At 38.5% G+C, this 72089-nt stretch overlaps 2 protein-coding genes and 1 long non-coding RNA gene across 3 annotated transcripts in view; 2 read left to right on the top strand and 1 right to left on the bottom strand.

The window, feature by feature from the left end:
* LOC114467285 (uncharacterized) overlaps positions 1-875 on the top strand; it is a 9526-nt gene extending 8651 nt beyond the window's left edge. The window contains exon 5 of the long non-coding RNA XR_003674505.1: positions 311-875. This is a non-coding gene — a long non-coding RNA (uncharacterized LOC114467285). The remainder of the gene's footprint in view (positions 1-310) is intronic.
* Positions 876-42546: 41671 nt separating this feature from the next.
* Positions 42547-50848, bottom strand: rnf114 (ring finger protein 114). The gene is made up of 6 exons (XM_028453990.1): positions 50657-50848; positions 49670-49820; positions 45425-45531; positions 44075-44189; positions 43889-43996; positions 42547-43806 (listed from the first exon to the last, which is right to left on the bottom strand). The coding sequence occupies exons 1-6, from the start codon at positions 50791-50793 to the stop codon at positions 43741-43743; spliced, it is 684 nt and encodes a 227-aa protein (XP_028309791.1). The 5' UTR covers positions 50794-50848; the 3' UTR covers positions 42547-43740.
* Positions 50849-53332: 2484 nt separating this feature from the next.
* Positions 53333-62281, top strand: spata2 (spermatogenesis associated 2). Its single transcript, XM_028453815.1, has 3 exons — positions 53333-53430; positions 54972-55816; positions 57233-62281. The coding sequence occupies exons 2-3, from the start codon at positions 55472-55474 to the stop codon at positions 58589-58591; spliced, it is 1704 nt and encodes a 567-aa protein (XP_028309616.1). The 5' UTR covers positions 53333-53430; positions 54972-55471; the 3' UTR covers positions 58592-62281.
* Positions 62282-72089: the final 9808 nt, after the last annotated feature.

Genomic DNA, 72089 nt, shown 5'->3' with positions numbered 1-72089 from the left:
TGATTGCCCTTCACCTTCATTGGTTTTGTCGTCACTTGCGACCCTTGCTTCGCGAACACACTCCTTAATTGACGTTGAAGGCATGTTATCTTACAGTCGACGTTACATTTCCGTCCTATGTTTCTATGTAATGTGATGGAGACAGCAGAAGTGCTTTTCCCTGATTGCTACTTTGTCTTCAAGCGTTTTATTTGATGTGCCCATCATCAGAAAATGTCTAACGTACTTACGGGCTAATCATCACAAGTGAAAATATGTTCGCCTATCTCCGTTTATCGCCATGACGCTCTTTAAATCTGCTGTCTTTCAGATGTGTGCCGAGTAAAGAGCTACAGGCTGGAGCGGGGTGGTTTCCCTCTCCTCACGAGACGATGACAGGAGGCCGTTACGCCGGTGTGCCATATTGTAAACTACTCATCATTAGTGGGCCCATCCCAGCTAATGACCGCAGTGGAGATAAACAGGAGCGATGTGGAGAGCCATCTTAATCAAGAGGGCTGTTAAAAATCGAGGCTCTGTCATTAAGCACAGCTGTATCACACCAGGATATGGGAGACGTTGAGCTGTAAAGCTGGGCAGGGAAGCTGGATTCAATTCCAGCCTACAGCTCTACGGGGGGTCCAGTGTCGCTGTGATTGCCCCCTTAAATATGAAATGATACCGAATAGAAAGATAAGTGCTTAAAACATTAAGTCAAATAAAAATATTACCCATCATTAAAAGGCTCCAGTCAGAGCCTTCCAGGGATTCTCCCAAACTTTGGAAAGGAAGGAGGAAGGAAAGGGATGATTGTGTCATTTCTATGAGTTCTCCTCCTTTGCTCACTGTCTCCTCTGCTCTGTTTACATAGCACTCCCATTGCTACTCATCGCTCGTCCCCAAATTTGCAGAGAAAACAAATACATCCAGTTAAACTCTGAAATACTACCAAATAAAACATCTCAGTAGGATTTGTTCATATTTACAGGTCAATAAACTTCTAATTTTGGCGAATGTATTAAGACAACTATAACCTATGACCCAATCTATATATAAAAAGCTATGAATCATATCTGCTATCTATCATGTCATACGATCATTTATCTATGATATCCTAAACCTTACTGGCAACATGTTGAAAGACTTTAATCTCTTTATTGAGTACTAATTTCTCCATATCAGACGGATGAATAGATAAAATACATATGGAAATAATTCGAAGACATGTAGAGTTGAACATAATCTTGCCAATTAACCAAATTCAACTATGAGATATTTGTAAATGTTGGCTACACTTCTAATTGGTAAAAAGGTGACACTCATGTTTCCTGTTTAGAAAAAAAAACACATTTTTCCTTATTTTCTGTAGTTTGTAACCATATTTTACATCTATAGCAAAGCAGTGAAGCTTTGAAGCCTCGATTTGGCACCACTTCCCTCTTATGTCTTGATCTGCCAAGTTTGGGTTACGGTTACAATATCAAAAGTAATAACATTAAATATTATTGTCTCTTTTCCTTAGTGTCAGGTTCTGTTTAGTTTTAGTTGTGGTCCTTTTGTTCTGTAAGTATTTGTTGGTTCTGTTTAGTTTCCATTATAGATGGCTGCGTCCAAATAGTCCCTCCTATCTCCTTTACTATCCGCTGTTTCTTCACCCCCGGAAGTGTTTAAGTGGTGGCCATGATAAAGAGCGTCCAAGTTCTTTTTAAGCTCAGGAAAAGAGGCTCAGTGCTTTCTTTTTTACCTGCTTTAACCTAGGAAACACTGGTGCATCCTTTACCAAAGGAGACAAGATAATGCTGAACCACAATTCTTTGCAGCAACAATGTTTAAAGGGAAACAGACACTCGAGCGCACACAGAAACTCACGATGACCGTACCAATGCATTGGTATGCCTTGAACAACTTTAAATAAATAATCTAAAATCCATATCTTATTATATGTAAGACATGTCAGATTATAACTGACGTCAAACAGACATTTTTAGCCACATTTATTCAACATAATTCATATTTCTGAGTGGAAGTTGAGTGTGATGTTCAACGTGATGTTCTTTTAGTTTCATTTTTGTTCCTCATAGCCTGGTAGCCTCTTTTCCTTTGATTTACATTCAAACCGTGTGAATTTTTTAGATTATATCAGGGGAAAATGTTATGAATGCGCATTTAGTCCATTTTCGGAAATTTGTAGTTTTTTAACCACGTCAGATTATTACGTCACGTAGTGGACGTGTGTCTGACTGTCAAAACAAACATGATGGCCTGTTCCTTACTCCTCTCCTAGCACCATTCCATAATCCCATGACATCATCCACGGGGTTATGTAAAAGTGGATAGAAGAGGAGATAGGAGGGACTATTCAGACCCAGCCCTAGTTTCATGTGTTAACTCTTGTCTTTATGTCTCTTCCTCCCAGTGATGTCAGCGTGTTTGGGTTGTGAGTAATTAGCTGCCTCATGTTTTGCACCCAGCTGACATGTGACAGAGTTATGGATGAGGACCCAAGTGCAGAGACAGAATCAGGCAGCAGGTAGGCATAGCGTTCAAAATAAGACTTCATTTTAATGGTAAAAAAGGCACAAGGAAAACATGGAGCGGGGTACAAAAATGCAGCAGTCACATGATGAGGGTAACATTCACAATGAATGAACCAGCAATCATTCTGTGGCCACACCTGGGTACAAAACATGAGGCAGCTAATCACTCACAACCCAAACACAGTATGACATCACTGGGAGGAGGAGACACAAGCAGGAAGACCTGGGAACACAAAGACAAGTTAACGCATGAAACTAGAACTATAATAGAAACTAAACAGAACCAACAAAGACTTACATAACAAAAGGACCACAAGGGCTACTGACAACTAAAAATAAACAGAACCTTGACACTTACAGCCTGTCAGCAAGTATACAATCAGTTACAATAAAGACTAACCATCTTTATTGTAACTACTTTTTAGTCATCCTTATTTGATTTAATTTATAATACCTTCTTGTCCTGTTAAAGCATCTTTTCAAATTTTCATCGATAAGGGCTGTAGTGTCAGAAATGAGCTGATAATCAGCTGTTATTACATCCACCAAAGAGCTAATATTTTTTACCCGCGTTTATTGATTTGATTTGTTTGTTAGCAGGATTACTTCAAAAGTAACTTTTTAGATAGGTTGTATACCATGAAAGATTACATTACATTTTGGAGGGGATCAATATACTGATTCTGGATCTGATGAGGAAATAAAAAAATCCCCATCTCTCATCATTGGCCACTGCACACAGAGCGCAGTGAATCCTGGGAGATGGAGTTTGTTTCTCAGACCGGGTCACTCAATAGCACCAGAAGAAAACGACGCTGGCGAGAATACTCCCAGTTTTTTATTTGATACCGTCACATGCCACTGCATTATTGAACCGAGATACTGGTGTGTTTACAATACCGTTATGTTTATAAATGAATTTGATCTCCATGAATCAATTACCCCATCGAGTTGATTTGATCCGAAATCCCTCTTTCATCACGATTTTTTTGAAATAAAAATGGGGGTTCCCATACATTTGGAACTACTGTATTGTTAATAATGTGGAAAGACATTTCTTCCATGCCTTTAAAGTGTGAATGATCATGATATCATAATCAGGATCACTGATCCAGATAATGGCCAATATCGGTCAAAGAGGAAATTTGGCGCTTGGCTCTCTGAGTGCTCTTGTTATATTAAGATATTTAACTGAACAAATAATCAGGGTCAGGAAAGAGATGGAGTTGGGGAAATGCAACAGCTTTGTGACTCTTGATGCTAGGTGCTTATAGGGTTATGTTTAGAGCTGGCCATAACTTGTATTTTTAATATTCTGGGTGTTCCAGCATAGGGTCCCAAGTCATTCCACAGCATTTGTTATTAAACCTTAGTCTTTGTGTATTCTGGTGTATCTGTCAACACATTTTCTAGCATCCCAGTCTCCTGTCTTGCAGATGGACAGGCTTGAGTTGTCTGGACAGGCTGTTGCTCTCTCCACAAATGCGTGAACAATTGGAGGTAAATACGTTGGAGACAGCCCATTTGTTTTGGACCAGCAGTGATGCATGTTTTTGCAGAGGGCTGCACATTTTTACCAGGCATCCCAAAGCAGCTATGAGTAATGGACTGCTCCGGCCTGTCCACTCGTACTGCTATTTTTATTATTGTCTCATTTATAGTTTTCATTTCTCATAACAGGGTAGAAAGAGAGTGGAACGTACAGGGAGAATGGAGCTCCCCTTTAAGTGTATCTTGCCCTGAAAGAGGCGGGAAGTAAGGACCCCGCATTTCCTCCTTCCACCCACTCCATCACCATCATCTTCAACCGTCTCTCACTTTTGTAGCCGGACTGACAGATTTCATTGGATGCCAGGAAGAGACAAATGAGAGATTATCAACAGACAGAGCAATAAGTCAGGTTGGACAGCTTCATAATCCTTTCTCATCGATCCATCACTCTGTTTCAGAGGTAGGAATGGTGAAGATGTTTGGGTATTCTGATAAAGGCAATCTTAGGGTTTGTGATGGAGAAAATACCGACATCCTAATTTTAGCCCAGTGGGCACGAATTAAAGTGCTGAAAAGAAAAATAAAGTGTTTCTCTTAAACTGTAACCAGTGAGCTGATAAAGATCGGACCTAACCTTGAAGATGATTCACTAAGTAGCTAAAATTATCAGCTGCTCCTGGCCCCGGGCCCCCTGGAGAGGAGTGGTATTTTGCATTGAGGCACTAGTACGGGCACCTTTAATGGCTGCCTCTTAATTCCACTGACAGCTTTACAAGACCTGAGTTATGAATCCATAGCCAAACTGCTCGTTAGGCCCTTGCCTGGCTTCATACTGGCTTCATACCCCCATCTTCTGCCCTTTTCTCCCACACACACTCCAGTATAAGAATTCCACCCGATCAATCAATCCCACCGGATCCATACCAACCCAGTGAGCTGGGTCACACTATTTCTTTATAGGACTTAGTTGCATAATGCGGCAGTAGCTTTTTTTCTTTACTCCTGCTTAATTGTGTTTTACGTGGTTTATTCCACCTGCGCTTTCTTCATCATCTTCTTCTTATCCTTGTTATTCCCTCTTTTCTTCTTGGATCAACAGTAGTAGGTTTGCTGGGTGATCCATCTCTGTCAGTCTGCTACAATGATAATACCAACCATTTAAAGCAGAGGAGTAATTGCCCTCCACTGCTTCTGATCCAACCCTCAACAGGATCTGTTGTTTCAAATATGAATGAGACTCTCCAGCCTCTAGAGGCTTTGGCCAAGTGAGCGTGAGGACAGTTGGAGCAAGGGAAGGGAGGTGGTGCAGGGTGGGGGTCGAGTGGTGATTTGTAACTTTTAACCTCCACTGATCACTGATGGCCTTGAAAAGAAGAGAGAGGAAGAGATATTGTGCACACACCTAAAAGCGCGTAAACACACAGAGAGCAGATAGGCTGGTAATTGTTGCCCATGGATGAACTCGCACACACATGTTCAAGGTCGCTGTCAAAGGACTTATGGCCCTTGCCATTGCACACAGACTCTCAGTGTGAGCAGCCTAATAGGAAGTGAAAGGAGTATCTGGCAGTGGACTGTAACACCACTGATCAGAGGTGACATAGCTGCAGTCTGAGGTCAGCTGGGCAGCCTTTACTGCCACCATCCCCATCACAAATTCCAGTTTATTAGCTTTTTGTCGGACTGCGTGCACAAAACAAGGACTGGTCTCACGTCTGGACAGTGATCTGTTGGGCTTTATGTGGAGGGAACAGTGTACAAACCCAATCTCCAACCATGCTTTTGTTTTTGTAGTAGTCTTTCATACACATTTCAGTTTTCTCAAGTGGAAACAAAAAAATGACAGAATCCAAACCACACAATATTTCATTACTTTGGTACTATTTGTAATTTAGTTTAACAAGTGATAAGACACCTATTAAAAACTTGTTTCATTTCTGTTAAATCTCGGTGGCATTGCAGGTGTATGTTAGCCTGGAATCCATCTTAATTTCCTTGTATTATTCATACAGGCGATTAGCCTGGAAGCGCTTAGCGGGGCGGGACAAACGCACGCAGAGTAACCAATCAAATGACCTGACGACAATAGCGCAACAAATGTAGTTCATTTTTGTAAATGGAGCCAGCAGACGAAAACTGCATGTAGTACGGTACAGACTTACGGTTTTAAAGCCTCTTCTTGTTGTGGTTTAAACAATATTTCCAGGTCTTTTAAAACAGATCAGAGCGCAGTTTCGAACGTCTTCCCTGTGTCGGCCGCCATGTTTGTCTTGATAATACTTGGTACACGGAATATGACGTTTTTCCTGCTCAGCTCTTATTTGCTCGATCAACTCTAGAGTAAGGAAGTGAGCAGAGATGGCCGCATCACCAAACCCACTTCCTTACAAAAAGTCTTAGAAGTGCACCCACTTCCTTAAAAGTAAGGAAGTGGGTGTGGCTTTGCCAGGCTATGTTTATGTAAAAATACAAACAAAAAACAGTTTTTTACTGTTTTTTGGTTTTACACTCAATAGTTGCACAATTCTCCTTTAACAAGACAAGTATGGAAAATATTTATTTTCCTCATTTATTGATAAACTTGCAAGAAACAATTTAATATCATTAAAAACTAAAAAACCAAAAAAAAAAAAAAAAACTGGGGCTTTTTGGTTTGCTGTCATTCATTAAAACTTAAAGATCAACATGTCTGATGCATATTTGAAGTAAATGTCAGCATGAAGGACAAATAATATTTGGTCCTTCAAAGTCATTGCTGTGTTCTAAATCAGATAAAGACACAATGTTGGCCTCATAGATCAATGAATCAAAGATTATTTGCTCGTAATAAAAGACATAAATGGTTGAAAGTGCCTCTCAAAAGTTTGTTTTCATCTCCACTGTAAACAGTCTCTCATTGACATTTTTGGAAAAGTTTTGCACATTGCATTGTGGGATGTGGAGTGGCGTAGACGAAAGTTTTTTTTGTTTGTTTTTTACTTCAGTCTTACTGTCAATGCTGCGTTCGATTGTGCTCAGAACCCAAAAATATCTAGGTCGTCAATTGCGACCTCTTAGGTAAATGCGTTTCATTCAACCTCGTAAAACATAACTGGCCACAGTAAGCTGGTGTTTGTTTTGATATTTTTTCAGGATCAAAAATGCCAGCTGGGGAGATATATTAGCTACTGGAGAGAGAAAGAAACATCGTAGACTGTAAGTACTGTATATGACGCCATTTTGCTAAGACTGGGATTGGAGTCCCAAGCTCAAGGGACGTTCTATTGCATATTTCTAATTCAGCAGTTGGTTTTGTCAGGGTTCAATTGAATGCAGCATAAGAGATTGTTTTACTGTGGAGACTAAAGCAATTTCTACCTTTTGCATAATTTTTCAAGCAAATGATCTTCAAATAATTTGTCTATTATGCCTAGAATAGTAATTTTTCTGATAAAAATGTTTGTCCCCTACAACTTTAAAGCAGAACAAAGTAACTTTTTCACCTTAATAAATCCTGAGGATAATACAAGTGTTTATGGGGTGATTGGGGGGTCTTTCATCTCCCCCTGCTGTTTCTGGCCAGAAAACAGCACTTGCAACTTTCCTGAATTCGACCCGGTGGCAAGACGTACTGCTTTGTGGCAGCCCGATACAAACACACTGTCGTCGCGGCAACAGGAACGCACACACACTCGCAACCCGGTTCTCCGTCAGGGAGCACACACACAAATATCCATCCATCCTCAGAGCTGCTTTGTCAGCCCACAAACAAACACATCACACACATTTCCACACTCCCTTCTGTATTACTCCCACATCATTCATTTATTTAACGTGTCTTTCTTCCTCATACTGTTCACATGGTCACATGGGACTATATGTGTGAAAGCAACCTTAGTGTCACTGTTGTATTAGGATTTTTCAGTGAACGGTTGCTACCTTCTTGGGAGAGCAAAGGTGTGCAAGTAGCTGTGGGGTGGGGCAGGTGCCGGGGGGTGCAGAGTTTTTACGACAGTGACATAACCAAAAGGGACCTTTAGGGTGAGCACTAAGCGCAAGTTACTTAGTTCTGCTTTAAGGTGTGGTATGACCTAAACCAGGGGTCACCAACATGGTGCCCGTGGACACCAGGTAGCTCGCATGGAGCATCTGAGGTGTCCTCAGGCCAGTTTTAACAGGAGCACCAGTCCCCAATGAGCTCCTTCTAAAATCTAATTTACAGGATACAAACTCACAAAGCCAAATGGCCCATGTAGCCAATGCTTTAGCGGAATTTAAAACTGCTGCACTTGGCAAGTCCTTGTATTAAATTAACCATCTTTAAATGATTATTTCCACTGAAACATTGAGACAAATGTGTTCAAGTGTCGCAGGAAGAATTTTGCTAAAGATGCTGCAGATTTGGTGTTTACATTGAGATAAGAGAGGATTTTTGTAAAACAAAAACCAAATTACATAATTGTTAAGTTGTACAAACATGTTAATGATGTTTTATGATTTGTGTTAAATCTATTTCTTGTTCGTTTTTAGTTGTTTAGTGCTGAGAACATACAGTATGTATTTCATGTTTTGTTTTAGACAAAAAACATCAAAAGATTATTAGTTCAAAGTTGTCCATTGTGGCTTGTAAAATAGGATGATTTTCTATTCAATGTAATAAGAAAGAAACAATTGCATGAATCTTTCCCTCCCTTCTTAGCTTATAGCCCATATTTCAATATATTATTATCCAGCACGTTTTTAAGATCGCCTCGAGGATAAAATTCTGAATGTAATTTTAATTTTGTAATATTTAAGTGTTTTTTTTCCCTCCTTCTTAGTTTACCATCAAAATCCACCAATCAGCAGGTTGTCGGTGTAAGAACAATAAAGATGTTGGCATATTCCACTGAACAATTTTTAGTGTTCCATCTGAAATAAATTGTTCTTAAAACTGATGCTCTATCATCACAACATTAAAGAGAGGTGTTATACCTTTGTCACCAATGAGGGAGCTCATGACAGCCCATGCATCAAAGCATACTTATGGCAGGTCTTGTGGTGACCAAATGTGTTTGAGTGTATTATTACTGCTCAGCTTTGGCAGTGTGTGGGCGGAAGGTTGGACGTGGGGATAAAGTGTGTAGGAGGCTGTTAACACGAAGCCTGTCACCCGTCATGTCTGGGTGGTGACCTATAACGCAGGCCATGGGGAAAGGACACCAGCTGGGAACATGGCACCCGGCCAGGGGAGGGAAAACACGCTGTGGTTCATTTACAGTTTTCATTGACAAACTGAGTAAAATCACACAAAGGGAGAAAGAGGAGACTAATGTTGGGTTGTGATTGTTGATAAGTGAGGAACACGTGTTTAAATGATGATTGGCAGGCAGACCCTGCTGCATGAACATCAGGATGAGCATCTGACAAGTGTGACTACAGAGACCCAGAGTAATGATCATTGGCGCTTCAATGTGACAATAATTTACTGTAACTTCATCAAAACACTTTACACCAGCAGGCCACCAAATGCTTTCAATATGCTCCGCGTTATGCTTGTCCTCTCAGCTGAAATCATAGTTGCTTTAATAACAATAAAACACTAAAACCAATCTACTCTACGACGTGTGTCACAGCTCTGGAATTCAGTGTCGTGAGCTCCATGTTAACAGTGACTTATTACAAGAGAGTGTGCCACCAAATCCATAATTAGACTCCTTTTGTTGCCCCTGTTGTTGTTGAAAATGTAATTATGAAAGATGAAACACAGCCTTCAATGAGATGGCTGTAAAATAGCATAATTAATATGGGCTTTTGCTAGAACAATCCCTGCTTTACCGGAGCCATGGCGTTGGCTGTGAAATTAATTAGGTGTGCCAGGATTTATAGCCTGTGCTTGGAAATGAAGAGAATTAATCGCAGGCTGAAGATGGATGGTTGCAGGAAAATGATGATGCCCAGGACCATGTGGGGGGGAGGCATGTAACTGCTTTAGGGGGGCACTCTTGGTGGGAAAAGGAAGGTTTTGATACAATTAAACACCCCCAGATAACAGCTGGGCCAGCGGTTGGATGAAGGACTCTGGGCCAATTCAGAGTTATAAGATTCTTTTCCACTCTTTCATCCCACCTGCACTTTTTTCCCAGGACTCTGCGGATTGTCCCATGTTGACACTGGCTTTGGCAAAGTAGAGTAGAGTTCGAGGAGAGTGAAGGACATGTTGTGTTTAATTTTGTGGCTGGCTGTGCAGATGACTAATGCTTTTCTATATCCACTGAATTCAAATAGATCAGCAATAATCATGTAGTTCTCAGAATTATGATCATTCAAGAATGTTGTTATTGTGATCTGGACCAGTCATGATTCTTTATGATTTACACACAGATTTACCATTTTATCCCTGCTCTGCCAAGAAAACATGGAACAATAAGCTGACACTGTTCAAACCTCCGCCAAGCAACAAATATCCTCTTTGCCAGATATTTACCAGTTATCTGGAAGAATGATCCAGATTATGGCACCATGATCTTTCACATTTTAAGGCTTGGAAGAAATTTCTATCCCCATGAACTAAGATACAGTAGATACAGATGTATGGGCACCCTCTTTTTTTGGGGAAAATTTTGATGAAATGTGCGATCCAGATCTGATCAGGATGAAACTCTGTGGGGTGATTGAGGAACCAAGCTGACATAACTGAGTCAAATATTATAAGGTTTGGTTAATTATGAGCCGAGAAATTAATTATTGATGAAATATAGGGATTTTTCAATTGTTTTACAAACCAATCCAAAATCAGTATATTGACCCAGATCCCCTCCAAAGTCTAATAGAATCTTCCATAGTGTAAGGTTTATCTTTGATTAAAATCTTGTCAAAATCCGTTAAGTATTTTTGACGTAATCCTGTTTACAGACAAACGAACAAATGATTAAACCCTGGTGAAAATATTACGTTCTTGGCGGAGGTAATAATCCCACAGCCGATTTTAATACGCCTCCAACATCTCTTTTAAATCAGCGAGTTAAATGACCTATAACAGGCTCATTATTTCAGCTCCATCAGGCCTCTGGTGCTGCTGTTTACCAAACCACAGATATAGTTTTACTCTGACCTCCCACAGTGTCCTCAGACCCAAATCAAGTCCTGAATCACAACCTCCCACCCTCTCCTCCTCCCCACTGCCTCTCCACTCACTGTTCAGTGTGTGTCTGTGAGTGTATGTGTTGTAATAATGGAGGGCTAATTACACACCTCCCATGTCCCTGGACAGCGCCACAATGTCTGGCTTAGGCCTCTGTGTGGGATGGTTCATGGTGGTAATTAGCTTGATACGCACACACGCACTCGCAGACAAGATAAATGAAGGCTGGTGGGCGTCTGTTGTTGGACAGTTGATTGGGCAGGTACTAGGGGAGTGTCTGGGGCCTCCAGAGCATGTCCGCTCTGATAATTATGTGCCTCCATGAGCGGGTGTTTGCGCTCCTCTGCTGAGAAGAGGCACTCGGCCCAAATTGCTGTCTCTTGTCTTATTGTCAAAGTGATTATGAAATATTGTTTAATTTACTGGGTGGTGGAGTCCATCGTGATTTTGATGAATCGGACCTTTTATTTCAGCATTCCCTTTATTGTCTGGTGGTTAGGTGTCGAACGTGCACTTGCTTGTGCACGCGACTGTAAGGACCACAACAGACTATTACACCAACATGAACAGTCTGCCACGTGGCCATACATGTTTCTGGAATAGGCACTGGGCTGGTCTGGGATACTTAAAGTTGCTGGAGACTATTGTTTTTTTTTTTATTTTTTAATCAGATAAAGACGTAGGTAAACCGGGCTAAAAAATTAAGCCCGACCTGTCCCAAGGCCGATAGAATACAACCTGAACCAGAAACTGAAACGGAGTGTTTACCTCCACTCTAAACACTCTGTTTATTGGCTCTTTCAGAAAAGTTTTGCCAATTGCATTGTGGGATGTGGAGTTCTGTAACTGAAGAGCATTGATTCGCATGATACCATTTTTGTTGCAATTTGTTTCTGGTATTCCACTTGATGTTACCTCACTCCGTCAAGGTAACGTCCGCCATTGTTTTGCCACAACTTTGAACATCAGAAATGTGTTGGCAAGTCACTTTAGCAGAGTTTTTTGGGAGAAAACACAATAAATCAAGGTAAAAACAAAGTAGAAACATTACACATTGCATTGTAGGATATGGAGTCCACGTCCCACAATGCAGTTTGCAAAACATTTCTGATAATGTCAACAAAACCAGTGTTTTAGGTGGAGATGAAAAAAACTTGAGCGTATCTATGTTTATGTATGATTCTTTTGAAATGCAAAATAAATACCTAACGAGTCTTTTCCTATGGTCTACTGCCGGTGGTCATTCATATACGTTAATGTAGATAAGTCCCTCCTTCGTCCTATAGACCCCTATACAAAGAGAAACAAGCGCTGTGATCATCCAGCCAATAGGCTTCAACTTCCTGTTTTTGAGACTGTCAATCGAAGTGAATGTGGAACTGTGCACGAAAACAAGGCCTCCCGTCACAACAGCAAACAGGTAAATATCATTTTTGGCTCTTACCTGACCCATAGACCTATATCAATGCGACCTTGTTATGTTCCGCGATGCGAGTGCAGAAAAGTAGAGGTGTGGCATCTGGTAGATTGGCAGATGCAGGGGGAGGAAGTGATGCTGTTGAGGGCGGGACATCGAGACGTCCTCTTAGAAACTCCAGATATCAGCTTTAAGTTACTTTTAGCTAATCACACATTTACGTTATGTGAAGCCATTTTAAAATATTAATCCTATTACTATTACTATTACTGATACTATTACAGAATAATGTCTACAAGTGTGACACCACAAAACACTTTATTGTTCCTTTTAAAGAAAAACAAAAATGTATCTATTAAAGAAAAGCACATTAGAAAGCCTTAATGTTCAGGTATCATTAGGTATGAATGAATGAATGAATGAATGAATGAATTTGAAATTGTGGGAGTAATTCCACCTTACAAATGTGTAGTCTGTTTCCATGGCAATGCATTGTGATTTGCAACAGTCCGCTCTGCAGGAAGGTTCTTATTAAATGGGTAGAATTTACGTTGGCGTCTTCAACACTTTTTTGACTCTTTTTTTTTTTTTTCATATTCATTGGACAATCAATGGAATTCATTAAAGTCTCAATAAAACTTGCATTACTGAGATTTGTAACAAGTAATGTATTGCTGATTTTTGTTTCAGACAGTAATGCATTGTATCACTGCGTTACTTAATAAAAGAATATATTACAGTAACTTGTTATTGTTGTAATGCCGAATATTAAGAAAGAGCATTAGGATTCCTGCTGAATAAAAGTGTGATTGTATGAAGTCCTTCTTCTTCTTCTTGTTGGAACAAATGACACAAACAGATGATCTGTATGTCCCTTTGTGATATAAGGTGCAGGACTATTCCTCTCACATCGAAATACGAACCAGTGAAACCATTCAGATCCTATTAGTGACCAAATAACCAATCAGAGTCGATCCTTAAGTCAGCAGACAGCAACACATTTGACGTTTCCCACACAGTCAATTTGGTCCGCGCCTCAACAGAGACATAAATGGGAGTAACAAAGTTAGGTAGATAAACATCAACCTAAATACCATTACAAACTATATTCAACATTTGCGAAAAGCCAATTGAATTATTTATTAATGTTATTACTGAGGCGTGACCACCACATACGGGTTTACAATGATTCGGTTTCAAATTGATGAATTGTTATTTCTTTATTTTTTAGTTAATGAAAAAATATGAGCAATGGCAGTTTTGTTTTGTTTTTGACTTAATTATTGTGGTGACCGGCATTTGTTTGTTTGCATTTCTAGTTTGGAAAAAAATAAAAGATCCCAGTAGTGCATAAAAAACTGGTGTTAATTCATTAAACAAATTGACAATGATTACCTAATCTTTATTCCAAACATTCAAAATCTCTCACAACGTCTGAACACTAATTACGCTCTACATTTGCAACAGCAGCTGGCGTTACTGAGCATTTAGACAGCAAAACTGAGCAATTATTAAGTATGAACAACTCTGCTTGCAGATATTGTGGTTTAAAATGATCATTTTCAACATCAGACATCGATTTAATGACAACTTGAACTAAATTCTGCTTGATCTGATGTTTTTAAAGCACAAAGAACATGTGGGTTAAAATCGTCTCAAAGTTTCTTGAAGGTTTATATTAAGAAACGCATCATCTTTGTGTATATTTGTGTACTTGTGATAGTGAAGAAGTAGTGTAGCAACGTTAGAACAGAAATCGACATTAATATTTTAAAAATAAAGTCATTGTATATAATAGGAATGATAAAGTAAAGGGGGTGTGAGCCCACTCTAATTGATTATACTGCTATCGACAGGGACCCAGAAAAACAGGCACTCACTTTCCTCTTGATTGAATTAAACACCTTTTATGGGGCAAATCAATAGGGCGAAAATGATGGGGGTGTGGGAGTGGGTGGTGAAAAGGGAGGGCAGAGTCGAGTGTTATGATATGTGAAGGTGAGATCCGTCTTTACTTTCTCTCTCTCGTACATATTCCCAATGTTAGACACACGTGAGCAGGTGAGAGGTCTGATGCCATGTTGTAATTCAGGCAAATCAATGCTTTTAAAGCATTTAGCTCCACGTCTTAGTGATAAAGTACAGTCAGAATAGGCTGGCCAAGCAATATATGCTCGAGAACCAAATCAATCATGAATACAGGAGGGCCAGTATTTAGGACAGAGGTATGTCTTGACTCAACTCTTTTATTCACTACTTTTATAGCTTGATCAAAGATGAATGGTTGAATAAAGGACGTTAATCAGACAGTCAAAGATAAAGGATTTCACGGTTCCCAGGGCTTGTTCACTGAACATGTTTAACTTTGTTACCTTCACACATACCTTAATAATGCATATTGATATAAGTCATCAAACGAACTATTCAAAAAACCCTATTAGTATCATCTGCTCACTTCTGAGCTTGTACATGTGAGTGTTTGTGTGTTAATGTCCTCACAACAGGGTTAGGGTCAATTATATTTTTCAGTTACAATTACGTTTTCAATTACCCATGTTCAATTACAATTCAATTATGATTACAGTAACTGGATTTTTTTTTCCAATTACAATTAAATTAGAATTACTTTTTATCCCCAGAAAGACAATTACATTTTCAATTACTAAGAAATAGATATTCTAATAAAAGTTAACCTTGCCTTGTGTTGGCTTTCTGTTAGCATCTCTTATGATAACGAATCCTAAATCAGCTGTAAAATGTCCATAAAAAATATTATCTATCATCTAAATTATTTCCTATCTATTGGTTAACTTGTTAGGTTTCCTAATAAATGAAAATATAGGTTTTAATATTTTTAGTGAGGGCATCTGAGCCTTCTTTTGTGGCAGTATATTCCTCGATTTAAATTATTTTTAAATGGTAAAACATGGGAAAGCTTGATATGAAACATATCTTAATAATTGTTACTTACATGCATGTGTAGAAAAGGACATAGAACTATAACATGGTTCCCCAGTTTTGCATTAAATTATAGTTGCCATAAAAATAGTCAATTACAATTACAAAGTCAATTGTCTTAATTACATTTACAACAGCAACATATTTTTAAAATTACAATTATAATCACGTCATTATTGTAATGAATTATCAATTACCGATTACAATTGACCCCAACCCTGCCTCACAATGTGCAATGCCAACAACCTCGGACAAAGGGGCAATAGAAGACAGATGGATAATTACTGACTTGTGACACATCATTCAAATCAATAAACTAAAACATCGATTAATGCAGTTCATTAAACAAAGGTTTTCAACTGTTCTTCTCTTGAAGATTTTATGTCTCCATAAACTTTAATTGTTAAAGTATCACTTGGGTTTTGTTTTTTTTTAACTCAAAAATGAATCCATTTGTTCCAAACCCACTTTATACATTTATCATGCTGAAGCCTGTCCCAGGTTACACATGATTAAAAGCAGGCCTGTCCAGGACCAGAATCATCATTTAATCACTGAGGCTAACAGTCACACAGGTGGACACCCACGGGTGCTAAGGAGTCCCAGATTAGCAAACTATGCATGTCTTTAAAACCCACAAAGACCATAAAGGGAGAGTGTTATACAGACAGGTCCTGCCAAGGAATACATGGTGCTGAAAGTAAAAAATTCATTGACAAACTTAAAGCTGACACTTAAACACAGTCCACTTTTGACAGATTAACCTCAGTTTTCCTCACACTTAAGACAGAAAATAATGTCAGACAACACGTTATATAGTTGTCAATAATATGTTTATATGTATTAAAAATATTTTGAAAATTACATTAAAATCTTGTATTTCTATATAAGTCCTAAATGTCAGTGCAGAGTGTAAAGCAAAATATATATATAAAAAAACCCATTCCAAACATCAGAGAAGCCACGTCCATTCAGTCTACACCTCTAAAGCCAGCACACTGAAGTTTATCATCACAAAAAGGGTTGAAAAATGTTAGGAAATTCATTTGTGAGCACAAAGGTTTGCGGATATTACATGTATTTATGTAAAAATGATCACATCTTTTTTTTTTCACCTTGTCTGCTATTGAAGGTTAAGACTATTGCAATGTTTTTGCGACAGCTATTAATGTTTTATGCATTTATTCTATTGTTTGATTGTGACTATTACCAGCCCTAAGGAAAGCTAAACATTATTAGAGGGAAGTATATAAAAAAAGAGGGGGCAGTGTTGGGGAAAAGGAACAGGGAAGAGGGAGTTAGGGTGGGACATTAGAAGGTGTAATTGATGCTAAGCTATTTTGGTTGTACTGAAAGTGCGATGTGATGCTACTAGTGTGTATATTGTATTGTGGGGTGTAATCTACTGAACCAGTTTGGTGATAAATGTGGAAAGATGGAGAGGGTGCAATACCCTGCTTAAAGGCACACCGCTGACGTTGTGACCTACAGACCCATATGAGTTATTTTAAATGATTCCTCAGGCCAATATACAGCGCTTGACATCAATGCTCCAAGGGGGGCTGCCCTCTTGAAATACCGACTATCTAAGTTTGGAGAGACAGACCGTCTTTGGCCAGGTCATGTGACCTGAAGAATGCCTGGAGAACATTTCACTTTACGGCAGTCACGTGACCACAGGCTCGAATATACTCATTGGGCTAAGGCTTTTGCTACTATTTTTCTGCCTGTTCAACTCCTGGTCATGGCCGAGGCAAGCCAAAAAGTTTAAAACTGCTTTGGAGGAGGCTAAAAAGACCCCGCCGAAACCCGGCCGCCTCCGCCAACCCACCTTCCGCTCGGTAATGGACACCTACCCGCACACGCTGGGTTGCCCGTCCACCCCGACCACGGCCGGGCCTCCGGCAGCGGTTAGAAGAGGGCTATGGTGGAGGGTGCTACTCCAGTGACCCCAGCCCTGCTTCGTGCCCCAGCCCGACCGACCCAGCCCTTAGAGCAAATCCCAAAGTTACAGGTCAACTACTGTCTGCATACGCAATCAAAATTCAAGGGAGGCTGGAACCGACTGACTGTTTGTTGATTTTTGTGACAGTGCAACGGTGCTTGTGGCCACTAGGGGTGCTTGACATGAAAGTTCACGGACGAGTGTCACTCGTGGCCAAAAGTTACAGGGTGCCTTTAAGTATTGTGAGCCAGCGGCGGCACAGGCGGCAGTGGTGACCGTCAAACTTTTGCTTTAAGATGAGATGTTTGTAGTTGCCTGAAACCATATATTATCTCCTACTAGCTCCCTTTACATGTACATATTAGAGGTGAAACGATACAGAGTTCAGGATATGATAGATGACAGTGAGCTAATAATTTTTGGAAAGGGAAAAGATACAAAAATTGCAGTTTGGAAAAAAATACTATGCATTTATTTTACTTTACCTCAACACATACATACATACTTATACTGGTTATGACCTTTACAACTCAATAGGAAAACCACTCATACCCTTGTGATATAGTGAAGTTTTAATATCGGATATCTTGTCATGCAATATATCGTCCCATCTTTAGTAGATATACATGTATAGATAGATCCGTTTCTCCCTAAAGACTTTTTCTTAACAAGCTGCCAAGAAAATAAATATGTATTTTCTTTTTAGGGTTGGCCTTTGGCTGATAAAAGAAAGCTAATTTGGCATAAATGTTGCATTTCCTTTCCCCATAACCAACCATGGCCGACCGCACATCTATGCAATATGACATCATTGCCATGATAACTGGCATAATCAATACACAGCAGAAAGACCAGTCAATCAAAAACGCAACTGTCCACTAACTAGTGTTGATCCATTTCAATAAAAAAGACCTGGGATGTCCGGCGCACAAGGAATTGAAACTTATGACATCATGTCCATGAAGACGCTCGTTAGTTGGGTCCTAATCAGCGTCTCCACTTGAAAACTGGGTCCACTACGACCACATTTCTTCCCAACAGCACCCTACCAATGACCCCCACAAACCACCGCGCTAACGCCCTAGTCTGGCTCAGCCAATCAACACTGCTGTCAACACCAACCAAACCAATTAAAGTGTCTAATGAGCGTCTTGTATAACACTAACATGGCCATTAAAGAGCGTTTAAACAGAGTACAGGGGTATCGGGTGGAGGGCTGTGGGTTATTGTGTCATGGCTTATTAGTATTCAAGCAGCGTTTGGTTTCCATTAGAGCCGCATACACAAGTGCCTCAGGTGACTCATCGGATCCAACGCCAACAATTTGATGATTCACATGTCTGAGACTTAAAGAATTACTTTCTCAAAGAAGACAAAACAAATTAACTTTATTAGAAAAAATCTTCAATTTTTTTTTTTTTTTGCAACAGTCATTATATGGAAAATGAAATAAAATAAATCAAAGAAGTGAACAAAAAGTGTGTGGGATGGGCGTGTGGGATAACAGTGACTTGACACTATAACACAAGCACTCAGTTTAATACCCAGCCATAATATTGGTGAGGGAAGAGGCCCAAGGCGCTACTCTCTTTTATTAGTCATTCACAAGGATTATGGACACATTGCTTCCATTACCTAAGAGAGAGAAAGAGAGAGAAGCAGAAGCCCCGTGCCCCTAAGGTAGGATCCCCCCCCCCCACCTTATGTGCACGCACACACACACGAACACACGTTCTATGACTTAAATAGATTTCACATTCATTGTGCAGACAAACTCCCAAATAATCATTGACATGAACACAGGCCTTTTACAGCAAGATGACCAAATCAATAGAGCATTTAAATAAATAGTAACTCATTAGATCCCAAATAAAGTGCTAATGTTTGTTCATCCCTGTTTGCTACCTATTTTAAGTTTCCTTCAGAAAAAAAAGTTATCAATGAATCATTTGTGGCTCTGTAACTGTTGTTGCCATGCATTAAGAATCGTTTCAAAAAAAAAGTGACCATCTGTACAGTCACAGAGGAACAAGTGTTGGCGTTTTCAACAGTGATGCAATGAGGTTGATGGATTGATGCAGAAAGAGGAAAGATAGACGATGAATTTGATTTGTCTTAATGCACGGCAGTGCAGGCAGTCATACATCATAGCGTTCCTTTTTCAGCTTTGAATGCTATCACAATAAATCAATTACCAATGGAGAGAATTAGCTAATTTCCATGAATTGTCCTTCCTTCTGACACATTTCTTTAGCTTCAGTCAGAGTGACAATGTTCGTCACCTTCAGCCATTCATTCAGCCTATTCTTTTTTTATTTCTCAGATTAAAATAACATTTAATTAGAAGGTTAACATTCATTAACACTCAGTAAGTCAGCTGAATTTATGCTGAAAAGGAATGATGGAGGAATAAAAAAAAAAACAGAATAATAAAATTTAAATAAATAAATAGATAAATAATAAGGCAAAAAAAAACAAAAAAAAACTGCCCAACATTTACTGATGCTCAGATGCACTTTAAGTAGTGGAGGGAGGCTATTAGAGATGATGGCACACCTGAGTGCAGACAATAGGGAGGGGGAATTTACTAACTACGCGCACACACACCCAGCAGGGTTTGAACACACATTCTAAGAACAGCAAGAGTGACATTGACCACTGGGACCACATAAACAAACCAAACTCGCACAAAATTAATCCAAAAAAAAAAAAAATGTGAAAAATAAACAAAAACCATGCACCTACATCGATTCACCTTGTGTAATTTTGCATTCAGCTGAGGAAACCTTACTGAAATAATAAGAATAAATGTATTTTCTAAGTACAGTACATTTCTCTACTTGCAATCAAATATTTGCTATGTTAATCCTAAGACGTGTCTTTGCTTTGGTGAAATATGAATTTATAAATTAAAAGGAAGCAAAATAGCCCCAGAGAAAACAGGAAGTCTCTAAACAAAGATGAGCGAACGTGTTCAAAAAATGTATATGTTAAAAAATAAATAAATAAATAAAAGAAACATGTGTAAAGACTTTTCTGTTATTGCACATTGACAGTATTGCACTAGTGCATGTTTATCTGTTCAGGAATCAGTCCACTGTGCTACATGTTAGCTCAAATAGGGTCCAGCAGACCCCTAGACCATGTACAGAATAAAATATTAGGTGTGTGTGCATTATATGTGATGTGGAATATACAGTATGGCAGTTTACATTTCCCCATTTAGTTGCTGCATATTGTTAGACAGAATTTGTGTCAAAAAACACGTTGGCAGTTCTTTATAGCTATGAAAGCAGTTATTTTTTTATCTTGATCATATAACATTTCGAAATTAGATTGATTCTTCAGCATTTACCTTTTTGAGGTTGACCCGCATTGCTGTGTAAAAACACGAGCGTGGGAAGTAGCTAGCGGTTGACATCAGTTCAGAGAATTAATGTGTTCCTACAAATCTTGTTGTTTTATTTCCACCACTGGCTCCATTATGGGCTTTTAGTCATCATGGTTGACACCTAATGATGGACACTAAGTTAAAGTGCACCACCACATGACCTGCACCCGTGCACGTTACACATGCATTTGTTTTTTTTTAATATTTACTCTCCTAAACACACAAGCACACCGCCTCACTCTCCTGAACACCACCGTGGGCATAAATTTCTCCAGCTGTGACTTAAAAGACAAATAGCCAATAAAAGTGCCAGGGGTGTTCACACATGCATTTCTGGCACAATCAAATCAATTTCCTCTAAGTAGCCATAAACATGTTCTCTTTTAAAAGGTGAAAGAGGGGTACAACAATCACCAGGCCCCCTGGCCTGCTCCTCCACCCTGGAGCTCTGTCCTTAGGGGTCAGCGTCAAGGCCTGATCCGTCTCTGTCTGCCACATCTATCAGTAGCTCCCAGAAACAGAGAGATCAGGACCTCAGCCACATCCCGTCTGATCACAAGACTGTGTCCATTAATCAATAGCAAGCAGCATGGTGACAAAGAGGTTTCCCAGCATGGGTTGAGGTCTAGAGGCTTACCCAAGTACAGTTACAGGAGTGGGGACCGTCCCAATAAAGAAGAGTTCCAGGGAAGAAGCACAAGAAGCTCTGTTGTAGTTGAAATCAGCGATGAACCACTGTTATGACTTTAATGATGTAATTTAACTGCCTAACATCAACAGTCCCTTGTGTAGTGGTGGTGTTTGTCTCATTGTAATACAGTTTTTGTAACTGGCTCAATGGGGGCACTGGGAATACAAAAACCCCAGTTGTCCTTCCCATTGTGAATAATTCTAATTTTAATTGAATTGATCCACTTTTGCATATGTAAACCATTACATCTCCGCTCTGCAAACGCTCCCAATCGTCCTTCCATCTTTACCGTCTGATAAACCTTTGGGTTCACAGTTGACACTCGGTACATCTAAATCCAGTTAATATTCAATGGCTCATTAAAGATTAATTGTGAGCTGTAAAACGGGGAAATCACACACATTCAGCTCTGCAAAATCCTTCTTTTAGCTTGTAATTGTTCTTTATGAGGATATTTGCTCCTTCTGCTCCCTTGATCCCCGTTATCTGTGTGGAGTCCTATTTTGGGGGGGGGGGGTACAGTCTGGTAGGATTTGACTTGGACCTACCCATGCTATAAATGCCACGTCAGGGTAATCAGATACAGGATTGCCCCCCCGAGAGAATAGTTCATTTCTACCGCTAAAATATTTAGGAGTCTGAGAATGCCCTGAGAGACTAGACGAAGCAAATCCAAGACAAGCTTTAGGATATATACTGGGAGGAGTAATCCCAGCACAGTCCTATGCAGGGAACCAGTGTTATTGGCAACACATTTCATAGCTTTGGCAGAAAGGTTTAAATATTTGTTAGATTTTAGTCAATTGTGAGCTCTTCATTTTTTGTTTTTCTTTATCGACCTAAAGCTACCAAGGGCCACTATGGTACTTCCTGAATATGGCAGCAGGTTCCTGTGTGACAATCAAATAGTTGCATCACTCAACAGTTTCTCAGTTAGCAGGTGGCTAGCTGAGGAACCAAATAGCGGGTTGTGGTTATGGACACAACCTGATAACTGTTTCCTCACTTAGCAAGTTCTACCTATAATCATATCGACAGGAATGAGGTGAATAGCTATACTTAAAGCTGCAGTATGTAGGATTGTAGGACTCTCCCCCCTCTCCTCCTGAACAAATCTTTCCGGTCTTCTTGTGAACACTTGTGTGAACGTGCACACTGTGGAACTCTTCGAGACTGTTTTCTCCATACAGACAAATAATAATTGTAAGGACTTTATCTTGTGTTATTGGAGAGTTTTTTGACGTTTTAGAGACATGAAAGCACATATCTCTCACTGCTGTGAGGACAGTTGGAGGCTCACAGCCTCTCCTCCGCCTCCTGATCCCAGCTGATCAGAGCAGACACTCCACATCCACAATGCAAATAAATTGCGTCTGTTCTTTTCACCTTGGATAATGTTTCTCTTAGGTTTACAAGCTATTTATCTTGTCTGTTATCACTCTTTCTCTCTCTCTGACTCGGTATGTGGAGCAGACTGCGCACGGACTGAAAGCAGATTGCTCACAGTCCGCTGCACATACCGAGTCAGAGGGACCTCCGTGGAGTCGTTCTTCCCGAACACATTTGTGCCTTTATTCTGTTGCTTCTCTACTTTGGTCTGCCTTTTTCCTCTTGCTTTGCCTTGTATCCGCTGGGATAAAGACTTCTGCTGGAACATCTGCTATTGCACTTTCCCTATTCTCAGATCGTGAACGCGCATAGACTTTTGACGAGCAACTCAAGCAGCCAATAGTTGGTAGAAAGATCTCTGATTGGCTGATATCCGGCATCACGCTCCTGGATTTCTAAGCCTAATTTACAGGGCCATGAGAAGGAGAGAGATTCACTGTCCTTTCAGAACACTTTGGATTACAATATGCTCAAAGATGATTGTGGCCAAAAAAACTTACATACTGCAGTTTTAATCATACATTATTTCTGCCTTGCGTTTAGTGACTTTAGCTTCGCATTCTCTCGCTATCAACCCATTCTCCTTGCCTACCTGACCCCCACGACCCTGCCAGTTTCCCAAGAGTCCCTGGCTTTCGGCAACGCCACAAACACAATTTCCCATAATGTCATTTGCTGTGTGGATGAAGGAGAGAAAGTCCTGGCTGTCAAAATCACCTCAACGCTGCTGTGAAGGAAACACAAAGCGACACATGACAGATTCTTAGGTTTGTACAAATGGACAGCTCCTCAGCTCTCCTCCTTCTCACTTCAAACCTCTCACCCCTTCCCTCCTCCACATACTGTAGCAGCACCTAATGTTTTTCCAGTCCTCTACTTCCCCTCTTGCTCAGCCACTTTCCAGACGTCTTGCCCTCAGCCTTTCCCCTAAGAGTGTCCCTCCCTCGCTCTCCTCAAGTCAAATGAGCAGAAATTACTGCATTATTAAGTGCGCGCCAAGGCCAGAGTCACCTCATCATATCTAATTAAATCAGGCTGACATTTGACTCCCCACCTCATTGACATGATGCACAAATATCGTCTCTCCCAAGACAGAGAATTAGGCTAAGATGTGTCGGAAGCTCACACTGTTTTTGTATTTTTTTTCTTTCTGGTTCATGCACTTCACAGCGGTATTGGCATCATAAAGAAAGGTGGGACCCTCTCAATCATCGGCTCAATCAATGAAGATGATTGGACCAGTGAACAGGAACACATTGGGTTCTAACACCGCCAACATACAGTGCACCTGATGTGACCCGCAGCCACCCAGAGTGCGCTCACGGCCCATTTGTCAATGTGATTTTTCTTCTTCAGGAACAGGGGGATAAGATTGAATGGGCCAACATAGAAATATGATTTTCAGTACGCATTGTTAACTCACCGGGGAGAGGGTTTTGCCAAATTCTATCAAAGTGTGCAACTGTGTATTAAATGACTATCAAAAGGCCAGGCATCATAACCACGACATCCACGGAGCTAACCCCTGACTGCTCCTATTGATTCACAGTGAACATGTGTATACACTGGTTGTGGCAGTGCCACAGTCTCTTGAGTATTAGGTCATGCTTAGTATATTGGGGGATGTTTGGCGCGTGCAGAGGGTTGGGTTAATATAGCCACTCGCTCCGTGTACAGATGGAGAGGAGACCTCGGAGTCTCTTTCCTTCCCACGCTATGACTAAACTTTGGCGCTTTGCCATAGGAATCCATATGGGAGCAGGTGGGCGTGGGGGCCATGAGTGGGCGAGCGGGGGGACTCCATGTGGGCGGCGGGTCACAAGATCCTAGGTAGAATCTCTCACAGCAGAGAATGGTGTCTGAATGTGATCTTCAGTGTGTAGGAAGAGCTGGTTAAACTTTAACCAGCCCCATCCTGTTCCCCGTAACCCTTCATCAGCCAGCCAGGGCTGAGCCCTCCACCCCCACTGACCCCCACTCTGTTTGGGACAGAAGTGATGGATCGCCCCTGTCAGCGAGCTGTGTGAGGGGGGGATCGCTGCAGGGAGGAATATGGTTAATATGAACCTCTGAGCAAAAGTGGACAACACAACACGTTATGACAACCCCTATGGATCCTCTTTAGAAAAATAAATAAATAAAAAATACACCAATGTGAGGAACACAACTCACCCTTATACACATGATCCATGACTTTCTCCTCTAACTTTTTATTTGGCTAACCATGACAGGAATGTCTCAGAAGCTGGATATATTTAGCAAGGAGCAAAGAAAGAACAGAGAAAGTTGGTCATGAGGAGAAAAATGAGGGGGGCAGGCAGGAGATGGAAAGCAGCTGTGTGGAGTGACATGACGCGGCACGGATGACTAATGGTGCTGGATGAACTCATGATATTGATGAGTGATCAGTCATGTACCGATGCCATCTCTGCCCTAAACACTATGGCAGGTGCTCAGGGCTGGCCAACATTGCAGCTGCTTTTTCATTCTTTCTTTTATTTTTCTAGAAACAAAGTTAAATCAAGAACCGCCTGCAAATGAATAAATAGGTGGAAAAATGTTGTAATTTGAGAGTCATTCAACTGATAAAACATCCAACCTAAACTAACAGAAATATTTGAACACATTGCTTCATTGCCGTTTGGTTAATTTGACAATAACGAGATAACTATTTAACCAGGTTAGATATCCTCAACACAAAAAAGTGTCTAAAGAATACATTTAATGATGAATGATGAATATTTGCATCAATCTTCAGATGATTTACTTTCAGTTTTCAGATTTAATATGCATGCAGTCATTAGTAGAGTGCATATGATAATCACAAGAAGAAATATCATGCTAATTTGTAACGTCCTCCGCTTGCCTTATTGTATGTTTCCCTTGGGGTGGAGGTGGCAAAGTTAATTTTAGCGACTGGTAAAGAGAACACAATATTAAGCCCTCACAGTGAAAGTCTAATGGTACGAAGGACATGGGTCAAGTTTAGCAAAGAAAAGAAAAATGAGATCTTCGCTCTCATTTGTGATGGTGATGTCAGGGTTCCACCCATGTGGGTCCAAAGTGCAAACACTGGGTGTCAGCAGGTGTCAGAGAGAGGGCACATCCGACCACTGGAGTGCTGCACCTCGATAGCGAGTGGACATGTGTGTGTGGGCGGAGAGGTTGACACACACACACGCTGCACCTCTCTCAGCTGACTCTGATAATATGTTTGCGTGGGACAAGTCCACCAAGACCCATCCATCAACTGGGCCCAAATACGCCCTGTGCCTCTGTTGACATGGGGTTAACAACTTGACACTGACAGAGGTGGCTGAGGCCTGTGGCAGAATGGAGACAGAAAATGAGAAAAAAGACGGTGATCGACGTTCAATTTGAATGTGTGCAAATATTTCTATTTAGCGAAGAAATGAGTAAATTACATGAAGTAAATGCCAGTGGATGGGGAAGAGTGATTTTCAGGTTAAAACAGCTTGTGACCTCCACCAAGGAGGTTATACAGTATGCTTTTACTGCAGTTTATTTGTTTGTTTGTTTGTCTGTTAGCAGGATTACATCAAAATAAATTTTGAAAAAAATGTAATCAAATATAGGCCTTATTCCATGGAAGATTTCATTACGTTTTAAAGGGCATCTGGATCAATATAGTACTGATTGTGGCTCAATTTCATAAAATAAAAAATCACTATTTTATCATTGGCAAAAATTCATATTTTGGTACATAATTGACTGATCTTTATGAAATTTGACCCAGTTATGTCAGGCTAGGTCCTAAACCCCACCAAGTTTCATCCGGACCGGATCCAGATTGTGCAGTTAAACGTGATTTTTCGATAAAAATGGGGATGTACATACATTTGGATCGACTGTATCATTATTAATGGTGATAGAAAAAATCGTCAAGCCCTTAAAGCAGGGGTCACCATCACTGTGCCCGTGGGCCCCAGGTAGCCCTCATGGACCATGTGAGGTACCCTCAGGAGCTCTAGTCACCAATGAGCTCCATCTAAAACCTGACTTACTTCCCAGGATTCAAACTCCCAAAGACAAATACAGATGAGAGATGCAGTTAGTACTTAGTAAAGCTAAATACTGCTGCACGTGATAACTTTTTAGTATCAAATTAACTATCTTTAAATGTTTATTTACACTGAAACATTGTTACAGTGTTGCTTATTTAGTGTATGTGTTGTGGTATGTTGTATATAATATAATATACTGTATGTGAGCCACTTTTTTTTTTTAACGCAAAGAGGATTTTCATTTTATTTCATTTATTGGTTGAGTTAACAGGGGCAGTGTACATTAATATTAATACCAAAAATATACCAGAATTAGCCAAAAGGCTATTTTTCATCTGCAGTCCCTGGACAGAATGATTCTAATAAAACATAACAATTGTTGCATATTTGCAAATGTGACATGCTTTTTTGATTAGTTCAAAGTTGCTAGTTAGTAGCTAGTGACATAGGAAGATGACGATTCTCTATAAAAATGAAACAATTGCATAAATTAGGAGAAATTAAGTGTTTCATGTTGAAACTTAAACATTTCCTACGTTCTTAAGTTACTGCTAGCCCTCCTTATTATCTTACCCTCTAATTAAAGTGAAACCGTGAACATTTTGTTAATTAAGCAGCCCTTTAGACGACACGGTACCTATGAAGTAGCTCACAATTTCAGAAAGGTTGGTGACCCCTGCCTTAAAGTGTGAATGATCATGGTACCATGATCAGGATCACTGATCCAGAACACTACTAACATCTGGCAAAGAGGACATTTGGCCCTTGGTGGAAGTTTGCGCTCTCTCGGTGCTCTTGTTTAAAAATGTGACGGTTCGACACGTGAAAACAAGCGGTGATGCATATCCTGGTGTTTTTGCCGTACCTTCCACTACTGCTTTAAACTAAACAGACAAGCTTGTCAACCTGGCCGCCAGAGATGAGTTATGTTACAACTGTACATGATAACAATAAACTTCCTCCTTCCCAGTAATCGCTGTGCATTATTACACATTAAACATGCACTAATGTACAAGTGATCAATTCTGTGGTGAGACAAAAGCCAGAAAGTGATTAAAAACTTTTAGCTGCGCATTGATTCAAAAGCTACAATGCAGTCAATATGGAAAAAAAAAAAATACAAGGTGCACCTGAAGTTGTAAATCCAGCCTGATAAAAGGGTGGGGATGCTTTCAGATGAAAGTTTCTGCCCAACCAAGGCAGAGGAAGTAAAGTAAATCTCTGAGTGGCTGTGGCAGAAATGCAGGTGGAGGAAAGCACAGGGGAAATGTAGCATAATCTCAGCCACGCTATCGGCTAGGCTTTTTAACACAGGGGCCAATTTAATTGCACTTAAAGCAGAATGGCAGAACATCAATCTTGATGAGTGGATCTGCATCACAGTTCTCCCAGGCCAATCTATCACTATCTGTGCCTCTGGGTAGCCTCCCCCCAACACTAACACACTGGCACATACCCGTACACCCTCAACATCCCATCTGCACACTTACATCTATTTTTTTTTATACTTTGATATAGACTTTCACATTTTTATATCAATTGTGGATAATAAAACCTAGGAGAAAATAACAGGGCTACCGTCTTTCCAAATGGGCTTTTTGGTTACCACAGATACAAATGAAAATCTAAAGATATGATGCAACAATAAAAAGTCAATTAAAGAACATGTCTTGGTTTTTTTTTATGACAAAAAGAAAAAAAATTCTATCGTGTATTAGGATCACTCAAAAAAATCTGTTCATCTTGTCAGAAATACCTTTGAACACTTACTTTAGGCCTTATTCATGTGGCAAATAAGCATCTTATTTTCAAATATTTAAAATAATTCTGGACTTATGAGTAGCTACAAGGGTCAATCCTTTGTAAGAATTTAGTCGAACAAATTTGTCAGGATTTGAGATTTTTCATGGTTTTTAAAATGTATTGTTATGGTCTCCAAGTGTCTTGATCTTGTCTTGGTCTCACTGAATTTTGGTCTCGATCAAGTCTTGGTCTTGAATAGTGTGGTCTTTAGTACAACATGATAAAATATTCTATAGAATTTTTTTTTTAACGTTTGCATTAGATGCATGAAAGCACTGCAATCCTGCTGATGAGTATCTTAATTTATTGCAAATATTCACACTTTGCATGTTTTATTTTAGGATAAAGAATATTACATTATAATATTTTTATTGACCTTGATCATTGATGTGACAGATAAGGCTTGTTGTAAACAACAGAATATGTCATAAATATGAGTATTTAAGCGAGATGAAGAGGGAAAATAGTGGAAAAAGTGAGTTGTCTTTAAATTTCATGATTACGGATAGTTGAACTGATTCTCTATAGGATTGAGGTCTTTGATTCACTGACAGGGTTCACCAGAATTCTCTTATTTATTCACATTTGTTTATTATCTTTTTTTTTACTATTTAGCAAACATCAATGTCTATAAAAAGTATTATCTTCAGGAGTACACTTTACAATATCACTTTCAGTTCCACATGTTTCCATATCCCCTGCTAAGGTAAACATTGAGGTTGGTCAAAGCAATAGGGCTAAAGTCAATAATCTGTGGTTACTGAATGGTAACTACCTCCTGTACCATGCAAATCTTGAACTCTTAGTGGCCATAGAACACTTAAATAAAGAGTACAGGTTTCATCAAGACCATAAAGCATAAAGAGGAATTATCCAGGGTTGAAAGCCAGGGACAGAGCCTGTAGAGAAGTAATGATCCCTTAATGTGGTGGCTCTCCCAACCACTCGCACACTTTCTGTCTTCCTCCCCCACCCCCCACCCACCACTTCCACCTGCTACATTAGCAGGGATAATAAATGAGACTGCAGCATCACAAGCATAAACTTTTTATGACCCACCTAACCAGACTTATCAAATGTGGATGTGATTACTCCACCAGGTGACAGAAGGAGGGGATGGATGGACAGCGGGAAAGGAAGGAATGGAGTGCAAAAAGGGACGGGACGGAGGGATATAAATCATTATTTAATATGATGTTTGAGAATGGCTGATAAGTGTTAAAAAGTTGGGAAAGGAACGGTGAAAATAAACGGAAGGGGGTTTGAAACAGGAAAAGGAGGGAAGAGTTGAGGAGTGGGAGGATGGGAGTGTCTGGAGCGCTGCTCTGTGTAGCTGCTCTGAATGGGATGGTAAGATGGAGTAGACAGGCTGTATAGGCCCAGTGAAAGGTGCCTTTCTCTTCTACATGATAACTTTGATCCCCCCTGTTTCCCAAACAGTCAGCAATATTGTTAAGCAGCAGTTGGTTAATAGTTTAACAGAGTACTAGTATGGAGATTAATGGTGGAGCCTCCCACAACACCCCATCCCTGAGCACCATTCCCCACTCACTGACTGTAGATATTACGCTTATTTCTGTTTAAATAAAAGAAGACGCGTAGCATCAGTAAATCTAAATACAAACATTTATTTCCTCTCAAATTTCAAATCGGATAGTCATATTTCACAACCTCTAACAAATGTTAAGTTAATCCCAAAACACAATGCAAATATACATGCAGTCAGTATTATTCACTGTATTGTTAGGAATGCTGCCTCATGAAAATGTGTGCAACTCACTGTGTGGCTTACAGTAGTAACATGCCAATAAAGAAAGGTCATAACTAAATAAAAGATGTCACAAACATATTTTCAACTTCTAGTATTTCACAATAAGAGTCTTAGAGATATCCATTAGGAAAATAAGTGACCAACATTGACCAACAAAGCACTGAGAGAGCACAAACCTCCACCAAGTACCAAATATTCTCTTTGTCAGATATTGGCAGTTATCTGGATCAGTGATCCTGATCATGGTACCAGCATCAGGATCTACTTTAAGCAAATAAGAAATTACAATCCCCATTAATAAAGATACAATAGGTCTAAATGCGTGTCCAAATTTATTTCTCAAAAAAATGAGATGAAATGTGCAATCCGGATTCAATCTGGATGAAACTCTTTCGGGTTATTGAAGAACGATCCCATAATAAATGAGTCAAATTTTATAGATCAGTCAATTACAAACTGAGATATACATTTTTGAAATTTTGTTAATGATAAAAGATAGTATATTGATCTGGAACACTTCCAAAATCTAATGAAATCTTCCCCATGGCGTAAGGTGAAAGTTTTAATTCTTTTTTTTTTATTTGGTTAAATTCATTCAGTACTTTTGACATAATCCTGCTAACAAAGTATAAATGATCTGTCTGAGTCTCAGACAGGTCAACTGGTGGCCTGAACTTCTTCTAACTTTGATATTAATCATCTTAAATATCTTACTTTAATAATTAAAAAAATAGCACACATTATTACTTTGCTATTATTGAATTATCCCTTGTGAAGTTATGCCTATGATCCCATCTCCATATATACCTCCAAATTGATACTCTGACTGCTGTTTTATTCTTTGATTGTTAACAATTCTTCTAAATGATGGAGAAAGCTTGATTTGTAGGCAGAGAATGCTCTGCCATGTTAATGATATGACTGATAGCCAGGATGCACACTAAACATGTGTGACATGTAGTATTTGTCCTGCCTCATTAACAAATGGCTCATGTTTAAAGAGATCAGATTAAACTTAATTAAAATGACAAAAACACACCATCACTCCTAATGCGACTGTAATGATGGCCTAAATTTAGTTGAATGTCAGCTCCCTCCACCTCTCCTTCCCCTCGTTCCTCCCACCGCTCATCCCTCTCTCCTGCTCAGCTGTAGCTACAGAATCATTAACCGGGCTCCAAAAGTAGAATGTGCTGACGGAACACTCTGCCATTGTGCTTTCTGTCATCTTCAGGAAATCAGGACTTCCCCTGCTGTCGAGGTAAAGACTGCGGGGTGATGAGCGACACCAATGCAACTCATTCCGCCTTTTATTTTGATGTTTTTTATTGATCTCCTTGCATGGCTCGAGATTTTTCTTATAAACTCTTTAGCCCTTTTTGTTCAAATATCTTATATTCTTCCAACCTTAGTTTCCCAAATAACAACTTAAATTAAATGCACCTTTTTTGATATTTGCTAATTATACAGGGCATACACAACAAGGGCACTGAGAGAATGCAAACCTTCACCAAATATCCTCTGCCAGATGTTGGCAGTTATCTGGATCAGTAATCCAGATCATGGTACCATGATCATTCACACTTTAAACATTTGGACGAAATATACAGTATATCCCATCAAAAACGATACAGTAAGTCCAAATGTATGGGCATTTTTTTCAAAAGACTGTGATAAAATGCGCAAACGGGAATAAATCAGAATGAAAATATGGGTAGTTGAGAAACCAAAATTTAATGGAAACCAATGTTTATTTATTTAGCAAATATATATACGCTGGTGAAAGTATTACCTCCTTGGTGAAGGTAATGAAGTAGTATCTGTGTGTGTGTGTGTGTGTGCACGCTTGTGTGTGTGTGCGTGCCTGCCCTGATGGAAGTGATGGAGTGGATATACTCAGTCATGAGTGGTACAGAGTTGACGCTTCCTTTACATGGCAGCTGGAAGGCTCGAGTGATGTATCAGAGTCAGCAGTAGAATTGATCAGAACTGGGGTTAATCATTGCTTCGGGAACCCAGAAGAGAGGGAGGCTGCCCGGGGAGAAATGAGCGGGGCGAGTGGGAATGAGAGTCGGGTGCTCTGCAGGAGGTCTGCAGCTTTACAGTAGAGGAATTCAGGCAGGAAAAACGCATCCTGTTGTCTGTTTATCCCATCGGTCAACTTTCATCTATGTCTAAGATTTTTAAAAAGTTTTCCAAAGTACTTTACATGCTTACAATTGTAGTGCGTAAATGTGTGTGCGTGTTTGTGTATGGTGGAAGGATTGTCTAAGTGTTCACAGTGTTATAGCTTATTGGCAATAGCAATGTTATCCCCTAACCTCTAAAATGTGGGTAATGAGAAGGCCGGATCTGTTCAGTGTCCACTCAGCAGTACCCATTCACTCTATTGAGCGTGGGAGTTAATAATTCAACAGAAAGAAGAGAAACAAGAGCTTAGGTCTGAGTGACAACATGGACAGTGAGAGGGAGGCCGATATAAGCAGGAGTATGGAAAGAGTGACCACAGCAGGAAGGAAGAACAGAGCAAAACAGTCACGCAGTGATGAACGAAATATGTATGCCCGTAACTATCTGCTTCAAAGGAAGCATGGCACCGGCTTTATTCCTTGTAGTGACCACTCTACCAGTAAAGACTCGGTTATCTCTCCCCTCTTCTTTTCACTCCATCCCTGTATCCTCTTGCTAGCCGTCCCTCTGGGAATGAATCCTCGCTGTGACCTGGTGTCGCCACTATCATTGCTGCCGACATCAAAGTCCAGGATGCTGTCTCGAAGAAAGCACATATTGCTATGATGGAAACGCATACACCTACCCACAAAAAGTTGTGTGTCCACACACACTCACACATACACAGATACTTGAAGGAATGTCAGCAATGCCAGTAGGAAGGATGAGGGGCAATGGGAATACAAAGAGGTTCATCTCTTCAGAGGGGAAGGAAAACGGGGCAATAAAACCTTCACAAGCCAAGAATCTGCTGATGGCACACATAAATATACACAAGTTCAGAGAAACAAAAGAGAATCTGTCAAGTAGATAAAGCCATCACTTCTCCTTTTCATCCTGGGTTTTGTCCAGTGGTGTCCCCCTTTCACCTCTCCTCTGCCCCATCAACACTTGTCAGGCAAGACAGTCATTAATGTTTAGCTGGGCAGTGATGACGGCACTGACAGCACTCATCTGTCTGAGCAGACGAGATGTGAGAGAGGGGGACAAGCCGTCAAAGGATGCCACTCAGGGAGAGACTGGAACTAACCAAAGAGGGGGGAGAAAAAAACCACAACTGGGCAAAAAAGGAGACACATCTCCTTTTGCAAAGCCAAAGGTTACGTCACCAAGGTGGGCTATAAAATCATACTATTGTTTTCTCCCTTTTTTCTATCCTTTCAGTCCATCCACCCACATTTCCCCGCCTCCCCCCCACCCCTCCACTGGCTTGTCAGCAGTTTGATTCAGTACCTGCAGGTTGGTTACTCATTGAGCAAAGGAGGAACCACAGTCAGCAGAGTAATATGGACGGCTGTCTGTTGGCAGCTACGGTTGTTTGAGGGTTGCTGTTTGACTGACAGATCTGCTTGGATCTTCTATTCCTTCTTGTAAAGACACAACATACAAAGCACAGGAAGTGTCGGGAGGAAGATAGCCCTGAATAAGAATGGTATCACTACAGTGATGGTTAATAATTGGGAAGTGTTGGATACTTCATCTCTTAGATAAAGCCATGAGGCGATGGGTTTTGTATCATATTGTCAAACATAGAGCTTACTGTATCTTAGTATGTGCAACTACATGATTTTACTGATACAGCAATGTTATGACTGAAACACCAATAGGTACTGATTAATTTTTATATCTATTGATATTCACAGATCATCTTACAGTTTAAACATGCTCAATTTTCCATAAATTTGATGAGTATTGACACGCTTTTGTATGAGTGGTTCAAAATAAAGTAGTCCTGTGCCGATTCTAACTCGTCCAAAGAGCTAAAATTTTTAAACTACCATTTTCCCTCCATCTTTCCACATACGTCACAAGTTAATTGAGAAGGTGCTTTGACTGCCGTGACAAGTTAAGTAGAGGGAGTGGGACTATTGTCTTTCAAATCAGCTGTCAGTGTAGTTTCTGCCGTCAGCACTTCGACTCACTATACCTGCCTGGTTAATCATCGAGCCGCACCGAGGAGCGAGCTGCTGGAGGTGTACGGCCCACCGTCATGGGCCCCCCATCATCGCCACAACAGGACAACATCTGATTGACAGATTAGCAAGCACTGGCGCTTTTTCAAAGAAAGACGGGGGAAACAGGGCGGAGAGTGCTGATTGGAATTGAAGGAGACTAGAGGAGAAACTGAGAGGTCGAGGACGTGCTTGTTTGTGTGGGTAGGTGGGATGGAGGAATGCAGGTCCGCTCTATTGCCTGAACGGACGGGCCATAGCGAGTGCTGCAAATAGTAAAAGTTCTGCAGGGTTTTCTATGGAAAAGATGCCAGATATCAGAGATAGAGCATCACATCTTCACAAATCTGTCGAGACACGATCAGCCGTTACCTCAACTTTTGCATCTTCTACAGCTCCAACCCATAAGACACTTGTCATTCTCTGATGGTATGATATCACCAAGAGATTCTTTAAGTCCTGGACATTCAGTGGGGTCTCTATTGCTCTAACTTTTCGCCTCTGGCACATACCTGTATTAGATTATAGTGAAAAAGTTTGTAAGATTCACATTGATGGCACAGGTGTGTCTCACCAGAAAGTCTCCCGAAGCAATTTCATTTAGCGGACACTAACATCCAACATGAGCAGTTAGGGTTAAGGGACTTGCTGAACATCCCACAACGTGGGCCCAGGTTTGATTCAAACCAGTGAAAATTCGATTACAAGCCCATTTCCGTAACGGTTAAGCTACCACCGCCCATCGGTTCATAATTGACCGGTCTTTATGAAGTTGGACTCATGTATGTTGGTTAGTTCCTCAGTTGCTCCGTCAAGTTTCAGCCGGTTCAGACCTACTGCGAATATTTGGCAAAGATGGTGTTTGCACTTGGCGAGGGTTTGATCTCTCTGTTGTTTGTTTTGTTACCTTACAATCAGAGACTCAAGTATACATATGCATCAAAGCAGTCCTAAATTGTATCCCTTCCGAGAGAAGCAGTATGCGACTGCATAGTGCAGCACCCAAGGACCAGCTAAGGGCTCAGTTCCTTGTTCACGGGCACTGATGGTGATTACCAGCAATCCTTCAGTCACCATCTGCTTCTGTGATGTAAGACAATGTAGTTCATCAGACTCGGACTCCTCATTGCTTGGTGGCCCAGCTCTGATCGGGGTCCATGTGGCTCTGACTGGTATTGTGTGTAGTGAATCCAAACTAACGTATTTCATCAACATTTTCTTGTTTGTTGGTCACTACCACACAAGCCAGGTGTTCTTTCTCAAAGGGCATCAATGAGCCTTACCGTCTATGTGTCTCTCACTGGTTTACACAGTTCAATTCCTTGGAACACTGCAGAGCAAGAACTGTGCACATAATCACTCTAAAGGGGTAAAAATCTCAACTTGCTGTCTTAGATTCCACTAGTTATCGAGTGCAGTCAATTTTCGGTATCAATTATCCATTGTGTCAGTGTGATTGTCAGCTTGAATTAAATAGAGGTATTAGGGAATCCTAAAGCTGTGCTGTATTCAAGTAAACTGGTTAAACACAAATCAAATGATAATCTAAATCTCAATGGCAGTTTTTACTTGTTTGGTTTGGATGACATACACTTAGACAAAAAAAACAAGAGTGAAAAATAAATTCCCAACTACTCTGGTAGGGAAACTGCCACCCCCGATGGACAAAAACGCAGCTACAACCAACGTTTGTTCACCACCTAAGCTCTTAAGGTTATCCCCACTCCTGTCCCTTTCCTCCTCCTCTGATTTTCCTGTGCTTACCCGCTGAGGATTGATTTCAAATGGAAAAATTAATTGGAGGATAATAGCTGCAGGCCTCGCTCGCTTCCTCACACATCTTAGTTGGTCTATAGGGGAACAGAGAGGGAGCGAGATTTATTTAGATCACTCGGCCCAATATTCTGTTGTGACGTAAGCACACACGCACGAACACACACACACTGTACACCAGGGATTTTGCCCACCCCGCCTACGTATACACCTTTGAGGGACTAACTTTCAAATATTAGTACAGTGGCTGAGCAAGATTTCAAATAAATAAATAAATAATGGAAAAAGCAGTGATTAGGAACTCCCCTGATATTCCTATTCATGTATTTTATATTCATTTTTACTTCCAGGAGAATATGTCTGCAGAAACAGAGATTTTCAGAACTTTCCAAGCTTCCAGACAAGTTATAAAAACTGGTGTTATAGGAGTTTATCCTACACATTAAATAATGTACACGTGAGCTTGTGCACAAATTCCATCCATTTTGTTTGAGGGGAAAGGAACTAAAGTGAGAAAAGTAAAATGCAAGCTTTAAGCTGAACCATAGCATGCTCTCCTTTGAGCTCTCCTGGAAGGACTCTAGTTTTTATTGGGGTGCAAAAAGTAGACGCACGCACACACAAAATGTGCAAGTTTCACTTTAGCTGATACAGAGCCAAGTTGGTTGGAGGCATTATTAAATCAAAGTTAAGACTTGATGCTGTTGGGCAAGGAGTGTGTGCATGTGTGTGTGCTGGGGTAGGGGGTCGGTTGTTAAGAGTTTAAATGCGGAAGATGAGTCGGTGTAAGAGCCAGTATTGATGTTAGGGGACCCCACTGGCACTTTTTGTTCAAACATTTGAGAGGTCCGACCTGCAGAGCTGCTGTGCCCGGGTGGCAGGATTCCCGTGTTTCCTGTTTCTCCTGACTTTGAGGATTTTTTTTTTCCAAAACAAACTCCCATTGCTCTTCTAACACTACCCAGCATCTCTTCCCAGATATCTGTCTCAGCAAAACGAAGCAAAAGAGCCGAATAGACAGGGAGAGTGAACTTTTCAGGCTTTTTCAGGAGTTAATCCCAGTCATTGAGATGAAAATGATTTAAAGTGTTACACAATTATGCGATCACAGACCCAGTTTTGATACTGGATCTTCATCTGAATGTGGTATGTGGGGGATGAATGCTAATTGACTTTTGTCTCTCGGAACAAACATTTTGCTTCAGAACGATGAATAACACAATTTTTTTTTTTTTTTAATGACACAAATGTTTTGGTTCCATTGATAGATGGTGGAATGCTTGGCCCAGACTCAAAGTGATTAACCTCTTAAGCCCCAGCCACTTTTCTCCCAAAATCACATACTCATAACAAATCAAGTTTTCTACATGACCTATGTTATGGCAATTTTTATATTCATCATCATATCGTTAAATGTGTGTTCATGTGTACAATTTGTCATGTTTTAATACATGATGACTCCATTACTCTTTGCACTTTTGAACAGCTGAATCATGTTAGATTAAACAGTACAGATTGTATTGTACTCAGTGCAACACAGAGTCTCTGCTGAAGGCCAAAACTCAAACTCACGTGCAGATATACACGAACGCACACACTATCAAGGATAGATAAGAGTGGCGCCCAATCTTCCTCATAATATACACGTCTTCATCATCCTCAAATGTTTCCACTGTTGGGCATCTGACTCCCTCCTTCTCCTCACCTCAGGGTGGAACTTTTTCTGTTATCTGTATAAAAGCTTAAGCTGTGAAACTGTTAGTTAGAGTGGGTCTTGCCTTTTTGCTCTGCCACGAGCCTTTTGCCTTTCATTCTTTCAGGATGGAAGCTTCTTTTTTAGTTCTTTTTATTTTATTTTATAATAAATCTTTTTTAGAAAATCATCAATGCCTCGCCTGGACTCCATCATTCAACCAGAGCAATAAATCATGTCTCCAGATGAGGTCAACCGCAAATTTGCCGTGACACCTACATGGCAAAATTTTGTCCAGATTGGTTACATGATACGAATATGTGGAAATGAATGATACTGAGTGACAATAAAAATCATGTTTTAAATACAGAAATCTGTAGTCCGCCCCCACAAAAACTAAGGATTTACATCAAATATAAAGCCAATTCTTCATAGCGAAGGCTAAAAAAGCAGAAATAATTTAACTAATGTTTGGTAATAATAAACATTAGGCCAAAGATACACATGTTTTTATACAAAAAAATTCAGACAGAAGCCCACTTTGCCACAATATACTCACATTACTGTAATTGAGTTGCTTTTATGAACAATTGTACTTTTTTTTAGTATATTTCTAAATCAGTAATTTTACTGAAGTAAAGTGATTCATTACATTTCGACTCCCGACCGGTATTGAGTAAATGCTAATTTTTTTATGTTTTAAAATGATCAACGGACATTAAGAAACTACAAAAAAATCAAGTGACCAGAAAACAATCAAATGCATCACATAGCCAACCAATCAGATTAAACGTAATGCACCGTGTAAAAACAGCATTGTATGGAGGTTATTTTCTCAGTTTTAGAGTTCATTAATGTAGCTATTGTATACTTAGAGCCTGAGAATTGTATTCTTTGAATTTAATTAATCTGTGTTAATTCATTTAAAAAACAATTGACAAACCTTTTATTTTATACAGGTGCCTTTGTGGAAAATAAATTAAGTTCCAACCGTGGAAAGATTTAGAACCAAACATTAATGGTGGGGATTGAAAGTAACTAGTAACTTTTACTTTGAATAATATTTACAGTAATTGAACTACGTTTTACTTGTACTTGATTATCATATGTATGACTTACTTGTACTTGGCTGTCACCCATGAACCCTGTTAAAAAGGATTTGTTTCTCTCCACTGTAGCTGATGCATGGTCATGTGGATTCTTCAATTATTTTTTCATTTTTCTTAAGAATTTCATATTTTGATAGCGCTTTGAGATGTCTATTGTTGTAATTTGTGCTATATAAATAAAACTTTATACAATTTTATTTGAGTACAATTTCAATCAAGTAGCAGTACTTCTATGAGAGTAGGAAATATCATTACTCTGTACACCTCTGAGACTCAGTATGTTAACTGTTGTGTTTCCATCAATGGCGGCAGTTTCTCCTACATTTGAAGAAAACAAAAGAGAGGTTTATGTGTCTGAAGCCATTGTATAACACAACCACCGTCCCCTCATCTCTGCCACAGTGCCTTTGGGCACATGTAGCATTAATTGCTGCCTCTACAGAGCCTGCAGACTGCTCACACTTTCTGCTCCTCGCATCAAAGAAAACCATACTCTGAACTTTATGAAATTTTTATTCATTGTGTTCACTTCTTTTCCTTTCCCCCCTCTTTTCTTTCTTTCTATTCCTATTCCCCACCTTTCCCCCCCACCCACTCTCTCTCTCTCTTTTTTTTTTTAAGCTACGCCACCAAACAGACAAGAAAGACTCTTCCCTACCATGTTTTTTGGTTCCACTTCCTTCCTGCCCAGAAGCACTCAGGCATCTCGTTAGTTCTCTTACAGCGAACATCAGTCCCCTAACTGCCAGGAGCAAAAACCTGATTTGGGAGGAGGAGGCGGGGGCGATACAGAGAAGAAACGATGAGGGTGAAAGTCTTTGCAAAGGTGTAAAACAATAATATCATTTAACAAGACTAATTACAGACACAAGAGGAAAGAATGGAGATGAGATGTATTTCCCTCCCTGTGGACAGTGCACACACTGAAGGCCCCCCCGAGTTTCATCATCAAATTTGCACAAACACATTGCAAGATCATTGTGGGTATGACATGACACTGCTCTGATGTCTAATTTAAGAAGAGAGGATTGTGAAATCACGCCTTATTCCATCTTAAATTACTCTTATTATTAGGAATACCAAGATTTTGCATGACTTTTTAAACAACAACCTCAGCCATACAGAAATAAAGTGTCTATTTGTACGGTTGCCGTACGGACAACCCAGGCCCCTGTGCTATTGGTACGGTTACCAAAGTACATGTACGTAGCATCTTAGGGATAGGTTTAGGTTATAATCCAATATCGCAACAATTTTTAGGGTGAGTTAGGTTTAGGTTTAGTCTTAGTCACGTGACCTAAACTGACCAATGACTAACCTAGTCACGTGACCTAAACTGGCCAAATAGGGGCGCTGCGTATTGATAGAATGTCGGTATATTGATACCGCAACTGTATGGATAGCTACTGCCACACAGAAAACCTGCCATGTTTTGTAATCTACTCCCTTTATGTAATGTTAACATCGTCTCCATCCTGGTATTGGCACATATTTAGAAATCTTCACTGTCAAACTGTAAACTTCCAAACAAAATAAAAACATAAGAAAAGTTTGTATTTCAGATTTATTTGCCTATTTATTTACACCCTATTTGCAGAAAGTTGTATCATGTTATATGTGATAAGGCGTGAGAATTGTGGTACTTATCACAGCACAGACTGGTAGATCTGTCAGTTCCACTCCTAATATGTGAACACTAACAACAGCCTTTATATCACAGTATGGACAACATCATTAATTACATGATGAATGTAAAACACTAAAAACATTGGTGATGTCATTGACCAATATGATTTGTCAAAATTTACTTTACTTGACAACAACTAGACCAGTGGTTTTAAAACTTGTTTGGCTCATGTACCCCCCTTTTGTCCAACTACAGCATTCTGCTCAGAATTCGATGAAAAAAATACAACAACTATAGAGCATTATGATGGAATAAATGAGTGAAAACACACATTTTTAAAAATCACATTTTGTAAAAAAGAAGACTTAAACAGTATTTAGTACCTCATAAATAGAATTATTCCTACAGTTTTTATCATTTCTGGTCATCTCCCATGCCACACCTTGTATTTCAGTTCATGTTCTAATCAAGACCATTTGCATCATCATTTACAAGATTATTCTTTTTAACTAAAATAAACATTATTTAAAGCCCCCATATTTTGAATGCTTTCAAAATTTAATGTTCCACTCCCTCGCTCTCTCAAGAAACAAACACTGAACTAGACTTTGCATTTTTTGAAAATTCTCATATCATCCAAAGGCAGGATAACTAAAATGTTAATGATTTTGTTGAGCAAATTAATTTTGTACTAATATTGAATCTGGGTAAAGTTAGTGTAAAAAAAAAAAAATGACATTTATTGAGCCAATGTGAGAATATTTAGACATGAATGTCCCTATAGGGACATAATGACAATACAGGTTAATGAGGGTAAATACAAGTTATTATAGTTGCTGAATTGTACATAATCTACGTAAATTAGAATCTTTGTTCATTTAGTGAATTACAATTACACTAAAACTGACAAGTTGGACAAAATTACTGCTAAAAAATGAGGAAACCCCTATACTGTATAGTTTCCGAGTTTGATCACTTTTGTCACAGTGTTTGTATTAAATTGGTTTCAATAACCATTAAATAAAACAGACAAGATGATGAAAGACATTGTAAGGATGCCAAATGTATCCTTCCTCCAGCTCTGGGATTCAGAGTTGATGGTTGAAATCCCTGGTGTGAGGCTGAAACACTAACTGCTGTACCATTTGTGAACAAACCCTCATGTCAATAATCTCTGCTCACTGGTTTTCCATTCAACCACCAGCTCAACCTTTTTACACATGGGCACATACACTCCGTCATCCATCAGCAGCAGTTCAAGTGTTATTTCTTCCCACACACACAAATAAATCACTGCACCTGATTTCTGGGGCTAGGGTTTAAATAATTAAAGAGCTTTAATTTATCTGGATTTGGCAGCTTCTGGTGGAAATGCTGCCAAAATAGAATAAAAGATGTGTATTGAGAAGAGGAAAGTTAATTATAAAAGAAAAACTAAAAACTTACAACACACTTTACTGTAGAGAAGGAAAAGTACACACAACTCAAAGCAGAGATTAGAGTGTATATATTCATTTTAGACCAGGTTCTACTGTAAAACTGAGCTACTAAATGTGCATGTCGCGTACAGTCAATCTGAGACAAATACAAGTTGATATAAAACAAAACAAGAGGCATAGCTCACACATGAAGATAAACAAAGAAAAATGTCCTGAAATTTAAAGTCAAGTTTCTTGTGATTTAATGATGATTGCTACCAGGGGAAGAAATGAGTTAGTTTCCACTCAGAAGGTAAAGACAAAAACTGATGTTAATATTTGTTAGGAGCATTAAAGACATTGTGCATGAAAAATCAACAACAACAATCACATGTCATTCGCTCAGCCCATAGCACTTACATGACGGTTACTATGACCTCACATATCCGCTAATTGTCTACATATCAGCGACATTTTTGTGTTTAACATTAGGATCAAACACAAATAGACAAACCAAGTAACAAAAACAAAATCACGCACATTTCTAGACGGAAAGCTGTGTTTAATTGGGTTTTTACATAAACAGGAATGCAGTTTAGGGCCAGACACTGTCAGAAGGTAGAACTCTACTGCCCCCCTGTGGCCAGAAGTGTGAATATAACCTTTTCGACAAGAAAGAAAAAGGTGAATTGTCTTATTTGCAACTTTCTGCTTCTTTCCTTCCTTCTTTCATCTGCTCACTCACTACATGCACTATTAGCCCTATGTGTTTTGGAAGTATGAATCGAGATCTGCCAGCAGGCACAGAGACATAAGGGAGAAACGTTACAAAAAGAAAAACCAAACAGCCAAGTCTGGCTTTGTTCAACCCTCATATTATTTATTCTACTAGTAGATCTCTGAAATCAGAGCACACACAATCATTCAACACACAGTAAATCCAGTATCATACAAAAACTTTGCCTTTTTTTTTTTTTTTAAAGAGAAAACATGCAAAGTTACTCATGAATACAATATTATACATTATTGTGGAACACCGGCCGACTTAAGCGTTAAGTTTGTCTTCTGCTGGCAAACAATTAGCCACCTAGTGGTCAAACCCTTTCTTAACATCAAGTATTGACAAACTTTTGTTTTTATTAAATACAGATTTGGAAGATTTGGGTCACAATGACAATTTAAATATTAAAGGAACTGCTTAACACCAAAGTATTTTTGTAGATACTCTACAAACCAGTATCGCCCCTATATAGAACATGTCAAGATGTTTTTTTTTATAATCATTCTGAAAATGACAAGCCTATATGAAATTTTAGTTACAATAGCGCGGCCAAATTAAAAAGCAATTTATCCCCACTATCCTCATGCGGTAAATCGAATGAACCGTTAAACGCGCTCTAATCCCTTTCTCGCTCTGCCTGGTGGATCAATCTTCACACTTCAGTTGTCCAAGAGGGAACGCTGCAAAGCCTCCTGCATCATTGTGTTTTCATCTGTGGAATAATCCTGGAAATACACCAGCAATGTATATCACATCTGACCTGTTAATCCTTGCCATTGACAATTAATAAACAACAAATGTACTCACAACAAATGTGTCATAAGAAAAAGAGTGCCTGATCTTCAAGTGCTGAAAAAAGTCGGTACTGGTGTAGTTGGGGTCCCCCCAAGGCATTGAGGCACAGATGGGACACACCTGATGGAACAACAAAAAGTATGACATGAGTTTGTAAAACGCTGCGATAAATCAGATGAGGGGAGGGGCTTCTCCTACCACTAGGCGAGAGTCACGAGCATGTTGGGTTGTGCAGTGTTCAACCAGGCCGTCCTGATCAAGGTTCTGGCAGTTACAGTAAGGACAGGTGAAGGTGTAGCGATTTGGCACAGGACTGAAAGAAAGAAGTGGAAAAGTTTATCAAAAAAAAAAAAAAAAAAAAACAAGAAGACAGTCATCAACATCCTCCGCCAGATTGGTTGTCATAACTGACAACCTTTTCCTAAATCTGAGAACTTAGATGTTCACATAAGAAAATATCACCTCAGAATATAAAATTACTAACCATCTTCAACAGCTTCTGAGAAAAAGCGGAAAAGCAATAACTCCGAAAATGAGAAGTGCGCAAATATTTTTTTCGGAGTCATTGCCCTTTTTCCGTTCGAGGTATCTTCAAAGGGGAGAGCTTTTCTTCTGAAAAAAGCTGTCCCCTTTAACTCGGACAAACAGACGGAGCTCAAAGCTATATCTCCCTTCAGACTTTGTGGCGGGGGATAACAATGCATATTTCACATCCTGCCCAAAGCTTTGTTACAGTGCTGATAGTTTTATGTTCCTCCATGAAATTAATAATAACAGACCAGCAGCTATAAAGCAGTTATCATATGAAGTTTATTAACAAGGATATATTTCTATTGAAATAAATACCAGGATTGTCACCAGCACAGTTTAACATAGGGACCCCCTAAGGTGTGATTTTGATCCCCTACGATACCGTCGTAATAATTTTTGCACACTTAGATGGATTGTTTTAAATCTATTTTTAATCTGCATAACCAAAAAAACATACATCAGCTCGGATGTGTCCTTAACAGTCCCAATATTACTGCGGGTCCCACATAATACCTCATTTAACATTGAAATGCGCGTTTTCGAATCAGTCTTTTGAATGAAATATTATTTTGTGTCTATACAGTGTCTGAGTATTTATTTGTGGAGGACCTATACCAAGCATGAGTAACTTTCCAAATACATTCATCATGACCCTTCACCAATTCAACAAATTACTTTTGGCTTTAAAGTCAGGCAGTAACAAAGACAAAAAAAATAAAAAATAATACAATTCTTCACAAAATTTGGCCCTCAGAGAATTATAAACACCGGCGGCGCTCGCTCGCATGCAACGCGATCTCTCTACGCTGTGAAAAATTCCTGGTGAGAACCCTGGTAGTGATCATTTGAAGTTTATTTAAGGGTGTATTGTTATCAAAATAAATACATTTCATGGTTCTTTCACAATCATCTGACAGATGCAAACATCATTACTTTAAGTCCAGAAAATTCAGTGTCACATTTGTTTAGGTGAAGTAAAAAGTCTAATTATGGGCCTGACTGGATGTGCCTCCTGACCTAATGATGGTAGGCTGACTCTGGGCAGTGGTCCTCACTCCTTCCTCGATGTACTCCTGATATTTTGAGCAGCCCGCTGTGTGGCTTCTCATCTTAGAAAGTCCCACCTTAAATGAAAAAAAAAAAAAAACAGGTGAACAAACACTGTAGCAAAACAAATCATGCATATACATCTCATCACCTGACTGTTTACATTTGTTTGAAAACTTTTAGAAGCGATTTAAATACTTTTTGAAAAACTAATTTTGGTTGGTTGAATTCTAAACAAAAAGACAGTCATCAACATTCTCGCCAGATTGGTTTTCATTATAACTCACAACCTTTTCCTAAATATCCTAAATCTAAAAACTTACATGTATACATGAGAAAATATTATCACAACAGAAAATTAAATTACTATCTTAAACGGTTTCTGAGAAAAGCTGTTCCCCTTTGAAGATACCTTGAACAGAGTAAAAAAATTAACCGCACAAAAATATTTGCGCACTTCTCATTTTCGAACTCCATCAAGGTATTGATACCCTGAAGCCACGCACCACATTTGGTTATCCTATCTGAAACAGTTTCTAAGAAAAGCTGTCCCCTTTGAAGATGCTTCGAACAGAGTCCAAAAAATGGAACAAGAGCAATAATTCCGGAAAAAATATCTGCACGCTTTTCATTTTTGAACTCCATCAAGGTATTGATACCCTGAAGCCACACACCAAATTTGGTTATAATTTTCCCCCCTTTTGTTGGTTCACTCAAGTTTTCATTTAAAAACACATTTTTGTACAAAGTTATATTAAGAGAACAGCTGTATCATAAAGCATGTCACAGGCATGCCAAGGATGCCATGGTTTACAAGATTCAGAACCAGTTTTTTCAGTCTGATTGACCACATGAGTCGTTAAGGGTTGGGTTCAGGAAGTAGAAATACCACAGCACCATGGCAGTGTGAAGCTGCCAGCTCATTCATTTAATCTGATACGTTATCCTGATCATATAATGATCATTCATATATTAAAGGCTTGGAAGAAATGTATATCCCCATTAATAATGATTCAGTAGGTTCAAATGTATAATAAATGTGCAATCCGGATCTGATCCAAATGAAACTTGTTGGGGTAATTGAGGAACCAATCCGACATACCGTAACTTATTCAAATTTCATAAAGATCAGTCACTTACAAACCGAAATATTGATTTTTTGAACATGTGCCTATGATGAGAGATTAGGAGTTTGAGATTTTTTAAGCTGATTCAGGATCAGTATATTGATCCAGATCCTGACCAAAGTTTAGTGGAATCTTCCATGGCATAAAGTCTACCTTTGGTTAACATCTGTACAAACAAAATAAATAAATGTTGGTGAAAATATAACCTCCTTGGTTGAGGTTATTGACAAGAATCATAAGGAATCCATCAACAATATGATGTGTCAAATCATTTGTTTATTGAACATAGGGGTGTCCCGATCCAATATCGAAATCGGACCGATATTAGCCTGAAAACGATTATCAGATTCAAATTTCCGGATTTTCAAATTTCCGGATTTTCAAATTCTTTTTTTCAATTCATTTTTTATTCAAATGTAGAATACTGTAGATATTATGTTGAAAGTAATTTTTTTTTTTTTTTAATTAAATAAATGGGTGAGTTTTTCTCATACCTACTGTTGCTGACTATTGGTCTCTGTTTGAGAAACATCACTTGATCAAGCCTTTTCTAACATTCCACACTACACAATAAGTAATTATTATTTTTTATTCAAAAAAAAATAGAGAGAAAATATTCAACAAAAAAAAAGTATGTATGATTCATGCTGATATTGGATCAATATTGGTATCGGCCGATTCGTAAGGCTGCAATATCGGTATCATATCGGAAATTAAAAAGTTGTATCAGGACATCCCTAGAACATATAGCAGTAATACAACATATTAATCACTGTGAAACTATGAATTATAACTTGCTACAGCTTTAATGAGAAGGGTGAGGTTGAAAGGAGACAACTGCAATGTTTGGCTGAATTTGTATACGTGGTGGCAAAGGACATTGTAGTCTTGACAGCACGTTTGGTTAGCGATGTAGCGCTCACCATATTTGCGCATTTTTTTATGAGATTGTGTCTCTGTCACCACTAGAGGCCAATGTGTAATTTGTGGCAATGCATGGAGGCTCCTGACTACTGGTCATTTTGTATTCTAGTTTCCAATGTTGTCATGCTGTTTTACATTTTTCTTCCAGTACCGCCATGACAATTTGTGTAACCCCTGGGGATATCCGTACCTCACTTTGGGAACCAAGGCTCTAGGACTAAACACAAATTTAAACCAAATAACATGCAAACAGAGAAACTCTTACTCTACGAAACTCAGCACAAGTTTAACGTCTTGGCAGCAAAACAGTGTGAGCACAATCATTAGACATGTACGTACGTGACCTTATCATATTTGTTCTGTATATTTTCCAACACTGAGCTGAATCAACTTGAACAGTTATTGGACTCATGCCTATCAGCTGACGGATATTTGTGCAGTGAGGAAGTCTGTGGCCTAAGGATGCCAACACTTGATATTAAGGTGTGTGAGATTATTAGGCAACTACTAATTCTTCTTCAAAAGCATCCAAAAAGAGTTTATCCAACTATGAAAAGGCACACTTGAAACAACTACAACGTTGTAGTGTTATCATATAGAGCCATCAACCAGTACTGTAGCAGTGCTGCAAGAAAGTAGAGGGTTTGACATGTGTTTGTTTCCCTGTGTGCTGATCTGATGTTGACATTAACAGTTGTTTATTAATTAAAGCAGGTTTACCACTGAAAGAAAAACTAGGTTTTAATTGTCGGTTTCAGGTGTGGCACGGATATAAATACCTAATGTCTGCCAGACTTGTAGGTTTCACTTTTGCTTTGTCGGGTTCTGGTCAAAGCTTGAATAAGGTTCATATCATAAATGGTCCGTGTTTAAAAGCAAATCGGCGCCACAAAACACCAAAACAAAATATTTGTCTCTGTTTTTCTTTCTCCTCGTCCTCCTCTGCACCTGCTCATTTATTCTCTGTTTTTTTCTTCTTTTTTTGGTCGACTAATCGCTACATGTGCCATAGTCTTGGTCGACCAACCATTTCCTTGGTTGACTACAGCCCTACAGTAAAGCCTTCAAATACTGCAACTTTTGCTGCAATTTTTTTGGATAAAGCTGCCACACAATCAGGGGCCACACATACATAGACTAGCGAGAAAAATGGTCGTGAAACAGGCGTACGCTGATATAAATTTAGATATATTAATCGGTACGTACTAGGGCTGGGCGATTTTGCCTTAAAAAAAAAAAAAATCAGCAACTTTATTGCTGTGACTGTCCTCAAGAGTTAAAATGAATAGAAGAATCCCAAAATCAAAAGTAAATAAGCTCTGCCATTCAACAATTTCAAGCTTTAACCCAGGTTTAAGCAAAAGTGCAACAGCAACTTTACCGTAGCTTAAATTTTCGGATTAAGAAATCAGATAACAACATATCTTATAACATTACAATTAAAAAAATAATAAAATTAACTCTTCCCTTAGCATTTCAGCATAGTGCGAATAAAAAATTAAACAAGCCTGTGGCACACATATAGCCTACTCAAAGGGTAAACAAATGTAAACAAAGAGGGGACTGGCTTACATCGCGCTACGGTAACCCACAAGAACGGAACACAAAAAAGTCCGAAAAAACTGCAGTGAAACAAAAAATTTACAAATTTAAAATTTTTATTTTTTTTTTTAACTCGAATTTGCAAAATAAAAATCGTTTTTATCTACAAATTCGACAAATCGAATAAATAGAAATTTTGCCCAGCTCTAGTCCGCACAACTAGATCCACACACCTACCCTTCAAACATTCCTCTTAATGTGAAGCGCTTTCAGACTTAAAATATCAATAGATGCAAACGTCCGTACGCCACCGCAGGACTTGTCGTGAAGCAGTGCACATTTCGCTGCTCATTTCAGCTTTCATATATCTGGATTTAGCCAGTCACGTTTTTGGGGCGTGCATGCTTTTTTGTACATGAGGCCCCAGGTGCTCAAGCCCGCAACAATCATACAAATTGGCTGCAAAATTCTGGAGGGACTGAAATTAGCAGGAGTTTCCAACAAGTTAGGAGTAGGAAGTAAATTAGGATGAGCTCAGCAGTGTTTCAAAAGTAGTTTCTAGCGCTTCCTCAAAATATCCAGACCAGCCCAAGACTCAACACAAGTCCAAGTCCAAACGTACCGGAACTCCACATCCTTTGCAAGCGGCCACAGCTGACTGAATTAGGGCCTCTAGATCCCCAGCTTTGGTCCAGTGGCCCAGAGTGGCCCTGCATACTGCACACACCGGCTTCTGTGGACGCAAACATTCCTGCAGACAACTCTGGCAGAACCTGAAAAAGTATTGTAAAAAAAACATCACTTCTATTTTCTTAAACCAACATCATTGTTTAATAAGTGCTCACTATTCACAAATATTACCCTGTATTTAATCAGAATAACAGCTGTCTGTACAGGGCAGATGTGTATGTTAAGGTTTTTTTTATTCAGAAAAGGTTATCTCCTGACATGTTTCGACTGTCAACTGCCAGTCTTCCTCAGAGGTGATATGCATTGATGTACCCCCTTGAGTTCTCTCATAAGGAAAGCGTCAAAACACTTTCTGATGGCTGTCATGTATCCTTAGGATACATCAAAGCATATCACCTCTGAGGAAGACTGGCAGTTGACAGTCGAAACATGTCAGGAGATAACATTTCCTGAAAAACCTTGTCTGAATAAACAAAACCTTAACATATATTCAATAAAATTAGACAAAATGAAGTTGCTGGACTTATTAGGGCAGATATATGCTTCTTATTGACGGTTGCTGTAAAACCGAAAATAAGTTCCAACACAACAAGGTGGAGTGACTTGTAGTTTTTTAAACGAAATTCTCAAATAAAACCATAGACTTTAGAACTACAACTCCCACGTGAGGCCTACTCTTTTGATGTAAACAAAACTGAAAGTGATCTCGAAAGCATGAATTGGATTCATTTTAGTCTTATTCTTAAAGTTCAACTACAATGTTACAACATAAGAAGATACCGGCACGGTCACCATTGTGCATGTGTTTGTTAAAGCAACTTGTTTAAAGTAGATAGTCTCCACCATTGTTTTTTATCTGCTATCTAGAACATCGCTGGTGGAAACAGAGGGCGAGCCGGAGAATCGGTCCAATACTCACGTATGGCCGCACTGCGTTGTTACGGGACTCTCGAATATTTCCAGACACACAGGACAGACGTATTCAGACACATCACCGCTGCCCTCGGAGAGGTTTTTCTTGTGCTGTGCTGCGCTAAAGCTCCCGAGCATCGCCATTTCTTTTCTTCACTCAGAAACCCCCACCAGCTCTCGTCGTCACGCGGATGACGTCATCGGCTGCTGCCCTGGTTTCAAGCGTGGGGCGGAGTCACAGTAAAACACCACCTGCACTTCATCCATCCATATGGAATTATAATAATAAACACATGGACAACTTTTACCACTCAGAAAATATGAAAACAAACTGAAGAGTTTTAGCGCTTCGTCTTCCTGTATTCGATCATTTTACAGAGGTGGAAAAATTAGGACTCACATTTATTAGCTTTAGTGACTCCTTGTCAAAAACAACAGTAACTGCGTTTCCAAATGTGCAAAATCTAAATAGTGCAATAAAAGAAAAAAACCCATCAAATATCGCAAAAAAAAAAAAAAAATGAGGAGGTATTTCAGTTGTTCGATGTTGAAATGTGTCGCAAAAGTGCAATGGAAACAATTTTTTTTTTTTTTTTTGGAAGCACTTTTTCTGCAAATACGCATCACAGGACGTGACGTACCTAGTCACATGACCAATTCTCCAGACACACTCCAGGACATTTTTTAGGCTTAAACCTAAAAAACATTAATGCCACTTTCGACTGCAAACAACAAAGGAACCTAGACTTTTATAAGGAGGTTCCTGCATCGAAGTCTCGCGGGATGAGATTTCACGTGAGTTGCGAGGGCTCCTGCCCAAATCAACCTTCAGTGGAAACACGTTTAAAGCGCAATTATACTTTGTCGACATTTAGAAATATCGCTTTTATTTTGCGAACATTTTTAATTGAAACACAGCTTCTAATACAACTACAAGTACCTTCCTCAAAGCAATCACCTCTGAGGAAGACTGACAGTTGACAGTCGAAACATGTCAGGAGATTAAACAAAATTCCTGAAAATCCTTACATGCTACTAGCCCTGTTGTGTTGCACTACTTCACAAAATACTTTAAGGATTTTTTTCTTCCTTTTTTTCTCCCTTTATTGACACTCACAGAATTAACATAATTACCTCGTCATAACGACTATTTATATGTTAACTTTTAATAGGTTATTTATTTCAGGCTCAGTAATTGCGATTAATCGTAATTGAGCTTTAGTAATTGAGAATGTAATTGTAATTGACTTTCTGAGGACACAAATAATTGTGATTAAATTGTAGTTGAAAAGTAATTACATTTTAATTGAACATGGTTATATTTGTTGTTAGGGTTTTTAACACAGAGCCTCTGCCCAATCTGAAAAAAGTTTGTGAGAAGTGGTGGTGATGTCATTTCTAGCATAATTTTTTAAAAGAAATTTAGAACGTATTTATAAAATGATGCATTATTAAATTTATAAATAGGAGCTTGGAAATAAAACTGATCAAATACTAATACTATGCACGATTATGGCCAAAATGATAATCACAATTATTTTGATCAACATTGTAATCATAATTATTAAATCATAATAGGAAAATCTGTTTTTAAACAATATGTGTACAGTTTACTGTGTAAAATGAAGCTTTGAATAATAATAATAATAATAATAATAATAATAATAATAATAATAATAATAATAATAACTGACCAAAAGCTAAGGGAATTTTTTTTTTTTACATGACAAAATGCAAAGTGAGCACATCTGATCTGAGACAATCTGATTGGCTATTCCTTTAGGCATGATTGACATGTTCATGTCTACTCAGCTTTCCAAGGAGATGGCTTATTTAGAACAGGCAATAAAACCTCTCTTGGTTTCACAAAGGCAGGACAGGAAATTGTAACATTTGCCAAGCAGTACTTATACCTGCTGATCAGTGTAAAAATTACTACTTTCTGACACACGCACACTTTCCAGGCTAAAACATGCCCCGAATGCTGTATTGTAAGGGAATGAAGCGTTAGCAGTCACAGCTCAGAAGGGTTTGGTGAATTTGAAATGAGAAGGCCTTACAGTTTTGATTATGTCTATTATTCATGTCATAGTCATAGTCAGGGCATAAAAGTTTGCATTGAACAAAGCTAACGTCATCTCAAATGGGATGAAATCTGGCATTATAAACAGACTAATTTGTAGCTAGTCGAGCATAATATTTAGCACCGTAATATAGGCTACACATATATATATAGTGAAAGCCTATTTTTATTTTATTATTATTATTATTATTATTATTATTATTATTATTACTCACCTTAGTTACAAACATTGCTCAATGAGAACACCTGCTGGTCAATATTTACGGGGTGTTTTTTAGGATATTAAACCCACTTAAGTGGGTGTGCAGTCACTCCTGTAGATTCTGCATTATTTTATAGAATTTTCATGGCAATTACAAAGTCAATTACTTAAACAATTTAATTACAATTACGCCAGCAAATTGCCTTATATATACGACATAATTGTAATTAATTATCAATTATGCAATTACAATAATCTTATTTTATTGTTACCACATATTAAGTTGCATTGCATTATAAAACATTTTTTTGCTTACTTTCAGGATTGGGCATGGTCACGTGTGTTCTTGGGTGAAGGGGGTGGGGGGGAGGTGCTTTGTAGTCACATGACACTCTGATGCTAGTGAACTGTCAAGACGACGCGCATGCGCTCTGCGCGGATGGGACTTACCAACAGCTGAGGAGGCGTAGCTAGCCGCAGCTAGCACTTGTTAAAGGTAATGCTTGTGGTTATTGACTATCTACTCTAAAACGCCTTAACCAATGATAGCACTTGTATTACGGTTGTTTTAAGCAAAGCCACTCTATAATAACTTAATTTCATTTAAACAAATGTTAGCGGGAGCCTGATGTGTTTGTAGCGATAAAACGCCCTGCTAGCTTAAATGTTAGCTTGCCAGCTGCGCTGAAATGGGCGTTAACAGCTTTTCATTTGGGGCTCATGCCAGTGACAAACCCAGGTCTGAGAGGAATGAAGTAATAATGCTTACGGTGGTGATCTGTGTATCTGTCCTAACAGAACTAGTTAATGCGTATTTAGTGCGCATGAAGGAAGCATGTCGGTGTAGACGGCAAATGCAGGCTGATGTTAACCCAATAAACGGTTTGGTTTTGGGTTAAATAGGCTGTTAACACCCACGATATATATATATAAGTGTGTATTTTTCTGTTAGTTGTGCTTTTGATGCGAAAAACCAGGTTTTGCAGCTCATATGGAAGTTGTGTTTTCGTTTTTTACGATGCAGAAATCAAAACAAATGGCGTTGTTTCCTAATACTATGTCCCCCAGTCCAACTGAGGACTGGATTTGAAATTTATTGTAGACTTCAGATTTCCTAAAACTGTTTATTTTAGTTTTGACCTTTTGATTTGTTGCCACCAAACCTATTTTCTGTCTTGCTAGAATAGTTAATCACCCTGCCACTATAGTAGATAACAAACATCATCCTCTTTAACAGTGTTCTGCTTCATCTAATGCAGATAAGAAACTTTTATCTCAGAAAGTGCCACAAAAATGTGATTGTATTTGTATCTTATCCAAGGGTGACTTTATTATTAACCATAATGTCTTTATTTAAAATAATGATTAATCTGAACATTAACACAGAACATAACAAAGGTTTTGGTCTTTTAAGATATTTACCTGTAATGTTTGTCTATTTTTGTTTTCATTTTGTGTATTTTTCTCTCATTCTGTTTTTGTTGTTGATGATTTGCCTTTTTGGAGTTATTTTTGACTATTTGATTTATTTTTATTTATATTTTTCTTTTATACCGTGTCCTGTATTTTTATTATTATAAATGTCTTGTGCTTTTGTAAATTATACTACATTTTTATGTATTTTTGTGTGTTTTGTTTTCATTTTGTTTATTTTTGCTGTTTTGTATGTTTTTCACTCATTCTGTGTTTTTGTTGTTGATGATTTGCCTTTTTGGAGTTTTTTTCATATTGTGCGCAGTTTTTATTATTATTATTATATACGTATTGTGTTTTTGTGAATTATAGTATGTTTTTTTCTTAATACTTTTGTCTTTCTGTAGTTGTTTTGTGTTTTTTGGAATAATTTTTGCACATCTGTTTTGTTTATTTTTCTTTCATTTTGGGTATTTGTGTTAAGCACTGCACAAAATTAGAAAAAGTGAATCTGTTCCTTCTATCCCATTCTCCCACTTTTACAATGTATGGTTGAGAACAACATTTTCTTGATGTTAAAATGCCAAGTTTATATGTTAATACTCGTGTTTTATTTCATTGCAGCATGCGCACCACTCTGAAGAGAGACAATTTTGAGTGTCTTCTGGATGAGTGACCTGGAACTCTACACATGCTTACACCAAGGAAGAGAACAGAATTAACATCAGTGAATTAACAAAGCGTGAAGCAAAAGCTCCTCCTGACTTCATCGTGCACGACATTGGCCTGTTTGTTCATAAACAAGTTGGGCTTGGAGCCAAGAGCAGAGATGGCCTTACGAAGGCGTCCCCGCAGGCTGCAGCTTGGCTACGCTGACTGAAAACACTGGACAACTGCATCTCTTGTTAAGAGAATGTGCTGCTGCTGAATGGATGCAACATCCTCCTCCTCCTCCTCTTCCACCTCTCCAATTTATTAAAGCTCATCACTGTGTTGCAGCAGGCGCAGTGAATTATGGTGACTGAAAATGATGCATGAATATGACATCTTCGTGAAAGGTATGCTACAAGGGGCGAGGCTCTTCAATAAAAGCATAACAGCTGACTAATAGTCTGCTGCTAAATATGGATGCCAAGTTGAAGGAGGACCTGTTTCGGAGGTACGTGACAGCACTGGAGAGGCGTCTGGATGTGAGCGCGGAACATGCTGGAACTGCACCAGAAAGGGGCCGAGGCAGACATAAGGACAGTGAAGCCCTACTTTCCACTGCCACGGCTTTACTGGGAGCGTATCAACCAGACCCAGGCCAGCGGTTCAGGATGGTTCGGTTCTATGAGGTGTTGGAGAGCTCACTGCGCTGCCAGAGAGGAGGGAACCTCAGGAGTCTGGAGAGAGCCTTTCACACACTGGAAACCATCTGCACCAACCTCTTGCTTTTTCCCTGGAAGAAAGAATTCAGATGTATAAAGGTAAGTTTATATAAGGTATATTTGTATTATTTCTTTTACAAAATACCTTTTTGCTATTAACCATTTTGTTTTACAATGATTTGATTAGAACTATCGAAATACCACTGTGAACTGTTACATTACACAGTATTGTGTCAAATTAACCTTCTGCAGTCTGAATATATTAAGTTCAAACCAAATTTACACTGTACGGGTGTATTTATCAGGTCATTATTAACAGGAAAGAATAACCAATAGTTATTGTGAACAAGGGTTGTAACAAACAACTATCAGTTTCCGTTAAAATGGGTAATGTCTCCTCAAATCTGAAATCAAATAATTTTTGCATTGCTTTTATTTAATTTTTTATTCAAAACTGACTCATTTCAACAACTATTGATAAAGACAACATATAACGAATTTGGTTAAACTTTGCCCAGCTGTTTAGCTGTTGGTTGATACTTGGCATACGCTAATACTAGCCAAAGAATATGACAAGTCACTGTTGCAGTGCATAATATTATTATGAACTCACACGCACAAACATTTATTCTTTTTCTTCATTTGTAAACAGCAATAAAAGCCAATAGTATGGCTGATGGTTGCTTAGTTTTAGCAGAATCACACACAAACAGTAGAGGAAAGTAAAGTACTCGAGAAATGAAAAAATAAAAATAAAAAATCCTTAGTGTTTTGAATTTGCCAGGTTTAAAAAAAACTTTCCTGCTCTAGCTATTGGAATTTGGACAATAATTAATGAACTAAACACAAACTCATTAAGTTGATTATTATGTAATAGTGAAAATTCTGATATTTAACTTCTAAATAGGCTGATGAAATACAATTATACCACCTCATTGTAAGTTGAATACAAAATTGCAGCAGTTTGACTGGTAAAGTTAGATTAAAGGAATAACTATTAATAATGCAGAAGATAAATTGTTGATACAATTTAATTAATTGATTAAATTATTCATTTCATTAGATTTTTTAAATTTATAAACTAATCAAAAAGGGTGTTTGTATCGTACTGCAAAGCCTGTAAAAGGTAACCAAAAAATAACAAACTGAAATAATGTTGCATTACCTTTTGAACAATTCATCCATGAAAGTAGATCCCACACTAATAGGATAAAAGTCAGACAGAATAGTAAAAAGAAAAACTTAACACTTGTCTTATTTATAGTATCATAACAAAAGAAAACTAACACGGCTAATGCGTATCAGTGACATGCGTTGATATGCCTTGTAAAAGTACGTGCATCAAAAACAAGAAAGAAGTGGTTTAACTTGTAATTCTTTTGAAGCTTTGTAGTTAGGTGTGTTTGGATAATGCTGATGGGTAGGAAATGTAATATCAGTTTGAGTTGTTGATATGAGCATTTATTAGTTAGTTCTAATTGAACACTTGATCCTGATAAATCTTTTCTGTTTCAGACCTTCACTGGCCCATACGTGTACCACTTAAAGTCTGCCATTCCCGAGGCTGAACTCCGATCCCTAATGCGCACCATCGGCTACGCCTGCGACCATGATTCAAAGTTCCATTTGCAGGAGCAGCCCGGAGGCACAAATCATCTCCGTCAGTTGGCTTTTGAGCTCTTCCTCGCCCAGGCGGAGTGCCGTCTACTGGGAGAAGTGGTGGCTCTGGCCCGCGGAGCTGCCTCAGAGCTGGAGGCCCTGGAGCTGCGTCGAGGCTGCAGAGATGACGCGGCTGGTTGTGCCGAGGCTCTGCGAAGGCGCGACAGCCTCGGGGCGGATATGGCTCGGCTCACCGTGCGGCCCTTGGATATAGATAGACCTCACACCCACCACCTGAGGCGAGGCAGCCGTCCTTCTAAGTCGGTGGATGTTACAGACGGGGCTGGTCACTGGCATCCAGCAGTCAGTAAGCCCATCCTGAAGGCCTCGCTGAGTCTGAGGAAGGAGCCGCTGTTTGTGGATGCAGAAGAGGACATGAAGGATGAGATCATCAGACCCAGTACCTCAGCCTCATTCTTCTCTGTGGCAGCTCCTCCATCCTACAGTCCTGTTGCTGATTTCTTCCCGATCCAGTCACCTTCTCCAGCTGATCCCTATACTTCTTACCATTTGTCCTCCCTTGATGAGATCGACTTGTACACTGAAAGAGGCGGTTCTGGGACCGGAGGAAGGCAGACCCCGTCCCGGCCCCCATCCAGAGAGCCTCGGGATGCTCGAGATGGCTGGCTGCTCAAAGCTCATGGTAGTGTCAAGTGTCAAGGGTGTGGGCTGGGTTGCTCCACCGTAGCTTCCTGCCAGAGGTGTGATGTAATCCTCTGTCCCACCTGTCACGATGTGGACCCTTTACCCTGCTGTGGTCTCCAGGACTACCACCCCAAGTCCCCACGGCCCCTGGATGGATACATCCCTGTGAAGGAGAAGCTCTCGGTCTACTCTAACACTCACTCCCATTCTCACCTCCACCCACACCCCCTCACTCTGACACACTCACATTCTCATCCCCACCCTCACCCCCAGATGATGGAGAAACCCCTCATGTCATCTAAGCTGTTTACAAGCAAGTCTGTTGCCTTGACAACACCAAAAGGCGGCAGCAGTGAGCGGATAAGCATGGTGGGGGGATCACGCTGTGGGTTTTGCAACAAGCCGAGTGCATCACACACCTGTGTGAACTGCTCCAAGGTGTCATGTGACTCATGCATGGCCTTGTATGCAAAGGATATGTGCACGCGAAAGAATCCTCAGCACAGTTTTGTGCCCAACCATCAGCTCAACTTCAAATCTGGCACCTTGTCTCATCTGGTGTACCGATGATACAGGAACACACACACCATGCTTTTTATTTCCTTTTCCCCATCATGTCCCTCCCTTGTAGTTTTGCACTGATGCTTTGGCTTTGTTCCTCCCTAACCCACTCATCCCACCCTCTCTGTATATGATGGATTTCCTGAACCTTCCTGTGAACTTTGTAAAATTCCTCTCGTCAGTAAGACCTTTAAATGCACAGCTCCCAGAGAGCCATACCATCTGCCCATCTCTCTGCCTTCTTTAAGTCCAGGCTCTGATTTCTCCTCCTTTTTACCTGCTACCTGCTCTTGAGTAAACACGTGATGTTGTAGCGCTTCCCAATTTCCTCATATTTTGATCTCCCCAAAAGGAAAATAGAAAAAAAAAAAGAATTAAAAGTCTTCTTTTAAATGAATTCCATCCAAATGAACATATATTCTTTGCCTAACATCTCAGCTGAAGAGTCCTCAAATATATATATATGAATATACACAGTATATATGTGTGTGAGTGTTGAGTGTGTGTGTGTGTGTGTGTGTGTGCTGAACTTGCATTGTGATAAAGAGAATATTTAAAGAAAACATACACTGGGAATCCATAGTATATATTTTTATTGAACAATGCAAGACTGTTTAAGGGCCTTTAGGCCTAGTGTTTGGATAATATGAACATCTGTATGTGTGCAGGGTGAGTGAAATCTTATAGGAACATGTGGAGGCAACAATCAGATGCCATATATTATATTCTATTTCAAAGATTATGCCTCCTAAACGTGCAGTTTAATGACAAAGTTGTAAATGCTGCAGTTGGCTTTGAGACCTTAAGGACCGTAAAGGACCTGTAGTGTTGATTTCCTCCTGGTAATCGAGTGAGTTCTGACCACCATCTCCTCCCTCATTATAACATGGTGGCTCTCTGTGAACCAGGGGTCAAAGAAAATCTCAAACAGGACCCCACATTGAATCATTGTCTTTTTGTTGTTGTTTTTTTAACATTGTGCACGCTGATGATTTGGTTTTAGAGAGTTTGAAAGTGGACGATTTCACATGGGTTATGTCTACCTCAAATGGCTTTATCTTCTATATCTCGATTGCTTTTGTGGTTTTAAAGTAGCCCTAAAAAATACTACATTACCTTCTTCTGGCACTACCAGTTTTTAGAGTTGAACAAGTTTTTTGTAGTAAAGTGATGTGTGCTTTGTCATTTGAAAGACAGTTTACAAAATGTTCCTTGCATTTGATTATAGTTGAAGTTAATGCCAAACGTAAAAACTGCTCATTTGCTGTAAAATTTGTTTCGCTAGCTTAAGTTAAGCATCACCCCAGCAAGTTTAAATAAGTCAAAAGTTCAAAAGAGTATTTTGTTTAGGTTAAATGACATATTTATTTCATTTGTAAACGCCACAAACCAAGTCAAATGTTTAGCAAGCTAGCGTAGCATCATGCTAACAAGCTTGTACTCTGCTGGTTTAAAAGGTTCTAAACCAGCATATGATAAGATCATTTTTAGTTTTTTTTTTTACGTTTTTTTTTAAAGTAGCTTAACATATACTTTCAACCTTTAATATATAAACAACATTTGATCAAGAAACCATTTTCAACTAATTCTAAAATTGTTCCCAGATTGACCTGATAGTCCTAAGCTTTTTCCATGGCACATTGAACAGAGCAGCTACTGTAGTGGTATTAAGGGACAGAAGAGTGCTGATTCTGTTTGTGTACAAAAATCCTTATTTATTGCAAGGAATTCATTCGTCTTGGTGGAATTTCTGAAAAACAATATGCATTAAACATGAACTGAAAAAAATGTTAAGACCAGCTAGTGTAGATATATTGCATTTAAAACACATATGTTATTTGTTGTAATGTGGTGTTTTTTTATTGCAATTTTATACTCAACATTGGTTAAAATGTCTAGTTTCTTTTATTTTTGTTTTATTTTTATTTTTTTTTACATTAAAATCAGTTGTGGTTTGAAAGTCTGGTGAGTTGAGAGTAATGGTGGCGATGCTAACTCCAAAGGCCATTAACTATGGGTCAATCAATCGTCTTCACTCATATCATGTTTTTTACTGGACGTCTTTAGTTATCCAAACATAAAAGGAACTGTTTCATACTGGGTTTAATGGTCACAAGGGCTCATTTTAAAACCTAATTTATTCAACAACAACAAAAAAGCCAGGGTTATTCTCACAAACGTCTGCAGGCTCATCTAGCCTTTATTTTTCTGCCCAGAATAACCCTAAATGCCTTAAAGTCACTCAGCTCTCAAGTGTTTGATCTTGTCTTTTAATCATGTTTTGTAAATCAAGTCCTGCAGGTAAAAAAGTGATTTCCAGGCTAGAAGATATCAATTCAGTTTCTTTCTTCCTGGAGAATAAGATAAAGGAAAATAGACATATGATAATGAATTATGAAGAAGCTTTCGGTCTGGGTAAAAGCAGGTTAAAGCAGCTGCTATGTCGTTGTGAACATGTATACGTTTTAAATATTTGCTATATACAAGATTTTTTTTTTCTTTTTAATTTAGTCCTTGAACATACTTTAATTTTGTAAAGTGAAGGATGGGTTCATTCATCATTGTTTACATCTTCTCAAAGCCTGAGTTTTGTTGTTTTTTCTTTGTGACAATGACTTAACGGGGTTTTTATACGAGCCGCATGTCTTTTAAATGTTTTTCAAAGATGTTTTCAATCCCGAATTAGCTAAATTGGGTATCTAAAAAATGGTTTTTGGTGACTTAAAAGGGAGGTGTGCAATTCTACAGGTTTCCATCCAATAAAGCCTTGTTTTATTTATTTTTTTTCCATAGTTTGACTTTTTATCATAGATGTATTTTAGTCTTTCACTCTAAGGATCATACCAGCAAAGAAAAGCAACTATCAAAAGTACTGAGCCATGTCCTATAGGAGTGATCCATCGTGTTGCCAAATGAAGAACAAATATCTCACTAGTGTGGAAAAAAAACAAACTCCTCTGGCTTGCCTAGATGTACAGTTGATGTAACATTAAATCTGTGATTTCGCCTTTTGTCTGTAAATGTTGGCCCGACAAAGAAGCCCAGAAAGAAAAGGAGCGACTGAGATGCGTATTCGTATAAATGTGGGTTGTGGCGTTGAATGAAAACAGTGCACTGATTACTTGTGTAGGTCACTATAAAGGGCTAAACAGCCTTCAGGGCTGCTGCTAAGCTGGTAACTACTGTTTTAATGTTTTGGTGAGAAAGTGACTTGTTATGAGGAACTATCAGAAAATGGTGAATACTTCCCTTTCCTCAATGTATTTAAATCACTGGAATACATCAAGTTATTTTAACATGATTAGTTCAAACCCCACACTGGTCGCACTCGAGTCATTCTGAGAGTAAACACTCCCTTTACCTCTTTGTATGGATATCTTAGTGACGGTGTAGTTAGGCAGCAGGTTTACCATCCCCTGTGTCCCTTAACCCTTTTTTTCTTGGCATGCTCTGTAGAAGGCCCCGTGGCCCTCTCCCCACCCACCTTAGCACTGAGGGTCTTTGCACAATGTGTACGTGAAGAAGAGTATGGACCTTATGATCTAATATGTGTGCTTACATGGGGATCGAAAGGGAAAACAGCAAAAAGTTGATTGGAATGGTGAATATATATAAATATATATGAAGAGAAATGAAAAAAACAAAAAAACACAAATGAGATTTTATAAAATAATTTCAAGAATAAAAATCTGAAAAAACTTTGTGTGTGAAGTTGTGATGTCATTTCTAGCATTATTTTTTTAAAAGAAATGTGGAACGTATTTATAAAATGATGCATCATTACATTTCTAAATAAGGGCTTGGAAAGAGCTTTCACAGCTCAGAATATGAAGCGCTAGTGGAAATAAAACTGATCAAATACTATCCTGGACGATTATGGCCGAAATGGTAATCATGATTATTTTGATCAATATTGTGATCACAATTATTAAATCATGTTAGGAAAATCTGTGTTTTTAAACAATATGTGTACAGTTTACTATGTAAATGAAGCTTTAAATAAGAATTATACTTAAAAAATTAACCCAATAATTTAAAATTGACCAAAGGCTAATGGAATAAATACATTAAAAAGTGCAGAGCCAGTATTTTAAATGTAAATATTGCCACCGATCAGGTTAATTTAATCTTGGCAACCAAAATGGTGATCACGTTTAAAATTTGATTAATTGTGCAGCCCTATCAAATACGTTAACAGTTGTTCCCGACCTATTTTGCATCGTGACCCCATTTTGATGAAATTTGGGTGACCCCTGAAGCTTTCTTTTTCTAGAATGAGTCTTTGATCTTGTTAAACTGTGTTTCATATACAGAGTAGATAGAATGTGTGCACAAAGTGACCAGACGAACAAGCTCAGATATTTTAATAATTCATTTTTTCTCTTTTCTTCTTTTAATACTGCATTTTATTTGAACTAGATTCATATTTGAGAAAGTGAAAGTATAGAATAGTTTTAGGACTGTGTTAAATTGAAAAAGAATTTAAAGAAAAGATTAGATACAACTACCTACTAAACATTTGAGGCGACCCTATTTAAATCCCAAGCGACCCAACATGGGGTCACGACCCCAAGGTTGAAAATTTGCACTAACAGCAGTTTAAATAGGCTACAACATTAATTGATTACCACGTCTTTTCATCTAGCAGCCACTAGATGGCGATGAGCCCGCATGATTTTTACATTGAAAGTGAGTTTAGCTGACGTGCATTTCCACGTGTTAAATTCAATTTAATTGTTACAAAACCTCATATATATGTTATAAAAAGTGTTATAAAACTTGCTTTTTTTCGTTTGTGACCAATTTTTATGTTGTTTGGGGAAGTTTTGTGCAATAATTTGAAGAAAATTGCAGGATTTAGGAAATATTGAGACTTATTTCAACAATTTCAGATTAAAAGTAACTGCGATCCTGTGACATAAGCGTGGGGAAAATGTGAGCCCTGCTAATATTATGGAGTTTCATTGAATTTGTGTATTATTTTGGCGATATCTACAATGGAATTATTTGGTCATTTACACAATAATTCATGGTTTCTCTGACTTGTTTTACTTTTTCGTGCAGGCCAAATTGGAAGCTCTAAATCAGGGGTGGGCAACTCTATTACAGCAGGGGCCACAAAAATGTGACTGTATCTGATCCGAGGGCCACATTATCAACATTCATGTCAGCATTTAGAATAATGGCCAATCTGAGCATTAACACAAGGGGGAAAAGGGTTTTGTTATTTTGTCAGTTTTTAGTAATTGTGTGTGTTTTTGTTATTTTTTTCGTGTTCTTGTAAATTTTGTGGGTTTTTTTTTTTCTTTCATTTTCAGCTTTTTTGTGGTCAATTTGTGCGTTTTTGGGTCACTTTCAGCATTTTTGTTTTCTGTATTTTCCTGTCATTTTGTGCAATTTTCCTGTCATTTTGTGTGTCTTTTCAGCAATTATGTAATGTGTTCTTGTTTTTTGTTGTCATGTTGTTTGTTTTAGTGGTTGTTGTGTCTATCTTTGTGGTCATTTTGTGTATTAAAAAAGAAAGTTATGTTGTGTACTTTGTGCATTTTGTTGTTTATTTGTGTATTTTGGGAGTGACTTTGTGTATTATGTCTTAATATTATCTTTATTTTCCTTCCAACATCTTGAAATATAATTTTTGGGGATTTGTTTAGGGGGCCGCACAAAATAGGACCGAGGGCCACACGTGTCCCCGGGCCATCAGTTGCCCATGTCTGCTCTAAAGGGCCAAATTTGGCCCCTGAGTTTGACACGTGTGCTTTAAAGGGATTAAAACCCAACATTTATTACTATTAAATTCATTATCTAATCAGAGCTTTAGCACAAACCCTGATAGTGTTTTATTTACAGACTGTGTATTTACCATGGAATTGTTTTAATGATCATTTATTATATTTAGACAGTCATTGGAAGGTGAACATCTGCTTTGAATGAGCTGGAAGACTTTTGTTAAGGCTCACAAGTCTTTGGCAAAGGAGGCACAGCGTCTGGCGTCCACTTTTCTCCAAATGTTCTTCACTTAAAGGAGGATAAAAAAAAAACAGTTGATCCACAGCCTGCGACCGACAATAATGGATAGCCACAGTAGCGTCATGGCAGCAGAGATGGACGTCGGTGAGACCTGAACAGTGACTAGAATCCAGAATGAGGGTCAGACCCTCCCCTGCACCCGTCATCCTCCTCCTCCTCCCCTCTGGGACATGTCAGGGCTGTGCTGATGAGAACCATTACCTGCCTGGAGGGAGGTGAAGACATTACTGTTCCACATCCACCAGATAGAACCATCATGAATGTTGGCACATTGCTTAGCCTTTGATTGTCATCACTACGAGCACTAAGCAACATTTACCACCTTCATTATTGCTCTCATTAAGAAGAGTTTATCACTGGAACGATCACACTTCAGGCATTCAAAGTAAATTATGGTGAAGGTAATAAGATATATATTTATGTCTCAGATTTAACATAATAAACCTGGATTGAATGAACTCAACATCTGGTACAGCATATTTCAGCATATATTGCTATCATATATTTAAAATGTAATTAATGTGCTAATCATGGCACTAAAATAATAATAATAATAAAAGTAATAATGTAAACTAAAAACAGTTGGCATGTTTGTTAAGATAAAGGGTAGACACTGCAATACTGTACCCATTAGCTTTTATTTCTTATTGCAACCCCTTAGCTCATGTTTTACATTATTTATTGTGTCTGCAGGCGCGTCGAAATTCTTTCCCGTGTCTAGTCCAACATTATCCTTGAATTTAGGCCTTTTTATTCATTTATTTCTGATGTTTTGCACATTTTAGAATTTGAACTTTTTCACCTTTAGGTGTATTTTAAAGAGGTGAAAAGATGATTATTGATGGATGAGGGGAAAAAAAGTCTGTAATGTTAAAAAACAAATGTTTCTGTGTACCTCCCGAGAGGTGTTCAAGTCCCCCTAGGGGTACACATACCCCAGTTTGGGAACCACTGTTGTAGTGTACACTGTCTACTGTACAATACATCCATACTGTATCTGTATTAGTCAGGCTCGTGCACACGTGTATTAAAAGTAACATTTTTTTTAAAGTACTTTTCTGAACAATTTCGATCTTTGATATACAATCAATGAAGAGCAGCCATTTTTAGGTCAAGATATGTGACATTAAATCATTGGCAGTGTTCTGCATAAGCTCCCACCTTTTTCTTTTAACTTTTGTTGTGCATTTTTCTCATTTTCTTTGATATTGTTTTGTGCCTATCACTATGTATTATTTCTTTTTTTTTGTATCTATTTGGATTTAAATAAAATTGTAATGTATTTTTTTTTTTTTTTTTTAAGATAATGACACTACAGTGGTTGCTGCTTTATTTTGAAATAATGAATTACTTCCTCTGCCTCACCTGTGTTCCTGCCCAGCTGTGTGGGATTCCCAATCAGGTTTTGTCAACCTGTTTTTGACAAAAGAAATGTTCTTGCTCCTCGTAGACATATTTTAATATTGTTTTCCACATGAAAACTTTCAGTAAAAGCCCAGCATGTTTAACAAGTGTAACCTAAAAGGTGTACCGAGATGTAACGTCGTCCACCATTTTTTGCACCTGGAAAAGCAAGGCGGGGCTTAACTCTTCGAGGTAAATTTTCAGTGCTTTGTCATTTTTTTCAGTGAGCCAAATACTTTTTTTTGTGTAAATATTGTGGATTTTTTGACATAAATGGACATGTATGTGCTTGTGTTGAGATGATAGCTAAATTTCACTCATTCCAGTTAGGTTGGAGTTTCTTTCAGCCACTTTCCATCCAATAACACAGTGTCAAAATATGTCAGTATTACCCAGGCAAGCAAGGACATTAAATTTTGTTATTTTTTAGTGGGCTTTTTTTTAATATTTTGAAAGTTCAATTTAAACAACTTTTCCATGATATTCTAATTTTTTGGAAAGGGTCTGTATGTATCCACTATAGCTCAATTTAGTTAGGGATGAAGAAATACACACTTTTTTCATTTCAGGCTGTGATCACGCTCAGATTTAATATAAACAATCTGTGAATTAAATTTGATTCATAGAAATAAGTCACTATGGCAACAATGTTTCGATTACAGTGAGCCAGCGTTTTGGAATGGTGAATCACGTATATGCCTATGATGATTGCTTTTTATCGCGCTCGTGCATGTAAGTAACCCAAGGTTTACATGCTCAGGGTTGATTGGCCCACTTCATACCAGTCATAATGAAATCAGATACCCAGAGTTTCCCATTGCGGGGTATGTTGAACCAGAGTTTATGGATAGACTCAGTTTGTTGAACCTCCTTTCTGGTATAAAGCATGTGTTGACACATCCTGGTACCAGGCTCAGTGTTGTAATTACTCCATACTGTCTAATCACCCAATTATCCCTGTGCAGTATAATTATTGAATGAATGAATTATTATTTTGGTGAGTTTTTAGTTGTTTGTTTAAATTACAGAAATATAGAATAAATGAGGCTGTATAAAGTTGGCACCAAACAGCTTTGCTTTTTTTTGCAAGTTTAAATGTGCCATTTGCCAATTATTTACTCCCATTTTTCTTTTCCAATTCAGTGTGTACTGTTTAGCCATTATCTTCCCACTACAGGCAGCTAAGCACTAATGTATTTATGGAAAATTAATGCACTGAAAACCGAACCTGGAACAGTTGCACAATTGATTGAAAGTAAATAGGAAAAAAATGAAAGAAATAAATACAACTCCATGTTTTATTCAGAACTAAGTAAAGTCATGCAGCAACAACACACAGGCCACCTGTCTTTCGTCATTACCGTTTTCTGACACTTTGAACTAAATTCAACCTATAAATCACATTCTTGTTCTACTTGCCTCCAACATGGCAAAAGCGACATGAAGCCATTTATCATGATAATTGAGCCATGAAGCGAAGATTTCATGCTACGCCGCCCAACCTGCTGCTGATTTTCTGCTAGAACATGACTGAGATTTTTCACAACAGCAATGATCTTCAGTCGCTTAATAGTAGATGAAAAGAGAAATACTTTATTGGTTGTTACATAAGAAGATGTGCATTATGTAAGTGGGTAGAACATGTTGTGTTAGTTTCATAGTCCAAGGAGATCATAATGAAAAGTGTGTGTAGAACAGCCAGGATCACTAAGAAAGCAGGAATTAGGGATTCTGAAGGGTACAGCGCAGTGTTTAGAGCAGTGGTTCCCAACCTTTTTTGGATCATGACCCTTTTTTGATATCAAGAATTTCTGGAAACCTCAAAGTCAATTTTTTTTATGGGGCCACAAACTAGTGAGATATTTTGTGGCCACAAATACTTTTTTTTTTTTTTTTTTTAATCATGTGTATGTCTAAGGCTCCGTACTGTATTATTAATACAGAGTAGCCAGGATAGTGACAAGTTATGCAAGCTCAGATATTTTTTCCCCTGCTTTTTATTTGAACTCGATTGATAGTTGGCGTGAAAGAAAATAACAGTTGTTTAAGATTGCATGTTCTAATCAGTATATATATATATATATACATATATATATCAGGTGACCCCTTTCAACTCCAGACTACATCACGTGGGGTCCCAAACCCAAGGTCGAAAAACACTGGTTTAAAGAGATCTGCAAAAGAATCAAAGGGTGAATAAGAAATTTGATAAATGCAGTGCAGCAAAGCAACAGAAAAAAAAAAAAAAAGTTACTAGCGAAGTGTTGGAATAGGAGACAAAATGTAGAAATGGGGAACAGTGGATGCAGTCATGAGGCTTGATGAGTGCCTTGAGCGATACGTAGCAGCGGAGGCACTTGAAAGATAGATGTGTTGATAGACAGTGAGATGAAGATTGGCAGAAGAGCTTGAGACAGTCAACAGAGGAGATAAGAATGAGAGAATGAGGGTACCCTGGAAATACAGCGGTCGGGTATAAGAAACAGAGAAATAGAAGAAGTGTGATTGTTTGGTTGGTGTCGATGTTTGTTTTCAAATTCCACTCATCAAAGTTTACCTTATGGTACTAGAAGTATGATTTTTTTTTTTTAAGTCAACTAGTGTGCAAGTTTTCTTCTTTTTTAAGTTGTCAGTGTCAAAATATAGCTAAAATAAACACAATGTATTGAATGTAATGCACACATCCTTTAATATTTGAAGTTCATTCTAACAAACAGCAGGTGAAGAAAAAACTGTTTAATCCTTAAATCTATACATGTTAGATGATTATTATTTGTTGGTAAAATCTTATCATCATAAAATATCATAAAATTAATTTACTAAAATAGGAGGCCAAGTGTGTTGGAGTGATTTTGAACAAGTTGGCTTGAAATTAAAATTCACTACAAGTACCCTTTTAAAATCATCCAGTCATTCCTCCATGAAAGTCATCTAGAAGAACAAAGACATCTATCTGCTCAACAAGTCCTGAGTCTGGATGAACAATAGCTTTGATTTGACACCAAACACTGCTATGCAGGAATGCATTAATTATAAACAACAGATTCTCTATCAAAATGACTGATTTTGCACTAAACAGTGCACCCTGTCAGAGAATGTTCTATCCTCATGAAATATACAAAATAATACAGGCGGCTACAGTTCTCCAGCCCATTTCTTTTGTCTCTTTATTTGAATGTCCAAGCAAACCACAGGTTATCCTTAGACAATCAGTATTGGGAGAGAAAATCCAGAAATTATACAGTTGTGGAATATTTTCTTCAACTTTTATATCTAAAACCCAAGGTTATTGCCAAGATTTACAATTATTTTTCATTTTCTATCCTACAATGTCATTTATTGTAGATAGCCAATGGTTTTTTCCTGTTTTCTGAGCAAGAATGATAATGGGGCAATATGTTCAGTGAAAAATGTCTTTGTGTAGGTGAAAGCGTTGCAGCCAGAGGGCTGTGATTGTTAACCTGCTTACAGCCCCTCACCATTCACTCACTAAGCTAATCTATAGTGTGGCTTTTCTCTAGGAACTCTGTTTTTGTGTGCAGTGCAATACCAATTCCCTTATTAAACTTCAAACTTAGAATTCTGGGTTTAAAGTGGAAATTCTGAGAAAAAGTCAGAATTATGAGGAAAAAAGTTATTATACTATGATTTTCATGGTCTGACCCAACTTTTTCACTTTGACTTAAAACAATTGTTTTATTGAACTTTTTGTTGAAGTTACTCTCATTTAGGACTGACAGCTATAATTTAGTAACAAAAAAGGCAAAGACTTAGCATCTTTTTTGTTAGCTAAGCTATCAACAGAGGTAAAAGTAACAGATTACAAGTATTCACATCTATGTAATTGAGTTGCTTTTATGGGATATTTATAAATCAGTAGTTTTACTTGTACTTAAGTACATTTTAAAAGAAGTAAAGTAATCTGTTACATTTATACACCCAACCATTACTGGATAGATTATTATTATTGTTTTTAAATGATCAATGGATATTGTGAAACTACAAAACAATCAAATGCACCATAGCGTATTAACCAGATTAAAAGTAATGTACCGCACAAAAACAGTATTGAATGCTGGTTATTTCAGCCTGATAATTTTATTTTTATTTTGAATTGAATTTATTGGTGTTATTTCATTTTTAAAAATAATTGTACACTTTAACAAACCTTTTTATTTTATACAGATCCCTTTGTGGAAAATAAATCAAGTTCCATTTGTGCAAAATTTGGTTTCTTCCTTTCTAAGTTTATACATGAGGTGTTTACCAAAAATAAAAAAGTAACTAGTAACTTTTACTTTGAGTACTTTTTAATTGTGTTGCTTTTTACTTATACTTGAGTATTGTATCTATGCCTTACTTGTACTTGAGTACAATTTCAGTCAAGTATCAACACAGCTAGCCAGCCAAATGGCAGCATCGTCACCCATTTAAATACATTTTTATATATATATTTTGCTTTCGTCCAAGCTTTTTTTGTAAAGCTACATTATCTGTTCTACGGTACAACTACTCTGTGTTTAATATGGATAATAGCTCATGACAGGAAGTGACGGTCTGATAGTGCACATTAGCTTAACAGGCTGAAATGGCTTGGATGGCACTAACAGATTACAGAACACTCCAGATGCCATGCATGTCACTAAAACTATAGGGAGAGAAAAACAATCACACATGTATAATTTATGATTGGAACCATAAACATTAGCAACCATTAAACGTTGGATAAATGTGTCAATGTATTAATTCTGTCTGAAAAAAAAAAATAAAAAATCTGTCAGTTTAGTTTTTCCTGCCTATAACACACCAGTTATCAGGAGCTGTTTGGTTCTATGCATTGTATGTCATGTATGATGTAGCTTTCATGTAGTGCCATTGCGTACTTCTAGAGGTACACGTACCCCCATATGAGAAACACTGTTCTAATCCATCTGTCAGTTCCAAATGATTTTCCTTTTTACTTTCCAGTTCATCTGATTTTGTTGAGTTGAACAATTAAGGTAAATGTACCAGTTTGAGTTGAGTCGTTTTAATGCATTACAGCTGATGGAATGCCTCACAACAACTTAGCATGTGCAGTCATGATGGGTATTTGGGGGGAAAAGACATGTCGCTCCAAACTGGGTAATAGTTTTCCCCACAGCCATTTAGTGCAGAAATGGTTTTGCATGAGCTGTGCGTGAACATGGCAGGGAACATTGGTTTAATCAGGACCTCAATTATACAGTTTGCTTCCCTATATAACAGAGTCTAGTCATTTCCTGTGCAAATGTAATTTAAAAGATATAAACTTGGTGTAAAAATGTGCAGGCCTTTACCTGTATGCCAACTTTCAATCATGTGTAACCAGTGCCGTTGTGAGGTGGCAAATAGAAGCCGACTTCACCTCATACATTTAAAGTCATCTAATAAATCCACATAATCGTACATCCCCACCCTTGCAGTGTTATAGATGCGTCACTTTAGGGAGCCATTAAGCCTACTGTATGCAAATGTGCTCATTTAAGGCTCAGAGTAAAAATGTGCATGCAGTCAATTTACAATCTTATAAATGTAGTGCAAGGTGGCCTGGCTCCATGATTCATTCATCCTGACATGCAGCAGTGTTTGGAACAGACTGGAGGCTCAAATTGTGTGGTGGATGGCTCCGTAGTAAATGCAAACCTTTAACGCTTGGTTTATAATTACTCCTATGGTTTATCTTGCAGGTGACAGTGGCTTCTAGAGCTGCAACAAACAATTCATTTTGAAGTCGACTAATCTATCAATTATTTTTTTTCAATTAGTCGACTAATCACGATCATTTCGTTTTTGAAGCACATATTTTTGAATCGCTATTTTAACCCACCTGCTGAAATCCTCACTCCTATGAAAGTGATCCTGTTGTACTCTGACAGCATGTTTTACAGAAAGGAAATTAAATAATGACAGGACAAAATAATGCATTTATAATAGTTGCATTTTCAACATGGAAAATTGTGATCACAATAAAAATAAATAAATAAATGAACTACTAACTACTCATAACAGAAACTTTTTGTAAAAAAAAGATGTTGCAAACCTGCCTTAAAGC

The sequence above is a fragment of the Gouania willdenowi genome, chromosome 7, assembly GCF_900634775.1.
Source record: "Gouania willdenowi chromosome 7, fGouWil2.1, whole genome shotgun sequence".
NCBI lineage: Eukaryota > Metazoa > Chordata > Actinopteri > Blenniiformes > Gobiesocidae > Gouania > Gouania willdenowi.
Note: the sequence above shows the minus strand (reverse complement) of the source record. Positions and strands in the feature narration are given on the sequence as shown.

Excerpts from the sequence above, each read along its gene's own strand:
- rnf114 (XM_028453990.1), bottom strand. The coding sequence starts at position 50,793 with ATGGCGATGCTCGGGAGCTTTAGCGCAGCACAGCACAAGAAAAACCTC. Across the intron at positions 43,997-44,074 it reads CTCGTGACTCTCGCCTAGTG|GTGTGTCCCATCTGTGCCTC; the intron begins GTAGGAGAAGCC and ends TTGTTCCATCAG. Across the intron at positions 43,807-43,888 it reads TTTCTTATGACACATTTGTT|GATTATTCCACAGATGAAAA; the intron begins GTGAGTACATTT and ends GTGTATTTCCAG.
- spata2 (XM_028453815.1), top strand. The coding sequence starts at position 55,472 with ATGGATGCCAAGTTGAAGGAGGACCTGTTTCGGAGGTACGTGACAGCA. Across the intron at positions 55,817-57,232 it reads AAGAATTCAGATGTATAAAG|ACCTTCACTGGCCCATACGT; the intron begins GTAAGTTTATAT and ends TTTCTGTTTCAG.